We start from the raw sequence: 60,984 nt of genomic DNA on the forward strand, positions 1-60,984 counted from the left end.
CACACTTCAGCCTGGTGCACTCGCTGTGTAGTGTGTGTGTGTATGAGCGAGGGTTTTTCAGCTTGTGCATCTACAGGATGTGTGGTCTGTTAAACCGCACCTCAGTTTCAGTGCAGACCAGCTCTCGTAGCAACCATGTGCCCCACACCCAAAGCTGCACACTCTCAGCGAGATGCTAATGTTAATTGTTGTCACCTTTGTAAGACAATGGAAACATGATCATGCTTTTTGTCGTCTTGTTGTGTCAGAGAATTCATCTGGTTTGGATTTCTGTGAGGGATTTGCTGCAAAACACTTCCATTCTCCAAGCTTATACTTTGAATGTGAAGGAAATAAAAGTATGATAAATAACGAGGAGGAGTAAAATGATAAACACTTCCTCTGTGGTTTGCATAAAGGCCTGATGTGCTTTTGTGTTCTTTGAATTCACTTCTATCTCACTTCATCTGAGGAGCAATGTTTGCATAATGTATAATGGTGTTGCCTGTTATATTATATTTACAATAATGAACCTTCAGTAGATCAACCTTGATACCAGGCGTGCTGCGTAAAAGCGTAAACAACACGAGGAATTAGCTCGGAGGCTAACAGCAAAGCGCTGCAGTAGAAAATCACATCAGACAGCAGGTGAGTTGGATTAATGCTTTTTAGAGTTGTGGTTCAGTCCCCTTCACTCACTTCCCATCATGCACTAGGGCGTGAATAATTAATATGGCCCCATTGAATGTTTGCTAGTTTTATTCACACTGTTGTTGACTTTGTTGTCATGTTAAGGATCATATTGTCTTCTGATGTCAGGATGATCTTGTTTCTCTACTTAAAAAGAACATATTGGTTGTTGCCAATCGTGTGTTTAGTGTTGAGGGTTGTGTGTCGCATTTTAAGGTATTTTGTGTTTTTATATCTGCTCTATCTGTATCTATATCTGTTTATCCTTGTTTGTTTTTTTAATTACTTTATTGTATTTAAATTTTTTATCTTTGTTTTATTTAATCTTATTGTATCATTTTATCTTGTTTATATATATATATATATATATATATATATATATATATATATATATATATATATATATATATATATATATATATATATATAGTTATTTCTTATCATTTTTTATATTTATATTTTATATTCTTATTTTTTCCTGTATTTTTGATTGGATTTTATTTTAATTTGTCAATTTCTTAAATATTTTTTCTCATTTTGTCCTATTTTGTATTTTATTTTTTTGATTTTATTTTATTATTATTTCTATTTATTTTTGGTATTTTTATTTTATCATCTCATCTATCTAATTTGTTTTATCCTATTTTTATTTTATTTTATTGTATGGTATTTTTATTATCTAAACTCTTTTTGTGGTTAAGACATTTTTTTAGAATTAATCTAAATATTTCATTTTTGCAATGTTGTCCAGTTTTAAGTCATTGCAGCTTGACCTTATGTTCAGTCACGACATTTAAAAAAATCCAACTACAAAAGCTATATGCAAACTGTTCATTCATTTTTTGAACTCAGTTTTTACAGTGTCGGTGTGTCACAACTGTATGCAGCCATTTGTTCAGCAATACCACTAATGGCCTACAAGTTACAGGGGTTGATGTGAAGGCTAAAGCGGCGGAGGGTCTAGCTGGGTGTTCCACGTGCAAGCACCAGGCGGCCATGTGTCTTTAAACCCAATAGCTGTTTTATTAGAGCAGTAATTACACGTCAGCTAGATGGGGGGTCGGTCAGGACCTCAAGGCACTTGCAGCCACTTATTACAGCTCAGATCAACGTCTCGATATAATGGCCTCAAACCGCTAGCGTGGCCTCTCTCGGGGGGTTTGGGCTTTGAATACGCAGGTCCCACTTATCTGGGGTTTGACAGTGCCTTCCTGCCCCGAGCCGACTGTCCCCTGATCTGTGATTACACCGTAATTAAGCGTCTGCGTGATGGGACATCAAACAGAACACAAAGTGTATTTTTTGGTATTCTCTGCAGAAGATCAGATGATGATGTTTCCTCAAATAAAATCGGTGAAAAGTCACCAAAGCATTAAAGTAACTGAAGCTGTGACTAAATGACTCACAATATCACACAATAAGATGATTCGGCAACAGAAAGTGCCCAAAATTGCTCATTGCACTAATGAAACGTGCACAGATGTGGGCCTTTTTTACTCCCTCGGAAACGTGGTGACTTTCAGAAGCGGTAATTGCTTCCGTTTAACTGTTAGAAGAAGGAAGGTAGAAAACGCAAGCTTGATATTATTCATATCACTCTTAAAAATAAAGGTTTATGGTTCCATGAAGAACATTTAACAACCTATTATGCAAAAAGTTATTTATTGTGGATAACGGTTCTTTTAAGAATTGAAAGGTTCTTTGGGGTGGAAACCCCCTTTGTGTTTTTAAACCTTGTGCTTATAATCTGCACTTTTAGCTCCCAGCAGGCGGTTCTGCTTATGCTAACGTTGATGTAACGCTTTCAAAATGTTTGGCTCGGACTGTTTATGTGGGATCATATGCTTTTCTCTTACATCAGGGCCAGAGCTTATGTCTTTCATTCGCTTGGTAATTATGTCAGCATCCAAGTGCCTGCACAACATAGTAATAAGTTGCCCATGTGAGCATGGAATGTTTTTAGATTCACAGTGTAGTTGCTTAGCAACACCAGATGTTTATAGGCTGATGTTGGTTTTGTTGCGTCAAGAAAATGCATGTTTTTAGCCTTGTGTAAGTGCAGTGAGATTACAGTGGAGCATGTTCCTGCTGAACTAACTTCATGCACAAGTTGAACTTAAGCCGAGATGAATTCCTCCATGGTCACTGTGGTCGCCTTATCTCAGAGAAAACATCTGGCAGAAACTCAAAGCTCGTAAAACTGGATCATCGTGATGAGGACCAGTGAAGTGGACAATCTTCATTTTCCAAATGTTAATTATCTGACCCATCAACTTTGTTAATTTTATATCTGCCTTTAATGTGAAGATATTAACCTCACCATCCAAAGAGTTTTAAAATACAAACATATTAATCTTCAAGAAAAGTGCACTTTGTATTTTTGTCTTTATTAAATAGTGAATTTAATTGTCCTATAATGTGCACAACCATTACAATCTTGGCAAGTTTTTCAATTAATACTAGACGTTGAGTGCTTCCTGTTTTTACTCAGCCTTTTTTGTTTATATTTGCCCTGGCTCGAGATTTAGTGAAATCTTACGACTCTGCTGTCAAGCTTCAGATTTCAACCAATGATAAGGCTTTGTTTTCCTTCAAAATGTAAGTGAAAGCAGGTGTGTATGTGTTTTCCTTTTGAATTGTAACCACTTCCCTTTCACTTTGCGTTTGCAGATATCTGAAGTCCGTTCTTCTTCTGAACGTCTCTTACACCCATTTTAACCAAACAGATTGTAACCAACAGCGGTGCTAATGTATGTACGGAAACACCCATTCCTGTCAATAGGGCCTCTAACAGAGCTGGTACACATATGTAAAATAACATTCATTCCCATGTACTGTATTTGTTACTTTTAAATAGGGCTGCACAATTAATCTAAATTAAATCTGAAATGTTTTGCTTCATGCTTTGTTTAAATGGTCACAGAGTAGTTCATACTATATAACTGTCCTACATGCTTAAAGTTATTGTGGTTTGCTTCTATTGCATCTGCTTTATTTCACTTATTAGTTTCTTCCTGCTGCCAAACACCTATTCAAATCTACTGACAGCATTTCACCATATTAGGAATGAGAAGATTAATATATTGCAAATGCTTGTCAATTGCAAACACATTCCTTAAAGCTCTTCTGTTTTCTTATAAAAAATAAAGGCCAGGTGGTTTAATTTGGACCACTTCAGCCTGAAGGAGCAAGGAGCAAGAGGAAAGGGAAAATATTGAGACGGAAATTTATTACTAGGTTCCAAAAAAGGGTCGAGGTACAATATGAATGCACAGGAAAGTGGGTTCACTTGGTTCACTATTGGGACACTGGTCAATTTAATCACAAGTGGACGACGCTAAACACAGGTGTAAACGGGGTCTTAAACCTTTTGATCTTGTCCACTTTCTGCCACTTCTAGAGGTAGTCGAAAACGCATTTAACCAGATTGCTTTTGTAGTGTAGACACTAATGGTCTAATGTGTTCGAACAGCCAAAAAAAGACTATTCTCCACCTACTGACCTAATGTGTAAACATTATGAGAAGAGCGCTAGCCCGACGGGATTTAAACTTACAAAAAACTTACCAAGCACATTGTTCTCTCAACATTCCTGATTTCTAACACGTATTCACCACGTTCGTCGTGGTCTTGCGTCTGTCAGAGCAGAAACTAAAGCTGATGCTCTCTGTGTGTTTTTCCTTCGTCTACAGTCGCGTTAATATGTTAATTGCGCGAGCTTATTTCATCCGTTAAATTGAAAGATCTGAAAAACCTCATACATTTACCAACCCATAAACCCTCCCCTCGAAGAAATCAAGACAGAAGGTCGAAAGTTTCCCTCGTCTACTGATCCAACCAAAACGCATCTTAAAAGTGCAGTAAGCGTTTTCTGAGAAATGCTGTTGAAAGTGGATCGGACTGAGCACCAAAACACACTTGTAGCCAATCAGCAGTAAGGGCCGTATACACTCATTAGGGGGGAGGTGCCTGTGTCGCATAGCGTGGTAGTGAATTTGTGGGCGGAGCTATCAATATATTGTGTGATCCTTTTGGAAAGGGGCGTGTATGTTTTGGTGATTTCAAATATCAACAATTTTTCAGAAATCGCTTACTGCACCTTTAATACCAGCTGTAAACAGGGCCTTAAAGGACAGAAGTTTCAGACTCTTTCCATTGGAAGTAGTGTGTGAGGGAAACATGATTTAGCTTAAAGACAAAGGCATGTTTTGTATAGCCTGAACATGAAAGCTGCTGTTTCATTGTGATTTTATGACTTTTGTTCTTTTAGCTGTGATATCGAAGCAGCAATATGAGATGTTAAATGTTTATCAATGTTCATCTGCTTGCAAGATTGGATGAAATGAAACACAATCTCTTTTGTTTTCTTTAGAGCGTTTGTTTTGGTGGCTTGTGTCTGTGTGGATGGACATTATTTTGGAAGGAAGTGGGCCTGACAGATGTTGGTGTCTCTCTGGAAGCATGGTGACGCTGTGAATCTCCTCTGTGGTAAGATCTCAATCCACAGTCATGCAGATAAACAAGCATTTCTCAAAGCGGTTCTGCCTAAAACCCAATTCACTAAGAGCTCAACCTCCATTTTCCCTTTTGCTTCACCACGTCACGATTGATAAACATCGCAAACTGCCGTGAAGGTTTTGTACGCACTATATACACACACATACAGTCTAAGACTTGTGTTGAGTGGTTAGACCTTTTCAATGAGTCGATGTGAGTGCTGCAGAAATGAAACAAGACTTTATTGCAAAGTGCTGATTAGTGGTTTCATTCAGTCAGCAGCACCTGCTGTTTTCTGTGATGTTCCTGTGAAGTAGAAGTTCATGCCGTTTAGACCCTCAATTATGCTGTATTCTCGGACTACAGGGAACTGAGCAGAAAAAAATGGTAATATGACAAAATGTACATTTTTGTAGGCGGTGATCTCACTCCGTTTAACGCCATAGTATGGTAATGTATACTATAAGTAAGCCATTTGTATAGGTTCATTTCCCAGAAGACTGTAAACCCTGCTTTCAATGTTTCTCTGTTTGTTTGAGCGTCCCAACCAATGTTGTCTTAAATACCTGTAGAAAACTATTCCCATTCATCTCAATGGGAGTTGCTCTGCTATAATGGGACTTCTATAATCCAGAAGTATATGATTTGATGGCTGCTAAGCAGATGGAAAAATGCAAGTCTATTTCATTTCTATTTCAGCCCCAAAAGAAAAAATGTTGGCAGCAAAATGTTACAGTTTACGGCATCTATACTAAATGGCTCATGCTAACCACCCAGACAGTGTTTGGCTGGACAGTATGGGCTAGTTAGCTGGTATTGATCTCGGTAAAGCAACAATTAGGGTGCTTTCACACTTGGTTTGATTGCCTGATCCAAACCCCAGTATAACCGCGTTTCCACCAAAATTATCCAGAACAATTTGTCTCAGGAACTTTGTTTCCCCCAGACCTGTTACTGTCTGCGTTTCCATCGCAGTCTAAAGTAACGTGAAGATTAGGCAAATTAGTCCGTTGACGTAGGACTGCGCGCGACTTTCCAGTTCCCGCTGGATTTCAGCCTCCGCATATAAGCTTAATAAAGCTAGAACCTCTTTGTCAGTCCATCGTTCGTATTTTTTAAACTCCTTTTTTGTTTCGAATAGCAAACAACTCTTACTGCACGCACCGCAACAGACTTGGATGAAAAATGGTGGTTGAAATAAAATGCTGCGTGAACTCAACCAATTAGCATGTTCAGCTCCCAAGTCCCACTTCCGAAAGTTCCTGAACTTTGAAAAAGTACTACCTCACAAGCAGGGACTTTCTGAGGGGGAAATTGTTACCCGGAACTTCATTTAGACCCTGGTCCCTGCGGTCGAAATGCGGCTTTAGATTGTTCCCCTCTCCCCTGCCCCCCACTGGATTGTGTTCACAATATATTATTTGGGTCCAAAACGGAGTGAATTTGCATCATCAAAGCAGCAGCTGTTTCCCCTGTTGGTTGGTAACAACAATGTAAAAAATGTTGCTGCAATTAATAATAACTTAAAATTTGTTGAGATAACATAACTATCCAACTAAACAAAAGTTAACTAAACGTAATATTTTAAGTCAAGCACGAACACATACTTTAAGTTGAAACAACACATTATTTATCCTAATGTTGAATTTTAAGTTGTGATCAATAATCACAGCAATCATTATTTACAGTAAACAAAGCAGGAGAAGGCAGCAAAATGCATAGCTTTGTTCACCTCACTTTTATATTTTGATCTGCCACGAATGTACAGCAAATTTTCTAAAGAATGTGGGAGTCCATTTCTTCTCTCTGCTTGCAGTGCGTCAGTCACGTTTGCCAGAAAAGGGAGTGAGAACACACAAACACGCAGTTTTATCAAATCATACGTCACTTCCACAATTCACATGAATTGTGAAAAGAGTTCACATGAACGTACGCCAGACCACCCTTTTTATTCAGACTCGGGTACGGTTCGGAAAACAGCGTTCACATCATCCAATCAAACCAAACTCTGATGTCAATCGAACCCAGGTGTGCACCAAAAATGCAAGTGTGAAAGCACCCTAAGTAACAGAAATAGTATGATTTCAGCCGGACTAACTCTAAAAAAGTGAATTACTGCTTAATTCCAAATGAAATCGAACTTTTAAAGCACATGTAAACGAATCTACGGAAATATTATCATAGTTCAGTTTGCATTTTTGTAATCCAGCTGTACACACGTGCTTATTTAGCAACTATATTATTACCTTTGCACAAGTACAAGCATGGATTATTATGGGTAACAGCTGGAGGTTTTGCAATAGGAGTCTACCACTAGCTGGTACTAACTCTGACTGATTTGGCAGTCCCTGGTAGAATCGTTTGTCTTGAGACATTCCATATGCGAAGATAGCATGCTTTTCGACCTCAGCCAAACCGTGATGATAGCGATAAGTTCTGATTGGGTTGGCGCAGTGTAGAGTCGTGTGCTGTATATCTGTACCTCCATGTCACGTTTTATTAAATGTTAATGCGTTGGAACTACACGATTGATAGCAGAAGAATGCGTCCGAGCGGGAGTGTTCGCAAGCCCCTGCCAGGAGTTTGATAAAGCGGCATGTCGCGCACTGAAAGTTGAATCTTTCTTGAATGTTTTCTTATAACAGAGCGCATCACGAGTTCCCAAGAATGCTGAGAGGATCCGAACATTAGCCCGCACACAGCATTCTCCTAAGGGGAAGATGTAGAAGTGAGGGGAGGAGGGGAATTGCTCCATCCAGCGCTGTCAAAGAGCTGCCAACTCCTGTTGGCCACACATCTGCTGTGCATTAAGGCCTGGACTCTTCGGTGATGAAACCCAGCCTTGGCTCGCAGGGGGAAAGCCTGTGATTGGAGCACCGGCGCTCTGTCGACTCCGGGGCTCGGAGCCCAACTCAGTCCTACAGCTGGGTGGGTTTCCCCCTCTGTTGCCATGGTTTCCCTGCAAACACGAAAATCAGGCGCCTTGCAAAAGCATCTGGGCCCCCTCTCTTCATGCCTCAGTGTTACATCATGTGGATTCCAGCACTTTATCTTCCTCTGGTTGGTGTCCATCTCCCATTGCGTCCTCGGGCAGACCCGCTCTGTTTTGATTGTTCGGTTTCTGTTGTGCTACTATGACTAAGCGGTAACACTGTATTTTTACAGTGTCCTTGTTACACATGTTACATGTACTTACCATAGTAATAACAGTAAATTATGCATTATTACATGCAACTAACCCTCAACCAAATCCAAATCCTACCCTAACCCTATAGTAAGTATATGTAGTTAATTAATATTACTCAGTACTTAAATGTATAATTACACTGTAACAATGACACCTTAAAATAAAGTGTAACCCTTACTAATTGGGATTTGGAAATTGCAAGGACATTTATGCTACGTTCACATTAATCAGGATAAGTTTGAAAACATCTTTTTCTTTATGTTTTGAAACAAAACCATCATTTTCAAATATATCCAGATAGCCTTAGCATGTGTAACACTCAAAAACATCTTGATTGCTGTGGTTTGACTTGATACACGATGTGTAACAAGTGTGTGAAAGGTGCTTCTACCCCAAGCAGAAGGTTCATGCAGCTGCGCGTACCACTTTGGTATCCCACACCTGCCACTGCTTACAAAGAATCAGGTCAGTGTTAGCTGCATGTACCGTTGCGGTTTTAGAAGAAGTGCTAACTCAAGTGCTAACGTTATGGCAACCCCTTGTAAAACAAAAGAACAAGTGTGCATCTGTGCATAAATGCGGTCTGGAAGCAGCCAAACACTGGTACACTTTACCCTGCATTAGGGTGTGGAACTTAACCAGCTCAGAATCGGAGGACGAGGCTAACCTGTGATTCGTGGACATCTAGAGTGTAACAGTTTGATAATAAAACTTTTTAGATGTTGTTTTAGGATTGCTCAAGTGGGAAATATCCCTTTGTCCTTTCATTCAACTTTGATGACATACTCTTCGCATGACAAACTTCCCCTTCTAAGAAACTCTGAGGGTTCCTGCTTGATGGAAAGTTGCAGAATGTGAATATGATGCTGGTTTCAGACAGAATTTCAAGCCTTGTGCATTGACGCTGTCCAATTCTACATTCCCCCAAACCAACTACCTCAAAAACCCAGAAGGAAATAGTTTTCATTACATTCTTTACAATTAAACCAGTTACTCCATGTGACCCTGACCTTTTTACTGTGTTGCCTTGAGGTACGCCTCATTATATTTTTAGGAATGTCATTTTAGCTTGTTATTTTAGTGCATTTTTCACTTTTTATTTAAATTTTTTATGGAGTGATTCAGAAATATCATAGCTGCACGTACGTTTTACATGTAAGAAATGCTTTTAATAAGAAATGTTGGTAACACTTTAGTTTAGGGTCCAATTCTCAGTATTAAGTAGTTGGTTAGTAGCATGCATATGATATTGGCTGTTTATTAGTTATTATTAATGCCTTATTTTGCATGACCATATTCTACATCCCTTAATTCTGTCCAATACCCAAACTTTACAACTACCTTACCAACTAATAATAAGCAGTAATTAGGAATTTATTGAGGCAAAAGTCATAGTTAATGGTTAGTTAATAGTGAGAATTAGACCCTAATCTAAAGTGTGACCGAAATGTTACTTTCAGAGCATTAAAGCTTGAAGTTCCACCATGTTTTTTGCTCTTCTTAAGAACTGTTGCTCATTGATGGTTGGCTGCGCAGTGCTTGTTATAGCATGATTTAAAGCAATGTCTGCAGTTCCGATTTTCTAGAGAGTGAAAAATTTAAGAATTAGGCATAGGACTTTACATGACAATTACATGTATGTAACTACAGCAATGGCATTTAACACAGATTTGGAATATACACTCTATATATATATATATATATATATATATATATATATATATATATATATATATATATATATATATATATTCTAGTTAACTGAAGTTGAAAATGAACCAATAAATTGATTCAATGGAAAGAATGTAGTCTACGATGACTTCTGGAATATGGTGATGCAACCACAGATGAGACACCTTTAAAAAGACAGGTGTGAAATCCCTCATAAATCTTTCACACTGATCTCTTTAACCTGCCCCCCCCCCTGTAAAAGGCAACAAAACAGGTGGAACATACTTCACAGTGTTAAGCAGGTGGACAGCTATGACACGAGAGGAAAGAATTGGGCACTGGTGTAAACAGATTTTAAGAGAGGAATTGCCTCATCAGATCTATAAACTGGTGAGCTCCCAGACCACAAACTGATCAAATCACAGGAACTACTTTGATGGCAGTCCATGAACTAGTGGATCCAGTTCCCTTGAGTCTCTTGCCTGCATATCCCACATCAGTATTATCTTTATTTATTTTTCCAAACACCCCTTTTGATGTGTCTTTGCTATGGAAAAGCTGACACATAACCACAATCTGAGGATTTATTCAGGATACTTTGCATGCTTCCAAAAGCCTGTCAGCAATAATGTGACTGAATAAATTATTTAATGTAACTTAACAGTGTTTTTTAATGTAACTTTTTACAGTTTTTTTTCATCCCTGTACACTGTAAAAAAAAAAAAAGTTTCTGCCTTAAATTTTAATCAACAATTGGGGATATTTTGGGGATATTTAATTTTATTCTATCAATCAATAAATTCCACTAGAAACAAACCTTGTTGTATTATTTTATTTTATTTTAATTTAATACTGTGAAGCTGCTTTGATACAATCTGTATTGTGAAAAGCGCTATACAAATATACTTGATTTGATTCGATTTGATTTAAAAATCAGTTGAATCTTGTATAGCTTGAAAGTTGAATAGTTGAAAATTACTTAACTTAAAGCAATGTAAAAATATATGTTGTCATAACGTATTATTCATCTAATTTTTTACAGTGTAGTCCTGGCAGTGATTGAATTGAGTTTGTGTTACTAAAAGGGATTTGAAGTATTTCAAAACAGTATATTTGTGCTACAGATATGAATACTAACTTGACTTATGTGGCTTGATGCAGTATTAGGGTGTGCTATTCTTTTTTTTAAAAAGTAAATAGACTTACATTCTTTGTCTGACAGATGATAAAATGTGCAGAAATCTTATAAACCTCCTTGAATGAGGGTCTGGAGCCATATCTAGAGATCCCAATGTCATGGTGATTTCAGCTGGACTCTTTTGAAGGTAAGCAAACACACATTTTCTTTGGAAAATTTAGTGTTGCACTGTTATTTTGTTGTAGCAATGATTGGCGACTAGCCCACTCTTATACTTTGTTTATAGCGCAGAAAGGGCACATCAAATAAACATTTAATCGTTTAGTATTTGCCCTAAAATTCAAGCACACAAAAGATCAGATCTTGATCATGTATGTTTTACTTCCATGTGTCACAAAGCTAGCTACCCTTCTTGACAGGCTAAGCTAGGTTCAGGCTTAGCCAGGCTAGTAAAAATTCCTGGGTGCAGGTGTGCAGCAATAAAGTAAAAGGGCAAAGCCTATTTTCCACCACTGCTTTTCCACTACGGCAAACCAACCGTCACTTTCACCAGTAACCATGACTCACACAACTCTCTCAGACAACACTGTAACTTTTCAGCATTGAGCCGCAGAAACAGGTGTCACAGTAGCCGATGACAAATGCCGTATGTCATTCCTATCAGTAACCACAACACTTACAAAATTCTGTGACTCCTCAGTGTGACAAAATAATAGTTAGCTCATGGTAAGATATCCATATGTCCAACAAACACTTGATTGTCATTGTGAAGAAAAACATTTTCCACACAGAAAAACTGTTGCTAACACGCCCAGCGGATTTCATAGACTTCAGGGTTTATAGAGAAGCTTAAAATGTACTAAACAAATCAAATTGCTTTTTAAACTAAATTAACTTCAACTGTTGGTGTTTGCATTTAGCCTGGGTAGGAATTGGCAAATACTGCCATGGAGCGCCAGTAGCCATGTTTTGATTACGGAAACGTTGATAGTTGTTGTTGTAGGCACGGCGTTTGCAGCAACAGGCGCCAAGTAATTGTAATGTGCATTTTCAATAAAAGCTGCTTTTGTGCTCCTGATTTCTCACAATCTATATTTGTGTAAGTGTTTTAAGACAACTCCGATAAGACAACCGCTGGATTTCCCAGCACTGATAAAGCATTCCAGACGTAATCGTGACTCTTAGTAGCTTGCTAATGAAGGGATTTCAAAGCTCATTGCTGGTGTTGTATTTACAATCACTCTCCTGTTGAAAAGCCTTGTGTATACACATTTCACTGTGATGCCTTGAGCTTTTTTTAAGCGCTCTTTGATTGATACCAAAAGCCTCACTCTCTACTTCCGAATGAAAACATTTGTTGTGCCATTTGATGAAAATATGTGCTGATTTGGTCAACAAAGTACACGGAAGTAGGCTAATGCTATGTAGGAAATCACTGTTAGCAAACACTATATATATCTTATCTACTCCTAATATTAGTACCTTAAAGATGCATAGTACCTAATATGTACTACTAAGGTACTAATATGCACCTTTTAGGGGAAGATAAAGTACAATGATGCTGTTTTGGTGATGCCCCAGTGACATTATGGTCTTAAATTGTTTTGGACGGTATACTAGTAGTTATTCATATTTTACTTAAGAGCACAAGGAAGACTTTCGGAAAAAAAAGTTAATATTTGTACCTGTTTGGGGCAGTACCGTAAAAAGTACCCTTGTGTACCTCTACCTCTAAAATGGTTCTCTATAGGGTGTACTTTACATGCACCATTAAGGTATTAACATGCGGTAACACTTAACGCAGATTATATTTGTTTAAATATAAACATTGTTTGACAGTTCCGAGCTGTTGATTTCATTTTCATATTTCAGTAACACTTTATTTTACTTTGCAACTACATGACAACTAACTCTCATTAGAGTATTAGTAAACTGTCTGCTTAATATCTGCTTTGTGTTGGTCCTCCAACAGACATTATACTGACTATAAGTAACTTTGCAAGTACATGTCAATTTATTCTAATCCTAACCCTACTAATACTCTACTAGCACTCGAGTAGGTGCAACATTACTTAAAGTCAACAGAATGTGTTAAAGGGACCATCAAAATAAAGTAAAACCTAGGGGTAGATAAGATACAATCATGCAGTTTTGAGGGTATTGCCTTTGTGACATTGTAGTATTTCCTATAAGTAAAAATGTTTGGATGGTATACTAGTAGTTTTCCTCTACATCTTTTGCTTAGGAGTTTGAGAGAAGACCAGATTTAGCAAGTAAGCCATGAGCAATGAAAGGTCTTGTGCAACACTAACTTTATGACTGATTTGTCATATGTAAGCCTTTTCAAACTCCCTTTGCATTACTCAGTTCCCAGTTTACCAGGAAACTTCTACTACCAACTACCTCATCCAAACTCTGCTGCATTGATTCTAAGCAAGTCTGCTTATATAGCCTCTCCCAAAATAGCTGCACCCTCATTGGTGGAACAAAGGTTCTCACTGAATCACTTTGGACCAATTAGAGAGTAGCACTTCCTGTTCTGCGAAAGATGTTTCCTGTTGATAGCCAGGCGCCGAGGGACAAGACATTGCAAAGCTGGCCATGTTTTGCTGACCTTTGTGAGGTCTGTAGAAACACAGTTGGTGATAGCAGTGTGCCGTGTGCAGGAACACATGGCTCCGTCAGCTGCGTGAGAGCCAATGTTTTGGTCCGAGTGTAAACACACGCGCTGATGAGGTGCCTTGACTGTAAGCACATGTGTCTATGCTGGCTTCCCGGTGGCTCGCTATGACACTAATGATACATCAAGGTCTTCTATCTGAGCTAGTAATGCATTAGCAAAGGATTACAAGGACTAAACAGTGTGTGGTTGTATACAATGGAGAGTTTGATTGAATTATTTGTTGGATCTTGATTCCCAAACTTGCTCAAATTTTCCAAAGAGTCTCCCATTAAGGGTTGATAATGCAAGGTTAAAATCTGATGCTTTCATTCATGATGTTTATGTAAAGCTGGTGCGTTAACATCCTCAATTTATTACCAAGAAATTAAGAAGTGTTTAGAAGCTTAGGGTTGTTGATTACAAGGGTCTTCAAAAAGGATCGATTTCGAAATGGGTTTTCTAGTTCCCTTTGGGTAGCGATCTACACTCAGCTGTTTTTTTTTTTTTTAAAGTTTAAATCCGAAAGCTTTTTCAAAGTCATCCAGAGCCAAGCACAAGACGTCCAGGATTCAGGAAACAGTGTAGTATCCTGAGACAGATTTCTTGGGGAAAATTCTCTGTTGTGAAAACATTGCATTTCCTTGTTCTTAAAACAGACAAAATGAATGGCTAAAGCCAACAATGCAACTTTCACAGCACTTTAAAAGGGAACTGCCACTTACAAAGTGCACTTCACACATGCTGAAATGCATGGTCAATTGTGTGGCGTTGTTCTCTGGATGTATTACGCAAGTTAGAGCATTTATAGGCTTGCGACAAGCCTGTTGAACTGGTTATTAATATTGGCAAACATTACAATGGTAACTGTCCCTAACATTTATTTTTATTTTTAAGCTGATTATATTTGTCTAAATATAAACAATGATTGACAGTTCTGAGCTGTTGAGTACAAAGTAACTTTGTAACTACTGTCTGCTTAATATCTGCTAACTCTTTATTCTGATGGTCCTCCAACAGACATTCTACTGACTATAAGTGCAAGTGCATGCAAACTTATTCTAACCCTACCAGTCTACTAATACTCTCCTAACACTCTGAGAGTAGGTGCAATGTTACTTAAAGTCAAGTCATATTCCTTTTGACTTGAAAATTACTTTTAAATTGCATTTTTGTTTTTAGGAGAAAGCATGTCAATTTCAGCATCTGTTAACTGTTAAATGCTGATTATTTTTTGGTGTTTTAGCATTGTATACCACAATGTACACTATATCATAATACTTGACATTGGCATTGATTACCTCTGTTTATACTAGACATTTAGTTACTGATCCTGATTGACTGAGAAACACTGGAAGCTGTTGATTAATCTGAAAGTTTGCATTATAGTTTCATATCACTTTCCATAGCGAACTTTATGAGGATGGAGCGCGCACATGATTCATTTTCCATAATTCATCGGTCTGTCGTCAGTTATACCACACTTGTTTATCCAGGCTACGATGGCAAAAAAAAGAGACTTTTTTATTAATGTTAGTGATGATTCATTTATTTGTTGGGCTGTTGAACGCATTGAAGGATTGAGAAATGTTTTTGTTTTGTTTCCAAAACTGCACACACACATACATAGGCTTACATACTTTCACACACACCATCACTTATATCCTAAGCATGCATGCAATGTGCTTGCGGCTTCAACAATGACTACATGAATGCATAATAATTATGCAGCAGTTTGTGTGTTGTGTCAACTCTGTTGAGTTTTATTCTTCATACATGATTATTATTATTTTTTGTAATTATTTATATACATTTTAGATTGTACTTTCATGGATGTACAAGGTGAGTATACATTTCATATTATAGATGTAGCTTTTTCTTTTAAATTTTAAATCGTTGTAATAAGCGTTTTGTAGGCAGACTAGCTCGTTCCATGTTACTTTCTGGTTAGTTTACCTGCAAATGAGGCGAATATGAATGAAATGCTCTCCTTTTTATTTCCAAGCCGCGGTTTGACGTGGGATTGCGTGAAGCAATGACGTCCCTTCTTTGTGTGCCAAGAACTGTTCTGATATGAAGCCAAATTAGCGTTAGTCATTGAAGATGGCTGAGTATTCCCGAAAACGCTATGTTAAGTACAATAGGCCTTCCTTTTTTCATCATGTTCACAGGAATCACACACAGAGGCCTTCTTTTTTCTCAAACAATGGCTGATTGGCTTGACGTTCTCACATTGTGTCAATGTTTGAGTGTGCATTGAACTCTGGCAGTGAGGTAATATCCTCAGCACAGCAGCACGTTTGATGTTTGTTGCATTGAAACCGAGACTGAACATTGACATCATGGCTAACTTTGGCTTGCGGGACAATACTTCTTGGTTTTCTAGAGAGCTTACGTGGTGGAATATCATATAATTGGCCGCAACTGTGGCATACCAGTGCAAATTAACCTTTGATGGCACTAGTAAGTGGCTGTACACAAACCCACACCGCTACTAAAAGTGACAGATGGTAAGTGAAGTCTCTAAATAGGCCTTTGAGAGGGAAGGATTGCTATATGTAAACATACCTGTACTGTTGACCCACACTACATAAAGGCACCCTTGGACGAGTACATGTACCATAAAAGAGTCCTTTGTGTCAAAAACAAAAGCTTCCGAGTATTTCTTGCACCTTTACCTACAGCTTTACAGTTATTTGGTAAGATTAATGACTGTAGAAGTAAAGAGTTGTGTTTACCTTAGTTGTGTCCTGCTAAATGGCTAAAAAAACACTAGCGATCAAAAGTTTGTTTTAGTGTTTTCTAAAAGAAGTCTCTTATGCTCACCAAAGCTACGTTTATTTGATCAAACGGAATATTGTCAAATATTATTACCATTTAAAATAACTGTATTTTGAATTCTGATTTGGTGCTCAAGAAACATTTCTTACTATTGTCAATGTTGGAAACAGTTGCACTGCTTAATATTTTTGTGGAAACCATGATACCTTTTTTCAGGATTGCTCGATGAATAGAAATGAAAAAATAGCATTTATTTGAAATGGAAAACTTTTGTAACATAAATTAATTTGCTGTCCCTAATGCACCCTTGCTGAATAAAATTAATTTCTTAAAAAAAAAAAAAAAAAAAAAAATTGACATTTCACAGAGTCCATTTAGCCTGTTACATAATCTGTCTTGCATCTTTAGACCTCAAATAACCTAAACTAAATAAGACATACTGTAGTGTAGTGTGGCTTAGGACCGGTTTAGTGAATGCACCTCAAGGTAGACACAGAGTACAGGATCAGAATGTAGTAATTATTTTGTTGACGGTTATTCTTAGAATGTTGGAGCATTGTTATTCCAACAGACTGTCCTGTCCCAAACGCTTACCATTGGTTTCTCCACTTCCTCTATTATGCTGAGAAAAAAAAATGCATCTTTCCACTTAAAGACATACTGTACTGTACATTAAGACAGGTTTGGAGAATGTATCTCTAGGAATTCCATATAATCACAGCGTACAGGATCAGAATGTATCTGTGCCTTATGTTACTCTAAGCTAAGACCATCTTGTAGGACTTTTATTCTCAAAATTTTGATGTTTTGGAGCATTGTCAGTCCAACGGATTGTCCTGTCCCACACTCATGCCATCAATTTTTCTCCACTCCCATCAATATTTTTTCATTGTGCAGACCCCCCTACCCCAAAACCTAGTTTTCTGGTCTTAGCTTTTGCCCAAAACCCCTTCTTAAACCAACAAACAGAGCAGAATGCAAGATCAATTAAAGACCAGAAAACCATTGGTTTTAAGCTACTTTTTGACCTTTATTCCTAAAAAAACATTGACATTTTACAACATTGTCAGTCCATTTATCCTGTGAACATCTTGCATCTTTAGATCTAAAAAAACTAAGACACACTGTACTGAACAGTAGGACAAGTTTAGTGAATGCAGTTCCAGGCATCCCAGGTAATCACAGAGTATAGGATAAGAAGGTATCAATTATTTTTATGAGTGTTTGTTCTCAGAATTTTGATGTTTTGGAGCATTGCCAGTCCAGCATATTAATTTGTCCCAAACCCTTGTCACTTTCTCCAATGTTTGTCCATTATACACACAACAAATTCTTAAACCAGCCTAAGATGGCTTTCGGGCTTTTTAAAACCAGCCAACCAGACCGGACTGCAAAATCAACTAAGAGCAGAAATCCATCTTTGGTGGACCTTTATTTTAAAAAAGTTGACATTTTGCAGCATCGTTAGTCTGTTTAGCCTGTGCACATTGTCTATCCTGCGTCTTTAGACCTCAACTAACTTAACCTAACTAAAACATACTCTATTTGGACAGGTTTGATGAATGAAGTTCCAGGCATTCCGGTTCATGTCTGCATACAGGATCAGAATGTATTTTGCAACCTTAAATAACCTAAAGACACACTGTACTGTACATTAGACTGTCGTTCCCCAACGAACATTTCAGTGAACAGTTTTTACAAGAACAATTTTTTTCTTAATGTAAAGAATATTTTAATAATAAAGAAGCTTTTGCCCAATGGAAAGTTTCCATGGATATTAAAGGTTCTTCATTGAACCGATCAATGCCAATGAAGAACCTTTATTTTCAAGAACCTAAGTAGCTTTTATGCTTATTTTTGGACCTTTATTCTTTAAACTATTGACATTTTCCAGTCTCGTCAGTCTGATTAGCCTGTGCACATCATATATCGTGTGTCTTTAGACCTCAAATAACCTAACCTAAATAAGACCTACTGAACTGTACAATAGGACAGGTTTAGTGAATGCAGTGCCAAGAACACTAGTTCATGGATCAGAATGTATCCGTGCTTTGAACTGTTTGTTCTAATAACGTGTAATTGTCTGATCTGTGTTATGTGCCTGCGGCGCTTGCTGCTCCTCCATGTGAAGATACTCTTGAGTTAATTTCATCATTCTTTCAAGGAACTCAAACACAGTTCACAACAGAGGTATCTGGGTCAGCTTGAACCTGAACGCGTTTTTGTTCTATTCTTGTATTAGTCCGATAACTACAGTATGACTTGAACATGATTAAAGACAACGTCGCTCAATAAAACGATCAAAACTCAATCGCCAAAGCCATATCGAGTTCTTAATATCTAACTTGCTGCATGGCAACCACGTGTTTGTTTGGGTTTTGATCTGAAGCACAATCAATAAGGGAAAGAAAGGAGAGATGGACTGCGAGCTTTGAGCCTGGAAATGTATTTCACCATCCCTGCCGCATTCCTTCAGATCGTTTGATGAGAACCACTCACTGGGAGAAAAAAAGGCTCTTACTTGCAAGTGTTTGCTGAATGAGTCATTTGCGGTGTAAGTACATATTTGTAAAAGGTCTCATAATGACAACAGTGCGAGTGACAGGCTGAACAGGAAGCCCAGCAGGAACCTTTGCACAAACAGAGCAGCCGTTTTTTTTACATGCTGACCTGATGGCAGGAGGGAAATAAACAAAAAGTTTTTGGAAAATTTTCATTTTTTAAGTTTATGGTATAAAATGCATATATAACAGCATATAAATAACATGGCAAAGTTAATGTTTTCTCAATTTTCTGTAAATTAATTTTAATTTGTGCATGAACACAATAACATTTCTTTAACTAATTGAAAGATAAAATTATCTTTTGTACCATTGCCCATAGTAGTACAGACCTGCCTATGAATTTTTGCCTATGTATAAATGTATTTTTTTTAAATCCATCCCAATCCAATCCATCCATCCAAATCCAGTCCCTTCCATCTGTCAAAAAATCTATATATATTTTTTTATTAGATCCATTTTGTGTCAAAAAATAAAATGAGTAAATTAGAGCATAATATTACATGTAATATTTATATTTAATATTAAACAATTTTATTGACTTGACTGCACTGACACTATTGGTTGAGAACTGAGCTGGAAGATGACATCACTTTTTTTTTCCTGCAGAACTGCTTTATAGACGAAATTAACTAATTAAATAATTGAAGATCTTTTACAACGGAACTAAATCAACACTGAAATGACTTCAGCGGAACAATGACAGCGTTTTCTTTTCGAGCTGCTGTACAGCTGTTTGCATCGTTGAATCATTTCCTGTTATCACTGTAAAGCATTTCCACTCTGTCTCAGATTTTTAGATCCCAGTATAAGCTAGCATGCAAAGACAGATAGTTGTTCTCACTAACGCCTCGAAGTGAAAAACAACATTCCTTGCTGTCAAATGTCCCTGGGATTCATTGTCACAAGTTTAGGAATAACTTATGTGCCTTGGAAATGGCATTTGGGGTCTTTGTGTTTAACCGAGACCGTTCAAACAGGTCTGAGCAACTGGCGGATGTGTGAAGGTCACCGTGAGGGTAGGAGCCTGATGGGCCGCACGTGTTTACCTACTCATCAACAACAAAAGGCAACCATTGCGAGCTTAACCGTGCATGCTAGTTTAATGGAGTATGCAAAGGATACACTTTTGTCTGGCTACAGCCGTCATCAACTGTAAACGCTGTTTTTGCCTTAAATTACAGTGTTATGCCTGTGCCAAGTCAACAATTTTGCTACGCAAAGTCTTTGAGGTATAGTTACAGGCCATAAAACGCAAGATGCAGCTAGTTTTATTGTGTTGGAGCCGAAACGCTTATTCCTTTTGCGCATTAACATGGACCCAGGGTGTGTTCGGACTGAATTTTTTTTCCCTCTAGTGAAACACACGTCTTTGTTTTATCTGATCCCCCCCATCTCACGACTGTTTTCGTAGGTGGTTATATTTATAAGCACCCGGGGAAAGCCTTCTAAAAGCACTAATGGAATGAATGTGTTTTCATTGTCATAATACATCAGTAACTGGGCCATCCGTGTGCGCGGTGCCCACGTGTCAAGTGTGAGTAACCTGTTTTGACTCAAGTTGGGCACAGATAAAGTGATAGTAGATCAACTGAATGGATGACGGAGGAGGTCTTATCACCTAGACGAATGTCTGGAGCACATAGTAGTCGAATATTTATGGAAGAAGCCTCCGCGGCTTGTCTTTGAGTGTCTCCGGAGTGCAACCCCACAGTTAATCTTTGTTTAAGCCCCTGAACGAGTTTCAACCATCTACTTATAAAAAAACAACTTTGTCCCTGGAAGTTTATTAGTGCTTTTGGGAGCTGTGGAAAAACTGTGATGTACCTGTAAATTTGATAGCCCACAGGATGAAAAGAAAATTATTGGAAATTAGCCTAAAGTCGCAGTTAATTTTACCATAAAAGACTACTGTTAAGCATTTTATGGGGTTACGCTGTAAAATATGGCTCTCGGTTCTTCCAAGAGTTTGAATTCAAAGAACGTCGTACACTTGTGTTTGCTGTGTAAATAATTTAATGCTCTGTGAAACATTTTTAGATCCCCGAATGAGTGATTGAGCTGGAAGTGGATTACGGTGTTGATATACAATACGGAGATGCAGTTGCAATTGCGTCTAACAAGGTTTGCATGGTGTGTAAGTCCAAAAGGAAAATGCTTCACATTTAAACGTATTCGAGTTCCAATGCTTTTAGATACTTTAGACCACCAGGACTTTACTAGATTTCCCCCCTCAGGCACACATGACAAGTCTTCAAATTCTGGTAAACCCCTTTGCTTTAATCATCCTACTACGCTTAACCGCACTTAAGGGTTTAACGTTCTGTAGAAACGCTCAGCCTTGGATGTTGCAGTTGGTGTTTTGATCTCAAGTATCTCTTCATAAAAAGAAACGCAGAAACTCGCGAAGAAGATTGATCTTCTTTCATCTGCTTGTTCTGACAATCTCATTGAGTTTCGTTAATAACGCCTTTTTCACACTCTGCCCATCGTGCGGCCCAGGTAGAGTAAACGTGTCAGGCCGTGTGTGTAAACAAGATTATTCAAATGTCAAAAAGAGATCCAACACCCTGTTAGATAGTGAGCTTGGTTTGTTTACCCTCCTTTGTTTGCCTTGGTCATTTAAGAAAGATATTGCATCGAGCAAATACGGCTCAACTAATTAGAGATTCACGACCACTCGATGAAAAGTGTGTCAAGAAAGTTCACTGCATTGGCTGACTTTGAGTATTTAGAGAAGTATTTGTGCAAACTACATGCTATGTTGTTTAATTGAAAGGATTTTTCAGCATAAAATGAAAACTCATGTCGTTCCAAACCTGTATGACTTACTTTCTTGTGTGGAACAGAAAAGAAAATATTTTGAAGAATGTTCCAGCTGCTCTTTTCCATGCAATTACAATGAATGGAGGCTGAGGCTTTAAAGCTCCAAGCATGCAAAAATATAATAAAATTGTCCACGTTTATAGTACTTTTATGCATACAATAAAGTACTAAAGCCAGACAATTGCTTTGTGTGAAATTTAAGATGTCGTCAATTAAAATGTTGGTGTGTTCATGAGAGAAGTAATGTCCAATTCTTGAATGAATCGTTTATGATTTGTTTATGCATCTTTTTTTAAGCTTAAAAATATCTTTTTAGTTTTTATTTATTTAATTCCATGGAAAAGAGCAACTACTACAATTCCAGGTATCTTGTTTTGTTGTTTTTTTTCACAGAAGAAAGTAAGTCATACAGGTTTGGTACGACATGTGAGTAAGTAAATGATGACAGAACTTTTAGGTGAGCTATCCCTTAAAAACGTACTTAAACGACAATCAACCCGAGTCAAAAGAAGCGCAAAGTGAGCTGTAGGTATTTGTTGACTTTTCTTTTTCTCATCAGAGGTAATGCTTGTCATTTAGTTGTTTTCAGGCCTTCCTTTTCGCATTGTTGAACCTCTAATTTGTGAAGGTAAAGTTCAAAAGATCACCAAGCGCATAATCACGACTGTTATGTCTATCTCGAAGATGTTTTGTTCTCCAAACTGAGCGCTGAGCAAACATTTCCATTCAATTGATCTGTTGCGGTGCATCTGTCAGTTCGACTTGTTACTTTCAGCCGCAACTTTGGTGGGCTCCTGAAGCGCATGCACGCATGCAAACACACACACACCGTCCTCTGTTACTCTTTCAAGTCAGGTGTAGACGCATAATTATGTGCTTCATTCAGGCCTTTAATACAGGCCCAATTTTCGGAGCTGAAATGGACGTTCAGAAACTGTTAGTGTTTTTACCGTTTGCATCTGCAAGGGGGGTTGAAAAAGCGACTTGACCTGGGGTAAAACAGACAGTCATCTGACAGGAACAAAGACCAGGTAGACAATATGCCATGATTGGATTACTTTTGTCAAGTATTTTGAATAGTGTGCAATCTTTCATCAGATTTACAGTCCAATAAAAATAGATGTGCTGAATAAATATTCTTAAATAACCACAAAAAGGTGAAAAAATGCAGGTGCAAATCTGTCAGTCATCGTAGTCTTGGATAACATCAAGCCTCTCATGAAGTGCTGTTGAGTAACTTTGGATTTTTATTAATTCAAGTTGGATTTCATAAGGATAATGCATTCAGACAAGATCGACGTCAGTCATGCATAAGGCACGTATTTTAACTCCAACCACTTGTCGATTTGTCTTAAAATCTAGTTTCTAAATCTCCTGTTAATACTATGCTTTCAATAAACCTTAGTATTCATCCATGAATCTGGTATTTTGATGGTTTGGGTGAACAAATATCAGGCTTCAATATTTTCTGACCAACATACTGTAAAAAAAAAAAAAAAAAGCATATACTTAGCTAAGAAACATTATTTGTTTTGCCTTGATTTTAGTTGTTTCTCAGCCATTCTTTCTTTTGTTAGGGAGTTCTCATGTAGCAGTAAAAGAAAACTCCAGGATTATGAATGTGACAGAAACACCGCTGGAAGGGGTTGAGTTTCATGGGAATGAGGACAACTAAGGCGCCTGACCCAGTACACAAAATCGTAGTTATTTTGTTTTAATAGTTTGGTTTAACCGTTTTGGTTTAACCAAATTAGTTTGTGTTTATAAAAAATGACATGCCTTAAAATGCATGCTTCCACCTTCAGGAACTGTCAACATTCTTCTAATAATCCTGCACTTAAAACAGAAGTTTTAAGTAAAATAAACTAATATTTGACAGCCTGTTATGTTGCTAATAACCACATAACTTGTTCTTTCAGTGTGTTGAACGCCGGCCCAGATGCAGAGATCCTGTAATAATCATATTGACTGAAAATTTACCCTGAGGGGAAGTTTAGTTGCATGGGAACACAGTGATCCCATGCACAACGTGACCCTGGTTTGGTCTCGAATGAATATCGGAGAAAGGGGTTGTTAAGAACTTATAAGGTGCACTACGGTTAAATCATTTAGCAATTACAGTTGGGGAAATGAGCACTGAAAACACATTCAGAGGCATCAAAGACATCTCAGCAATAGCGCAAAGTTCAAACACCTGTCTTTGAGCATTTGTGCAAGGGTGTACATGTAGTAAAATTGCATAATTATGACTATTATCATTTGTAATCGCACATAAAAGAGCATTGCTTTTGTGATATTAGTAGAGCAGGGGCTGAAGGTGCTAAAACTACAAGTCAGAGTTTCCTTTTCATGTGGTCAGCAGTGGTTGTTATACCTTTTGAGTGCCTTGATAACTGTGGGAAACATGTTACAAGAGATGAAAATGATGTTAGCTAGCGTGTGAAAACCTCCTTTTCTTGCCGGTCCAACAATCTGCGCCAACTATATTTGCATATACATGAGCGACTTCCTTTAGCATAGCATTAAGGTCTGCTGATCGATCATGCGGCCCCGTTTGCTCCGCAATGTGGTTATGATTAGCAAGATCAGTGACAGAACCTGGGGGTCGGTATCTACCTTGGAGCCTCTCCTGATGCCCACCTGCACTCACAAGGCAATGTTTTGCTGATGGGGAAGAAAAATTCCCCAAGCTTCTCCATTTCTGCCCCTGTAGATCTTGGCCCGTCAGCGGCTAGGGTGAGCAGGATTTGAATGCTAATGCTAAGGCCTGGGGAGAACAGAGAAGGAGATGGGTTATTGTTGCATGTTCAGGTTAAGACAATAAACTGAAGAAAGACGAGAGAGCAGGCAGCGCATTCCTGCTGCTGTAAGCTCCGGCAGTTTCCCACAGGCTCCCACTGAAAACCTGCGGAGGGGAAAATATTTAGCTTGGAGGTTCACACGGCAGCAAAGGCAGGCCAAGCTAAACCGCACGTATGATGACTATGGTTGGGAAGGTGGAGGCGGAGACGCCGACAGACGGTTGCTACGGTACGCGAGAGAGTCTGGAGCCTGACCTGACATTCCGGCCGCACTGTCAGCATGTCGACTGGAGTAACTTAATAAGGTACGGTGAAACTCTAGTAAGCTGGTTTTCCACACAAAAATGGCCAAAAAGTTGACCAGAATTGAGTTGTTACAGGAAAATGAAGGTCAGGAGGGTGAATCACAGGAGTTTGGGTATTTGGTTTTGGTTGATTTCCCTGTACACGTTGACAGCTGTTTCACAAGGTTTTAGCTACTGTGCACTCAGAAAAAAAGAGCAAAAATTGCTCTGACCTTGCAGTGACCTTTAAACACATCTTTGCGCCTTATTTACCCCTAAAGAATTCATAGTAGTACCTTAAGTAGAGATGCATGATATATCAGCCACTATATCGGCATCGGCCGATATATGTTCATTTTTGATGTTATCGTTATCGGCCCAATAAAAAAATTGGCATTTATATTAAAGTCGATAAATAATGGAATTATTTCCTTTGGCTGAGACCCTTCAGATATGCACTGTTTGCCATGATGGTTTTGAATTGCTTGTAATATGATTGGAATAACTTTTGTTATTATGTGGAATAACATGTTCAGTGCAACCATGTGCAGCGCAAGTCTGTCATATAGGCTACACAAAATTATAATGAGAACATTATAATTGTGTGCTCGGGACATGGATTTTAATGGTGAGACTTGTTTGTGGATTTAGATTTATCGGCCAATATTTCAGTCATTGGCTTTCAAATATAAAGAATTATTGGTATCGGGCAAAATTTTCATATCGGTGCATCCCTAACCTTAAGGATTCGTATTAGTATCCTAAGGTGGTAATGTGCACTTTTAGGGCCCAAAAGTTTGTCACTGGGGTAGTAAAGAAATAACTTTTTACTTTATTTACCCTTAAAATTATATTAATATGCACCTTTTAGGGGTACAACATCTGTTCATTTAAAAAGATACCTTATTTACCCCTAAGAGATTTATAGTAGAACCTTAAGGGTACGTATTACTACTCTAAGGTACTGAAATGCACTTTTTAGTTGTAGATAAGGTACAAAGGTGTCCTTTTAAGGGTACTGCCTCAGTGACAAGCTGTTGTACTCCTAAAGGCACAATTGTTTCTGAGAGTGTGAGGGACGAAAATAGGTTGAGTCAATTGGACATTCTTTTATAGAGTCAACCGGTTCAATGCTCCAGTTCTGGTCCATTGCATTTCAAGAACCTCAGCTACTGGCTTGTCTTTAGTATATGGAGCCGCATCAGTTTTCCTGAGATTTGGAGGAGAAATGATTTGTAAGGGAACTGAAAAACATTGTGAAAGCTTGTTGACGGTCAGGTGCGGGGTCGCCGGAGTCTACGATCCATGACTCCCCCTTAACCTTGGCAGATGAATTAAGTTTATGTGAACCCGGGGTTCTTCAAAGAATCCTAATGGAGATTAGCAAGCAAGAGTTTGACCTGGTTAATTACCCCTGCAACTACTGCAGGTATAAATGCAACCCTCCTTTTCTTTTTGTCCACCCCCGACGCATTGATAACATCTCCCTCCGTCATGGACCTTCAGACTAGCTTTAACATTGTACTGCTTCCCTAAAGAAGGCATTCAGACAGGCTGGAGACAGCGCTCACTAAAAATGCCTCTGTAGAGCTGAAGCCTTCTTTTATTAAGCTAATTAGACCTTGTGGAATAAGGAGGCTGGTGGAAAGTGCACCCAGCTGCTAATAAAATCAGCGCCCTGACATCTTTAAACACCCAAATGCTATGCGTTTATCCTTTTTCTTTAATTTCTACACTACAAGAAGTGATGCAGAAAGGATTTAGCATTTGAAAATAAGCCAATTGCAGATTTTCGTGACCAGTCTAAAAGTGCAACACTATGCGAGACTGTTCCAAAAATCCCCTTCATTTTGAAAAGCAATACTGGACAACTTTTCTTTTGAATATTGTTTTTGAATATCAGCCACTCTGCTTTCTAGATCAAGCACTAGCAACATCCACTGGTGAATAATTTAAAATAAGGCCAAGAATGTGCACTGAGAAAGTAAATGGAGAACAATTTGATTTTACTTTATGCTGATAATCCAGATTATCACTATAAAAATGAACAATTTTGATTTCCCATCCAGCCTAGTTTTTCACTGACTGTTCTCTACTTCTCCCTGTTCCATTCTTTGGATTCATTCTTCCAAGCAGAAGAATTGCTGAGAGTGCAAGGTCTGTATTCTTTATCATCCTTCTTATTTTCCCCTCTCAGCGTTAAGGAAAAACATTTGGGAATGTTTGAGACTGTCCGTTTAAGAGTGTAACTGAGGACTCTTCTTAAATCTGTCAGCATCTAATTTCAGCCATGAGACCCCAATTAAACCCTGTGCCAAAACATTTACTGCATATGGCACAAGCACCTGCTGATTATTAATATGTCCAGTTGTATATCAGAGGATGTGTGTCTGAGGAATTCATTCCCTGTGGACTTCAGGAGCAGACAGGTGCTTCACAGCTGCAACAATGGAATTCCAACTGCTCTGACAAAAGAACTTATTTAGATCACAGACGAATGGAATCGCTGCTTTTAGTTCTGACCTACTCAGCTTAAAATTTACACCCCATGATTCCCATGTAGCTCTAAAGGAATCCCATTGTTTTCTGCCGTAAGAGATTTGAATAGACCTTTCTTCAGGACCAAGCTCTTGGCCGTTTTCCCAAACCCATTGTTGTGTGTTTTACATTTGATGTTTCTTCATGTCATCTTGGATTTCAATTTGGAGTTGAAGTCATGTTAAAGAAAAAAATCAGCATTTGACTTAGAAATAAATGAAATATTCCATTAATTTCAATAAAGCTCTAGTGATGGGACCTGAAATAGCAGCCAGAGCTCAAGTGTGGCTGAACGTGACGGGTGTGAGGCCTGAATCCATTACGACAACTTTCCTGCTGTTGACGCTTGTTTGCTGGCAGTCAACACTGAAGTGTTTTGGCAGTCTGATGGTCTCAGGTTGCACTTATTTTCTGTGTGAGGTCTACAGATGGTTTTGAAACGTTGCCCGAATCCTCCCCCGTTGAAAAGAAGCGATATTATTTCGGTGAAGCACAATTCATCCCATTCCTTACGTCTGGAGATGTTGCATCAGTGTCTCTTGGGGATTGACTAGCTTTGCAAACCTCATTGCAAAAGATTTAATGAGAAGGATTTAGTCAACCTCAAGCGATGGAGTTGAATTTTCCTATATTGTTTATGGAAAACAATAGTCTTGACATGTTTGAGTCATCCAAGTGATGTACACATGATTGTATTATTGTTTCATGTTACGCAAGTAATGCAATGCGATGAATTTGAGCAATTAGTTTAAAGTAATTGGTTTAAAAGTTTAATTTGTGAGTCATGTGAGATATTTGTCATATTTAAACCATATTATGTTTTACTCAGTGTGGCTATTCTTATAGTCCAAGTGCCTTCGTTATATAGCTATTGATCCATGTACAGATCTTTTCGACTAATATCTTTCTCATACCTGCGGATGCTTTACGTGAATGCTAATAAACATTTAATAAAGTATTTTAAGAGCAAAAATTATCTGGTTTTGATATAACGGATGAATATTGTGTAAGTGTATAAGGCCTAAAATATTACATCATAAAAATTTAATTAAATTAAATATTAAAATTAAATATAATTCTAAAAATGTACATTTAAAAATGATTGAAAAAAATGTAATTTAAATCATAACATTTGTATTCAATTTGACATTAAAATTAATGTTATAATTTAATATATATAATTTAATGTTTTATCAAACTAAAATGGAAAGCATAAATGTATTGATAAATGTAATATGCATGAATGCATTTTTATATTTTTATTTTAACTGTACAATATATACATACAGTATATAGTATACGTTTATATTACATCAGTTGTATATTTTCATATTGAATCTATTTTTAATTTTTAATTATTTTTTGGATTATTTATTTATTATTATTTAATTTAATACTAAATTATATTTTATTCATTTTATCTTTGAGTTGAAAATGTATTTGTGCGCTAGATTTAAAGATAAACAGTTGAGGGAAGTATGACAAAATTGAAAGGGATAGTTCACCCAAAACGGTCATCATTTACTCACCCTCAAGTTGTTCCAAACCTGTATTAAGTTTCTTTCTTCTGTTGAACACAAAAGAAGTTATTTTGAAGAATGTTGGTAACCACCCAGTTGATGGCTAGTGAACTGTCAATTGTTTGATTACCAACATTCTTCAAAATATCTTCTTTTGTGTTCAACAGGAGAAAGAAACTTAATACAGGTTTGGAACAACTTGAGGGTGAGTAAATGATGACCGTTTTGGGTGAACTATCCCTTTAAGATCTATTCTGTCGTATATTATGCCATACTTCACTCTTTTGTTTATATCTCACATTGTATAGATGTTATGTAGCCCCGCCCCTTTTCAGCACTGCGCTCTTTTGTATTTACAGCATGAAGGTAAGATCTTACAGATTTATGAATGAACCTTTCGTTTTTAAATCTTCTAGTTATACTGACATTTGTTATGACATCCACTTCAAACATTATAATGTCCATGATAACCTCAGTTAACTCTACAATAAGTAAATCCAATTCACTAGCTAATTCTTCAACAGCGATGCCATAGAAATATACAGAGCTACAAAATTTGAAAGACAAAAATCTAAAGATAGATGCGTGCTATAGCATTCAAACAAGGTTTTTAGCATAGAGTAATTAACCTCAGCAAATTCCTTATTTGGCTGATAAATTTCAATGTCAACTTCAAGTTCTTTACTATTTCCGTTCAGCTTCCCACAGCTGTAGGATGGCGTGTCTAGTCCTGACTCATCTTTTGATGAGACTCTGATTTCCTGGCTATGATGGCCTACAGGAAATTCGTTCTCTGCTCAGTCCATAGTAAGTGGCGGCCATTTCCTCCCATCTACAGCTTGGCCTCGGGGTCTTGGAGAGCCAATGGGCCGTCACCACAGGATATGTGTAATCAGCTGATAGGGGACCATCAGAAGATCTGGGCATGGAGGATAGATGGCACATCTGTCCCTGGCACCCTAAAACCCAAACAAATGTCACCGGAAATGAACACTGATGACAGTCGTTGAGTTGGATCATGCGAAGGGAAAATGAAAGTTTTACAGCAGCTCATGTAGCAGTTCAAGGCGAGTTATTTTTATCAACATTTCCAAGTTAAAAGGAAAAAACTCAATCGACAGCACTCGTGGCATTAATGTTGATTACCACAAAAATTAATAAAAAAAAAATAAAAAAAAAAATGGTTTACAGTGAGACACTTACACTTAAACCTTAAAATACTCACTGATTCAATATGTAGCCACAAAATGTTAACAATATGAGTGTTAAAATGATTTTATTGTTAAAAATGTATTACTTCCTAACCCTTTCTGTGTGAATTTATATCCAGTTTTAAAATTTAGTCAACATGACGACACTGTAAACCCCAAAACACATTATGATGTAAACAGCTTTAAAGCTCGACAAATGCTGTCAACTGAGATTAACTTGTATTGAAATATTCCTTTAAATGACAATTATTTGCTCATTCATATGTAATTTCAACATTTTACAAGAAACCGTCATTAGTACCTACAGTTTCTTTGTAATTATTTGTGAAATTTACTAGCAATTTTGAGTTGAAGTAAATCCTACCTACACATTTTTTTCTCTCTTCAGTGAACGTGCTATTAATTACCATCATGAAACATATAGCACACATTTCCCCTTCAGCTCCTTTCTTATAATCTCGGGTGCTTTGGTCGGATGGGAAAACAAGCTTGTTTCATGGTTGCCACGGAGAGAGGGGCCCAAACAGAGGAGATGTGATTCGATACACGTTTTATTTTCTCCCTCCTCAACAGGGGCGCGCTTTCGAGCGGACGTCTTGCGAAGGACAGGCGTGTCCGTGACTCTCTTCCAGGGTATTTTCCAGCCGCCATGTTAACTTGGCCTGACGACAGCAGAGTCGACAGCAAATGAATTTAGAGCTTGTTACGGGCCAGCAATAATCACTGGCATGTTCGGATTTCTGTCTCTCGAACCGCAGAGAAAACACTCAAGAAAGAAAACAGGGAGAGGATTCCCGCCTGACGGACGTCAGCGATGGCGTAACCTTGGCGCGCGTCTTTGTGCATGCGGAGTGTCGTCAAGATGACTGAGGCTCATTTGGAGACGCTCCAGGCCTGGCCCAGAGCTCCAAACTGGTGTACAAGCTGGTGGAGAACGCGGGAATGTGTTTGGATGGCGACCATACCAGAGGGTTGCCAAAGTCCACCTGCAGGTTGTCCTCGTTGTCTTTAGGGCGCAGCGGGACAATAGGCCGCCCCCCCCCGTCAGCGAGAAACCGCTGATCCAGTCCAATGGGGGTAACCACAGTCAGCCGAATGCCGTAATGAAGCCCATATGTGCACGCCACAAGCATCTTGATCAAATTGGCAGCCGTCCCTATATTCTTTCTCTCCGGCTTTCTCTTCTTCCCCCTTTCTGTTAGGCTGCTGAGAGCAATTATCTTTCCCCCACCTTTCCAATGCAGCAAGAGTCCTCTCAGAAAAGACATCACTTCCTGTCTCATCTCACAGAGGTCTTAGGGGCCGTTTAAACAGCACCGTTTTCAACTAAAACGACAAACTTTTTATGCGTTTTGGCCCTTCATTTACACGACAACAGCGTTTTGGGGCCTGAAAACGCGAACTTTTGAAATCAAGTTTCAAAGTGCAAGTTTTTGTAAATATACCGTTAACGTCTCCATTACCAAAAAGCAAATTTGTGAAAACAGTGACATCACGCGCATGTCTATTAAGTGTTCAGTCTATAGTTTATTTATAAAGTGACATCGCCAACTACTGGCCTGACATGAATAATACAGATCAGTGTGAACGAGGATCATTTCGACAACGTTGTCGTCTGTGCGCAAAATAGAAAAGGAAAAATGTTTCTGTTTTTAGTACATCGCTGTTGTGTAAACATACCAAGAGTCAATGACAAATAATAGTGTTCATGACAAAGAAAACTCTAAGAAACTTCTCAGAAATATGATTTTGAAAAACGTTTAAATCATTTTCCAGGAAAATGTCATTTTAAAAATGTCATGTAGTGTAACCAAGTAAAAGGGAACAACATATTAATCATTATTTTCGAAAGCAAATTTACATTTATTACATTATTTTAATACATTTTTTTTATAACAAATATCATGAATTATTAATTCATAAAAATCTAAACTTTTTGGGGAGTCAAACCACATGACATTTTACAACCGGAACTTCTCATAAAAAGGTCAAATTATATATTTTTTTACTTTTTGACCTTGACACACAGTCATGAGGGTCTGCTGGGGTCCTCTCTATGATGTCACTTCCTGTTTTACTTTGTTTTTTTTTCTACATGTTTCTGCATCACATGGCTTTGATTGAGAGAGAGAGAGAGAGAGAGAGAGAGAGAGAGAGAGATTTGGACATATAATTATTTTTTAAATAAATGATATGTAAGTATTATTTAAACAAATAGATTTGGACAAATACAATTGTCATGTTATTGTCCCATCATCCCAAAACATACAATAGGAACTGGAACTGCAACTTTCTATCCTTTTCTATCCTAACTAAGCAGATTTCCATAGCCTTCAATAGCTTCAAATCCCAATCCAAACTCAACTCATTCACCTCAAACCAGAAGTTGTGAAGTTTCAACTCTGTAAACAGAACCCGTGTGCCTGTATAAGTGTGTCCAAAAGTCAACAATGAAAATCATTGTGAATGTTTCTCCAACTCCACGTACGACCAACCTTGCGGAGTAAGTCGGCACAGCTAGTTCGTTCTGTAATTGACGTTAACTAACCTCGTCTCTTACCAGGCTCTCTTCCAGGAATACAATCATAAGTCCTGCCGGAGGAATCGCTCCTTTTCTTTCACTGGAATGTATCGTTCCTTGAATATGGGTCCTGGGGGAGTAATGGAAAAATATGGGCATATTTCAATAAACAATTGCAGCAGATGCCGAGCACTGGCCAACTTTACTCCAGCCCCTTGTTTCATGGATGACGTGAGACATTAATAAAAAACAGAAAGACTTGACGAGCCACCATTCAGAATTGTTTTCAGGTGGTCTGTTTGGGCACTTAACCTTTAAATGTTATTGTACTGTTCTGTCCGTTGCTCGGCAATTGCTATCGCTATACAAGACAGCGAAATCCCCAAACTAGTTCCGCGGCAATAAAACTTCCTATGACTTAAGTGACGTGATGCGCTTGATATTGTTTTAGAGGCTATCGTAAAAAAAAAAATCCCATCATTTTAGTGCAAGAGAGTATCTTTTCAACCGGACTCCTAAAAGAAATTCAAGACCTTTATTCCCATGTCTGACAAGAGCTTTGCATCTTCGGAAAAAGTGTGGCTTGCCAAATATATGGATATGTTTCTTAATACCCCTTTTAATATAATCCCTGTTGGCTGCCTGTTTGCTTTAGTTGGATTACAGTAAATGAGCTTCAGGCTGCTATCAGGTAATAACAAGCTTTAACATCTAATAAGCACCTCATGGAGAGCCTTGGCTCGCTGTTCATGCGGGCCAATTATTAATGATTTCATATCATAACAACTATAACATTTCAGAGAAGTCATTATGCCATGATCTAAGAGGTCATGCTAAAAATGCTCATTTTAAAATGGTTGGTTAATAAGACACCATCATTTTGTGTAGAAATCATCTCGTTAATTAATAAAGTTTCAAATATATTTCTCAAATATGTTTCAGGGTTTTTTTTTTCTTACAAATATTATGTCATATATAAAATGTGATTTGAGAAATATATACACTACCATTCAAAGGTTTGGCTTCTGTAAGATTTTTTTGTTTATGAGTGTCTTGAGGCTCACCAAGTCTGCATTTATTTGTCAGCAATATTGTAAAATGTTAAGAGATGCAAATCTATCCATTATCTATCTATCCATCCGTTTATCTAACCATCCATCCATCCACCCACACGTTTGTCCATCTATCCATCCGTCCACCCACCTACTCATTTGTCCATCTATCTACCCATTCACCCACATATTTTCCATCCATTTATCGAACCATCCATCCATCCATTTATCCACCCACCCATTTGTTCATCCATCCATCATCCACCTACCCATTTGTCCATCCATCCATCCATCCATCCATCCATCCATTCATCCATCCATCCATCCACTTATTTTCCATCCATTTATCAAACCATCCATCCATCCATTTATCCACCCACCCATTTGTTCATCCATCCATCATCCACCTACCCATTTGTCAATCCATCCATCTATCCACCTACTTATTCATCCACTCATTTGTCCATCCAAGCCTAAAAGCCATAAAAAGCTACATTAAGCTGTACTAACTATATTCAAATAAATGTACTAGTTAAATTTAGTTGGATTAATCAAACTTATTCATATATATAGTTGGTGTATGTAATGTGATGTGATTTGCATCTCTGATGTGTGTTTTTATAAGCCACAAGATGCTAATAAGGTGTGGCAGTGGTTCAGGATGTGGGCTTACAGCTCAAAGATGGTAAATTCAAACCCAGGTAGAAATGACTCATAAACGAGAACTACAGAGATTTAACACGTTTTTTAGCCATTTAACTACATGTGCTCCACTGAGACTCGCCTCTCTCGTTCGCGTGTCTCTAAGTTTTCTTCTCCACAAAGTATATACGTGAAGCTGCCTTGGAATTTGGCCAAAATCAGGTACCTTTTTAGCATAATTATATTGGCTCCATAAGCAAGCATATAACTAGGTTTTACATTTTGTTTGACTAGCTGTCTATTATTCCACCATCTTTACCTGCTATCAGTTTTTTGGGGGGAACAAAACACACGTCCTGTAACAATAACACCTTCAAATAAAGTGTAAACTTTTTCAAATAAAGACCCAGTAACGTTCTTGTTGGATCCCAGGCTCCATGTTTCCAAGTTTTTCTCATTTCCATGGCAACATCACAAAGAATCTCAAATGAGGTACAACAGGATGGACATATGCACTCCATTTTAAAGTTTACCACAAAGTAAACATACAGTAATCTTCATTGTACAGCCCTATAGCAGGTGTGGCGGCCTTTGTTGCTAATGTTTCTCAATGCAGGTAAGCCTGACGCTGTAGCGAATGCAGTGAGAACGTTTAGCGTGACAGCTGCCTCAAAATGTTCAATATGCTAGCGGCTGTATGATCTTTAGCATGTTATCATGATGAAAACATATCCTCTTCGTGCATTTTAGCAGATTTAACAGATGTGAGACAGGACCTGCTCGGAGGAGTGCACTGCATTTACAGCTCTGAGAGAAGAACGGTGCCAAAATCTGCATTCGGCATGAGGTTCTTGTGAGTCTTTGCGTGCAAGTGCTTGCATAGCTGTAGTTTATTCTGTTTTAGTCCTTTTTTTAAAAGTACGGCACGAATGTATCTCAAATGTACTTTGTTCTGACACACTGATTTGATTTTCATTGCCTGCAAGTTTTTGAGCATGCGAGGCATGCTGAAAATAAAATTCCATGGAGTTGTTTAAGAAAGCAGATGGAAACAGTGTAACATCTAAGTTTAATCTACATTTTTAAAACTAGAGTAAAATCGAGGCAAAAACACTGTAATGCACAACTTGGAGTGACTTGTTGCTTTAATAAAATAGCGACAACAGCAAGGAAATACATTTGAAAGTTCATCCACCTTCCTTGAAGAGCTTGAAGAATTAAGAAAATCATTTAATCAGCATTGAATTTCGATATATTAACCGCAAGTATCATCAGTCCAACGGACACGTGAACACAATCGCTGAGAAGAAATCCTAATAGGGCACTGCATACTTTTCAGCAAATCGGTTATGACTACTAATGTTATCACTTGATTAATATTCATGAACCTGGCTGATAAGGTTTATAATCACTTCATAATCACTTCTCAGATCGTTTCAATGCATCAATAATAATTATAAAACGGATAGTTCCAGTCCTTGATTCTGATTGGTTGAGCTGCGTGCGAAGCCGTTGTAAATTACTCAACAAACATACACCTGTGACCGCATTACATTAGTATTACTGCGCAACTGCCATTTGTGATTCTTTGTTGCTGCCGGTTGCTGCATGTGTCGCTTGGCAACCTATTTGGAACTTCATTGCTTGGCGGAAGAATAAATGTGTTATAACGTTTTATTACATGGCTTGGTTGAATTGGGGTATTAAGCTTACATATTTTTTGTTGCTGGTGTTTATTTTATGAATAAAATAAATATTAAAATGAATATTTTTATGGAGTAACCGTTTTATAAAAGCAATAAGCCCGTTGCAGCCATGTTTTACAGTGAATTTAGAATAAGGGGGTTTTAGGCACTCCGCGGAACAACGCCCCTTAGCTGTTCTAAATTCACTGTAAATCACGGCTTCGCGAGGCTTATTGCTTTAATAAATTGACTCAATTTAAGTTTAATCCAACCAAATTTAATATTAAAATGTCCAAATATCCATATTTTAATTTATTTAGTACAGTTTGGATGGATAAACAAATGTACGGATAAATGGATGATGGATGGCTGGAAGGATAAATGGATGATGGATGGCTGGAAGGATAAATAGATGGATGGATGGAACGATAAATGGATAGAAGGATAAACAGATGGATGGATGTAAGGTAGGATAAACGGATGAATGGTTGGGAGGATAAATGGATGGATGGATGAATGGATGGATGGATGGATAAACGAATGGATGGAAGGATAAACGGATGGAAGGAAGGATAAAAGGATGGATGGTTGGGAGGATAAATGGATGGAAGGATAAACAGATGGATGGAAGGATAAACAGATTGATGGATGGATAAACAAATGGATGGATGGGTGGATAGATGGAAGGATAAACAGATGGATGGATGGATAGATGGAAGGATACATGGATGGATGGATGATAAACAGATGGATGGCTGAATGGATGATGGAAGGATAAACCGATGGATGGATAGATGGATAAACTGATGGATGGATAAACGAATGAATGGATGGATGGATGGATAAACAGATGGATGGAAGGATAAACGGATGGATGGATGGATGGATGAATGGATTGATGGAAGGATAAATGGATGATTGGATGGGTAAACGGATGGATGGATGAACGGATTGACAGAAGGATAAATGGATGCATGGAAGGATGAACGGATGGATGGAAGGATGAACAGATGGATGGATGGATGAACAGATTGATGGATGGATAAAGGGATTGATGGCTGGATGATGGAAGGATAAACGGATGGATTATGGAAGGATAAACAGGGATGGATGGATAAACGGATGGATGAACGGATTGACAGAAGGATAAATGGATGGATGGAAGGATGAACAGATTGGATAAAGGGATTGATGGCTGGATAGATAGTCATACAAGGTGTGAAATTGTATAATCAGTTTGATGTCATCTGTCAGAGTGTGAAGATGTGATGTTGAAAGCTGTGATTGTTATTTACATGCTCGAGTTGAGCTCATTTTGGAGGAATCGTTGCATAAAAAGCTCCGCAGGCGATGTATTTTACATATCACATTATTACCACTCAGTCACACCGCTGACAAGAGATGATTCAAAGTTGTGCGAATTAACACAAACCTTTCTATCACGCGCCAAACCACTGAAGAGATGAAAGCTGAATGTTTATTTCAATCGATCCTTCAAAGCTCTTGCTGAAAGACAGTTCTCTCACACATTTCTCACGGTAACCAAGCGGAGCGCTATTGTTGCTAAAGAGCCAGCTTTTATTCCACTGAGTCACAGAGAGATGGACACACAGCTACTCACATAACAAACCTGTTGCTCTATTGACCCCTACACACACACACACACACACAATCTCTGCTACTGCCAGCAACAGGGGGCCGCTGAGGTGTATTCAGGTGCGTCTGGGTCTTACTGAAGATAATGCATGGTAAAAGACACGTGGGACGAATGATTAGGACTCCCACAATCCCCTGCAGAGCGCCCGTCTCAGGTGTGTGTTTGGGGATAAACAAACACACTCTTTGTTTCCCAGCAAATGTTTATTTGGCTAAATCAAAGTCTTGGACCTGCATGACAATGCTAGCATCGGTAGAGCGCTCATATTCTCAATTCGGCTGCAACAAAAGCAAAACAAAACAAATAATAACATGAATTTAAATTAAGACTTTCAAATAGATTTCGAAATGCTAATGATTTTTTTTTTTAACATTTTACTCTTATTTTTTTCCACTGCATGCAATCAATTTAAATAACCAAATTGAAGTTAATTTGTGTTATTTGCATAGTTAATTTTTATTTTCGTCCCTTTTTTAATGTATAACTAGGTTTTTTCTTCTTCTTTAAATTAGGTTTGTACAATAATGCTGGAAACTAGAACAAATCTGCTATTATTTTATTTATTTCTAATTAGTTTGTTGTTGAAAAGTCTGAATTACATTATTTTCTTCATTTTTATTAACGTTTATATTGCAGTGTAATCGACTTTAGAAGCCTCTTTCTTTAAAGCAATGGCTGAATTTGTTATTTTATTTATTAATTTAAAGTTATTTAATGTTGGTAATCTAGAAACCTCTTTGTTATTTTATTCATTACACAATTTTGTTGTAAAACGATACAAAACGTTATTTTTTAATTTTTATCAAGATTAAAAATATATTTTTTTTGTCTCTAAAACAATCACTAAATCTATTGTTTTATCTATTCATTTAGTTTTTTTCTGAACAGTCTCAATTGTTAATTTTTTTAATCAACATTAATTTTTTAGTGTAATTGAGAAGTCTCTTATTCCATTTAAGATATTTTATGCTGAAGTCTTAATTTTGTACTTTTTTATTAATATTTTTATTTTGTGTAATGTAATCTAGAAGCCTTTTTCTCTAAAGTTATCGCAAAATCTGTTATTTTATTTATTCATAAATTGTTTTTAAAGTCTCAATTACATTATTTTTATTATTCCTTGTTTATTTTTAACATTGTTTTTATTTTTAACCGAAGTTTTCTTCTCTAAAGCAACCACTGAATCTGTTTTTTTATTTATTTTTTGCCAAACAGTCTCAATAATTAATGTTTAGGACCCTCTTATTTAATTTATTAAGTTTTTGTGCTGAAAATGCTCACATTTTTTATAAAAAAATATCTTTATTAATATTTTTGTGATCTAGACACCTCTTATTAAATTTATTATGTTTTTATGCTGAAAACCTCAATTACATTATTATGAAAAAGCCTTTGTCTAGAAGCAATCAGCTGTTATTTTGTATTTTTATACAAAAATTTTATGTGTTTAGTTTTTTTTAGTGTAACCGAGAAGCTTCTTACTCCAAAGCAATTGCTGAATCTGTGCGATGACTGAAAATAACCCAAAACACCTTTGATTAAGTCGTTTGGACCACCATCGTCTCTGATTCATCTCCAGAGTCATCCGCCGGCCTATAAATCTCCCCGAACCCCTTCATATGTTCCCGATGTATTAAGCAGTTACTGTTAACCTTTGCAAAATGAATGGTTTCAATGTTTCAGTGTGATTTACTCCTTTGTGATGCAATGTTTTGCAATTGTGAAAGGTTAAAAACTTCGCAAATCATGTACAAGGTAACTGCTCATCGGGGACTGCCTCGTCCTAAAAAAATACTGGTGTGATAAAGACGGTTGGCAAGGCAAGGTGAGTTATATCAGCATTTATCCTGTGCAAATGTTGCACAAAGCTCACGTTTAGAAGGAACGGCCTGCTGTTTCTTGGCTCGGAGGAGTTTAAAGTGCTTCTCGATCTCCAAATAAGATCGAAAGGCTTCACCTAACATCTGTAAAAACCGACACACGAAGAATTACCCGCAGTTAAACAGCCAGCCTTTTCATCTCCGCTGCTGACCTGCTTTAACCCGTTTTTTTTCAAAGCCCAAAGTACGCAGGCCAAGCTTTTCATTTCTTGCCTCGCGACGGCCCTCAACTCGCGCCTGTGACGTCAGCTAGCCTTTTCATTTTAGCCTAGCGCAGCACGGCCTAAATGCACCGACAGCAGCGCTCGTATGTGATTTTCCTTCAAATTGCAGACTCCGTCAACTCTTCAATGGCGAGTTACTAACCTAAAATGACATGCTTGTCTCAAATAGTGTAATTAGATGATTGGGGGGTTTGCGTGTGGTGTTTAATGTGTGGCCTGCGAGTGTGACAGGATAGAGGGGGACGCTGGGGGGTTTGTGGTCGGCTGATGTTGACATGTGGCGCTCCAGCGTAGAGATCGACCATCTGCCGAGGCCTGCCGGAGTGAGAGCACTCGTGTCGAACCTCTGATTCACTCCCACATGTCTTGCTCAACAGCGACCTTAAGCCCGCTGGGATGAGTCGCTCTGGAAGGAATGCAGGTACGGCACCTTCGTCTAGACGCCAGGTTCTGCTGATCCCACGTCTGCTGCTTTCCCAGATCTCCTGCAAGGCTTCCATTCCCGGGTCAGCTCGATCCTCCAAGGGCTCGCAGACAGGTGTAGCTATTACAGCCTCTAGCTAAGATTGGGACCCACTAGCAGACCTCGGTAGACGTTCAAGAGGGGGCGCAAAATATCTTTCAAATAACGTTAAACTGAATTTCTTCATTTTTGATTATTTTAGATTTGCATGTGCAGCATATAAGAAGATATTTTGAAGAATGTCGATATCCAGACAGTTGATGGGCCCCATTGACTTCCATAGCATGGGAAAAAATGCTATGGAAGTCAATGGGGTCCAACAACTGTTTGGTTACCGACAATCTTCAAAATATCTTCTTTTGTGTTCAGCAGAAGAAAGAAATTCATACAGGTTTGGAACAACTTGAGGGTGAGAAAATGATGACAGAATTTTAATTTTTGGGTGAACTATTACGAAGAGTTCATGAAGTACATTATGAAGTACTTCATTTTTGTAACAATGATGTTGCATTAATCACGATCAATTATTTTAATGTTTTAACAACCCTACGTTTATGTTAATACCCTCATTCACTATTCCCTACATTAGTCTACTAATAGTTCACTTGAGGGAGTGAATTGGAACACTGAGTTTTGCATTGCTTGCTGTTTAGTAATTATTTGAAACTGGCAGCTCCAGTAGTAAGATGAAAATATTCATCTTGAACTCTGTCATGGAAACCTTAATTAAACAATTTAATAATCAATTAAAAAGGAATTTAAACCTATATGATATTACGCTGTAGCCACATTGGACCAGCGGTTTGGAAAATGGATGGATGTATGGTTCAACTGAGGCGCCGCCTTCTGGTCAGACACGGGTGTTCATTCGGCGTGTGACTCTCACAGTGCATTATGGGTATTCTCTAGCCGGTGAGCGTACATCGGTTGTACACTCGTTATTGTGGTGCATTGTGGGATTGGATGAGTGCACTCGATAACGTCCAATGGTTTCGGACACCACTACAAATGGCTGTCCCCTCAAATAGTGCCCTATTTAAGGGTATAGGGGGCAATTTCGGACACAGCCACATTACGACATCAGCAAAAATGGACTAATTCATCACTGTCCAATGGATCAGTATTGGATTTACAGTGAAACCATGAAGCACTGTAGTTTGGTACTTTCATGACAGTCTGAAGTAAATTACCTTTGCATATAGTTTCATTTTCAAATCGGAAACGTTCTGAGTTGTTGCACTTCACTGAAAGCTGATATCTGCTACACACTTTTGATTCGAGGCATTTGTGTAAAAATACTACGCATCACGTGGGGTGAAGTATTGACAAGCTAACATGCCTGGAGTAATTCCAGACGTAACAAGGCGTTGAGGGTTAGTAGCATGACAAAAGTCAACAGGATGACAAAACAAACGAAATGGTGTGAATATTTGTAAGTGTATGTTTTGGTCGGTGGCCCATGTGATTAATGTACACTGTCACTGGAAGAACCAGAAGAAGATCAAACAAACGTAACAGTTTCTCGTGGGAATCTTCAACACGGCGGCCGTACGTTCTGGTCTGTCCTCTCAGTTGAAAATTGTACTAATACAGTTATTGGTTTGTGCAGAGGGAATAATATTATTTTTTTGGCTCAATAAAAATCAGTTTGTTATTTCAGTGATGTAAGGTGAGGTCTTTTCGGTAAGATTATGTCCCGTTCGTCGTAGAGCGTTCCTTTGAAGCGCGCAAATTTCTGAGGGAAAATCAAACACGCGCGGAATGCTCCTCGCCGGGCCGTGTTATTTTTTCGATGTTCTTAGCGAGAGCTCATGTGTAGATCAAACTGGAGCTAATTCGCAGCTTCAGATCGTAGCAGAATTTGGAAAAACAAACAGAACGTATTCAGGCCCCCTCGTACCTACTGTTGTATTCCTGGTAGCAGGTCAAATGCCCACTGAGAGCCGCTGGATGTTGAGGGCTTCGTGTTGTTGCTGTAACTGTAGAAGTAACAGGCCTCTGACATACAGGTGCAAGATGTGTCCATCTTCAACATTCATTTATTTTCGGCAGCCTGTACCCAGTCGTCCTGGTATCTGGAGAGAATCAAACGCAGATCTCAGCTATTACAGGGAAGACGGAAAACATGCTAACTGGATTACTCAATGTCAACATGATTTTATCTTTTTTGATGTCTGAGATTGATTATGGTGCATAAAAAGAAGACGGCATTCCAAGCTGATGCACAGACATCTGGTAAACAAAACATGCAAAACTAATCCGAGACAAAGCTCCACGGGGAACATCAATTTGCAATATCTGAGCGTTTGCCTTGCTTTTTTTGCAAAGCCAGCTGTGTGTATGAACTTCATTATTAACCGTGTTGCCAACCACAAAAACATGATTTCTTCATGACTATGGGCCTTCTCTCTTGCTCCGGATACTTACTGGACTTCTCTGTTATGTTGAGAAAATGTTATGAATAGTCAATTTATACAATAATATTATTGAGCATTGATTATATATATGTATATGTATGTGTATATATATATATATATATATATATATATATATATATATATATATATATATATATATATATATATATATATATATATATATATATATAGTTTTATTTAATATTGAATTATCATATTTATTCCCTATTACTTATATATGCGTATTATATATATATATATATATATATATATATATATATATATATATATATATATATATATATAATATATATATACTGTATATCTCAGAATGAATATTTATGTATTAATATTTGTATTGTAATGTTCATCTATAAATAGATTATATTAAATAGAGTATATATGCATGTATATATATATATATATATATATATTATATATATATATATATACACACATATATACTCTATTTAATATATATATATATCATTCACACACACACAAACATTACACATTACTTATATAGGCATATTAAATTAAAGTATATTTATATATGCATATATAAGGAATGTTATATATAATATATACTTAACATTAGAATATATAATAAACATTTAAAAATTATTTTAAAAGGTATATGCACACACACATATATATGCATTTATTAATATTAAATTACATTTATACAATTTATATTCATTAATGTTTGCAAAGTTATTTCTGTTACATAGATTTATATATTATAAATATATTTTTTATTATTATTATTATTTACAGTTTAACTACACCGCAAAAAGCTGAAAATCTTAATGCACCTCTAGAAAGATTTGTTCGAAATACTGTTGAGATTTTTGCATTTTCTGTGCATTTTTCAGATTCGTCATTCCAAGACAACCATCTCTGCAGAGAACCGTGAGAGTTTTGTCGTATTTTGTGCACCTTACAGCTTTGACAGCTGCTCGCCCAGAGGGAGGGAAAGACCTGCTTTCATCCATGGATGTTCACCTGACCCTTTTTGTAATGTAATAAAGCCCCGTAATGTTTACAGTATTGGTTTTGCTTCAGAGAATCCTAGAAATTTGTCTTCCAAGCAGGAGGTTGTACTTTTGACCTCATATAAGGTAATATGCTATGATCAGTTTCACATGTGCTCTTTTTTCTCTCTCTCTCTCTCTCTTTCTGTTTGGGAACAGAATAATTGAAGAACTTTGGAGATTTTTTATTCAGAAACTATTAAAAACAGTCTGTTGAGACTGTTTTTTCTAACAGGTGTTTTTTGTACCAGTAACTCTGGTGCTATTTATAATGGTATAACTACCTGGTTTATTTTGTCATTTCTGAGTTAAACAGGACCAGAGGTTTTCCTAAAAGCTGTGCAAGCAAAACATATGGACCACAAGAGCAAACTTAACAGTGAACATTGGTTTGGCTCTTAAACTCGTGGTGTCTGTTAAATAGCTGAGGAGACCCATTTCTCCCATTCTCATGATATTTTAGAACAGACGTTCCCTTAATGTTATCAGGATGTTTGACTCTCTTTAACACAGCAACTTGTTTGCCTTAGTTCTAATCTGTTTTGGTTGAGATTCGGCCTACATCACAGTTTATCACATCCAATCTCGAGCTCTCATTCAAATTGGGGGTTTAATACAAATCGGGCCTAAGGGAAGATGTTCTTGTTCTCAACTGTCCCAGTTTAGTGGGAAAACAGTGGGAAAATGTAAGCCGTTAATCCCTGCCAAGGGCTCATTTGTAGCTGGGATTCACCTGTTCCCGATCTAGTTGATAACAATCTGGATTCCAGCTCACAGAAGCTCTAAAAGGGACATTTAACCCGAAAAAAGAAAATTGTCTTCATTTACTGACCCTCATGCCAATACAGAATACTGTTTTCACCTCAGGGTTAAACAAAAAAGAGGAGATAAAGTTTAAAATTTAGAAAAGTCATAATGTGAGAAATAAAGTGTATGGAATTAAAATAATGCCAAATGTTTTTCAATCAAAAAAGCCTGTTGAATAAAATGGACCGAAATAAAATGGACCAAAAATTGCCTGTTGAATATTATAGGTTGTATTTTTAAATAGTTTGAATATTTTGGAAGTGAAATATGAAAGGTGAATATGGATTATTGAATTTGTATTAATAAAAATGTGTTTGAAATGTTTTGAATTGAAATATTCACAGCTTAAATATTCAACCATGTTGAATTTCAGCCCATAAAAATGCAAACCCTAAAAATACAATGCATTAAAATGCAAGTATTGTTAATGTAATGCATATTTTAATTGTGTCATATTTTAAGTAATTCAACAGGCTTTTTTGTTTCAAAAACATTTGGCATTATTTTACTTCCATAAAAAGTGCCATTTTGTGATATAAAGTCGCAATTACAAGTAAAAAGTTTTACTTTTTTACTTGTATACATACACTGTGTGTATATATATATTGATTAATATCAAACTTATATATATATTTATCTTTATGTGTGTATATATACATACATAAATATATATAATTATTAAATTACAAATACATGTATACATAGAGAGAGTGTGTTTAAATATGTAAATATGAATTTACATGAGTAAATATGCATTGAGAGATGCAAAGTCGCAATTACAAGATACAAAGTCAAAGTGTAAGACTATGAATGAATACTTTAGTCCATTTTGGACAAAGGCATTTGGAACAGCTTCAAAATATCTCCTTTTGTTTTCCACAGAAAATAGAAAGTCATTAGGGGTTTGGAGCGCCATGATGGTGAGTAAATGATGACACAATTAAAATTTTTGGGTGAACTAATCCTTTAACAGACGAAGTTTACTTTCATCTTGCTTTCAACAACATGACAGGTTTTCCAAGATGGACAGTGTTTCTACTCGACTGCAAAGTGTGTGGACAAAAGCTGCACCTTCAATGAACTGCACACTTTGTCTTTTGATTGTTCCCAGCTTCTAAAAACTTGTTTGGCGAGAGAGTTAAGATTAGAAAAGGAATTGGCACACGGCTGCTGCGATTACCTGTCTCAGGTAAGAACTGTCTGTACACAAATTCCACAATGCCCCGCGGCATCCGTGGCATGGCCTCGCGTGATCTCTGCTTAAAACTGTACGGAACAGGATGTCCTTGCTTTCTTTAGGCCGAATACATGAATGAGCATGTCAGACGTTATTCGAACAAGTTCATCTAGTTTTGTCCTGATCTTTTGTAGTCTGCATATTTGGATTTTGCATGCCAAATGTCCAATGCTACTTTGCTCTTTTATGCTAGCATATAAAATTTAGAGGTCAAACAATTTCTGTAGTGGTTTAACAATTTTTTTGTGAATCGAAGATGCCGGAATGTTGTTCCGGATTATTCTGGCATAATTTAACCCCTGACCATATGTCAGTACACAACATTTTTGAGAGGTTATGTTTACACACCATTTGTTGAATGGTAATCACATTTATTGTAGTGCATCAGATGGGAAACAGTATCTTCCCTTAGAATCCCATAAAGATTAATCATTAGTAGTTAGGTGGAAGCTACTATCACTGTGTTGTCTTAAATATTATCTCTAAATCCCCTAGTTGGCGTATAGCTTAAAGATAAGGCATGTTCCCTCCTTAGTCCAAGGATATTGATTAAACACTTAGTTTCTTTATTTGAACACTGAGTCACTCACGGCCAAGATAAATGGTTAAAGCAACAATGTCTATATGCACTGCAACATTTGACTTGAACATGAGATAGCAGTGTTTTGAAAGATTAATCGATTAGCAATCTCTAATGGCATTTTATAGAATCCTATCATAAGTGGCGCTTGCTAATGCGCTAATAGTGTTGTTGACACTTAAGAGTGCTAAAACCTTCTGCGATCAGACTTACGATTTTCATGTGGATGATAAAACAGGTGAAAAAAATGAGCAATCGCTCAGAACACTCTAGCAAATATCAAGAGTGGCCTTAGCATAATATTTTGTGCTAAATACACTCAAAACATCTTAGAAACCACCTAGCAATCACTCAGAACATGTTAGCAACATGCTAGCAGATATAAAGAACAGTCTTAGCATAATAATGTGCTAAACACACTCAGAACTTCTTAGAAACCACCAAGCAATCACTCAGAACATGTTAGCAACATCTTAGCAGATATCAAGAACAGTCTTAGCATAATAATGTGCTAAACACATTCAGAACTTAACCACCTAGCAATCACTCAGAACATGTTAGCAACATTCTAGCAGATATCAAGAACAGTCTGAGTGTAATAATGTGCTAAAAATCATTCCGATTTTCTTAACCACTTGCCGATTGCTCAGAACACCTATGCACAACTCTAGCAAACAACAGAACACACTTAGCATGCAAAAAAACACACCGAATATTCTAAAGCAATCACACAGAACACTAGCAAATATAAAAAATGCCCTTAGCATAATAATGTGCTAAAAACTATTTGAATTTCTTCACCACCTAACAGTCGCTCAGAACATGCTAGCAACACTATATATCACAAACATAGTCTTAGCATAATGATCTGCTAAAAACACTCAGAACCCCTAGCAATTGCTCAGAACACGCTAGAAACACTCTAGCAATCAACTACACCTTTAGAACAGCAACATGCTAAAAACAAACACTCAGGTTGCTCAATAATTCTCTTATTTATGCACTTATTTATCCTTTGCCTTTTTGTAGAATAAGTAGTGCGATTAGTGTGTTCTGACTGGAAATTCCTACAAGAAAGTGCACTTCATTAACCGAAAATGTGTGGAATGTTGAACACTTCATGCACTTTCTTTACGAGAGGGAGGGGCTATCATAATATTTTGTTGGATGACAAAATAGCCTTATAACATTCATACACTAGATGGTTGAGTACATAGTATAAGTGCATAGTGTATAGTGCGTTATTTGAGACACAACTTGAGAACACACTAGCATTGTGGCGGGAGTTTTGCACAGGCAAGCACCACTTATTTTCTTTTAAAAATGTAAACGTTTTTTTTTTTATATATTTGGTGGGTTTTTTATTTTAAAATTTGAATTATGGTTATATTCTACATTGTGTGCGTGTGATATTTATAGGGATGCCGAGACGGTGCATTTCAATTAGCATGTCATTTCAATCTTTTGACAGAAGTTAAAACATATGTATGCCTTCCATATGATGTGCTATACCATTGGTTTATATACGCTATTTTGGGCTATCTTCATGTGGCATATGTTATATTTAACTTTTCTTTCATTGAAAAAAAAAGCCACTCCCCCCTCATTCACTCATCTCGGGCCCTTTCTTGTGTCGAGCGTACCCTCTTATTTAAAGGGAATAATCTGTAAATTGCATGCTGGTTTAGACTTAATCATAACAACTCAAAGTAAATAGGTCACAATGAGTGCTTCTTTCTTTCTTTACCACCACCCCCCCTCACCTCCTCCTTTGAGTCAAATGGAAAGCACATGTGTCTCCAGGGTTTATTTTTACTCCCCTTTAAAGCAGTTAGAAGGCCTAGAAACCACTTCATGGCTTTAAAGGAGAGTGGTCGCTACACAGAGGGGACGAAATTATGGGACGGAGCGCACATGTCACCCTGGCGGTTTTCCTGCATTCCACCGAGGGAAGTATTAAAAAAGGCAGATGGGGACGTGGAGCTGCAAAAGCATGAGGATTTGCATTGGCATTAGTGACATCCTCCAGGTGTGCACCTGGACTGTGACCTTTTACCTGAGCCAAGCTATGGGAATTGCAGTCACAAAGAACACAACTAGAAAACTTTCTGGCTGCTAAGGGATCGAAAGACAATAAAGATTGGCTTCACTAAACAATCCTAGCATGCAATGACATTCATCTACTTGTTCTAAATGGTGCTTGCTGTCATACCTTTTCATGTCTCAAAATAAACCTATTTATCTGTTAACAGGACAGCATTTGCTGCAGGGCTTTGTACATCTTATGATTACACAACATCAAATGATAATTGATACGCCGCATAATGATGCTGATCTCCAGCACGTGAGACACATTTACAAAACTTAAAGGCTCAATTGAATGTACTTTGTTCTTGTCTACAGGACACCATGTTTACCAGCTATTAAAAGCAAGCTGTACGAGCTGTACAAGCTGTAATTGCTTTTAACTTATCATTTGATAAGAATTCAAGTATTTATCAGACCCTAAGAGACATACTTATTACATATGTGTAATTGCAGATGCTATTACTTTGATCTGGTGGTAATAAAACTCAGTATTCAAGGGGGCAATAAAGTTTCCTTCAAATGCCTGTGCCTTTAAATTACGCCGCTATGTGTTTTTTACTCAGCTAGCTTAAAACTTGTTGACTTTAACTAACTTGCTGAGCAAATGTGGTTGCTAAGATGTCGAGTCTTTTGAGCATGTTAATATGCAAAAGGTCTCTTTTGGTGTTTACTAAACTGTTGTAGGTATTCGCTAGGTAGTTGATAAGGTGTTTTGAATGGTTATTAGCATGCTATTGGTGTCCTTTGTGTTTGCAAGTGTGTTCTGAGTAATTGCTAAGTGGTTGATAAGGAGTGTTTTTTAGCATGTTGCTATGTTATTGCATAGACATGGATGTTCTATGTGTTTGCTAGTGTATTCTGGGTGATTGCTAGGTGATTACTAGCATAGATATATACACATAGATTCCTTATAAGCAGCTGTTTCTATAAGCCGCTATTCGTAAGCCATCCACCATACTGGAACGGTCAAAGCCAGTCCGTGAACACACTGTAGTTGTAGCAACCGTAGTTGTACGCACGTATGAATAACTATATCTGCAACAGACTTCAGCAGATGATTTTCATAGGATTTAGTATATCATTACCACAATACAACAAGACAATGGCGTCAGCTAAAATGACATTAAAAACCATTCTCACCGGTGATCCCATTTCTTCTGAAATGTAAATCTCGACGATTTTTCCAACCAGAGGCTGCACAATGTTTTGGCGTCTTAGAAAACGTATTGATTTTTACTGTGAGTGACGACAGCATCTGAAATGTTGACTGTTCCAAGATGGCGAACGTGTCGATGTGTCTGGAGCGGTCGAATGTGGAATCTACATATACATATCTATGGATGCTAGAGTATTCTGAATGGCTATGCTAAGGGTGTTCTTGGTGTTTGCTAGGTGTTCACTAGGTGGTTGCTAGTGGTTTTAGCATGTGGCTGTGCTAAATGTGCTATATTTGCTTCAAGCTCTTGCCTTAATTAGTTGACTTAAAGGGTTAGTTCACCCAAAAAATTAAATTCTGTCACCATTTACTCACCTTTATGTTGTTCCAAACCTGTATGAGTTTCTTTCTCCCGTTGAACACAAAAGAAGATATTTTGAAGAATGTTGGTAACCAGACAGCTGACCGAAGCCATTGACTCCCATAGTACTTTTTTTCCTACCGCCAACGCCACCCTTGAAAAGTGTTTTCTTGTCACAGGTGAACATCTATTGCAGTCATCCGAGGTGAAAAAGTCAATGACTGATGGCATAACTTGACTGTGTCTGAGATTGCGTCAGTGCTGTGAGACATATAATGCGGTTTATGATCACTGAGCCATCATCTCACAGCCATGATGCCAGTAAGTGAGCATGCATCAGTATGAAACCCAAGGGCACAGCAAGCTTGGGACATGCACAGATATTTCCCAGCAATGAGCTCCAGGCTACTGTCTTACTTCAGTCTGAATTCTGAGCAAGGTCTCTAGCCTTTTTCTTCACAATACATTGTAGAGTCAATCACACATCTATGTCATGGATGAGGTATTCAAATAGGATCTGTTTAAAATCTTTTCACCAACCCTACACTCCATAAACTCTCTGCTTATTACTTTGTGACTGGCATCCAACTGTCCCACATCAGTCAATACCACTGTGCTGCTCTAGCCGAGGATTGACTGCCTGCTCACGTCACACACAAACAGGTGTGCTCACACACGCACAAGGATTTCCCTAAAAAAAAAAGCTGGTTGCTAGGCGACAGCGTCAGAGAATAACAAACAGCAGGACTCCCAAGCACGCAACACACCTATAGAGAGCCGAGGTGAACTCGATGTCCTGTGCAACTCAATACGTCAGTAAATATATCACGTCAAAAGCAAACACGGGGCCACGAGAAATACCAGCACATTCGTAATTGGTATTTTATGACTTTTTTGGTTTCTAAAACAGACTGGTGTTTTCTACAGGGCAGGGTTACGTCAGCTAGCCAAAATTATATATGCTAACAAAAACAATGAAAGCTGATATAGCTGCAAAAGTTGTTGATTTTGTACAATTACCTCAAAGGTAAAGAAACAAAAAGGATACTGTAGTAAAATGGACTTAAAAACATTTTATGGCGATTATAACCATCACAAATTTTTTACACCCAATCTAGCATCTAGCTCAAGGCCCTAATGTGATGCTAACATGCTAGTCATATAACATTACAAATGTTATGCTTGGCTTACTAAGCTAAGTGTGCTGCCTGCAATGCAATATAAATTAAGAAACGAGCAAACTACTTTAGCATCTCCAGCTCATTTATTTGGTCTGTGCTAATCTCACTTGTTTGGGCTACATTAGGAAAGCCATAATTTAGAGTTTTCAGTCATTTCATTCACATAAACATTTTCTTGGGGTCTAATGTGCCTTTTTTTCAAAAGGCTAATCTTGCCGCTAGCTGCTTGTCACACCAACCTGAATTGGAGGGAGATTTCAAGTAGTGTGTGGGGAACAGTGACCTCTACAGGATTGTTTTGGTTATGACATGTTATTCCAAAAGCTTCTTTTGCAGTTTGTCTTCCCAGGCACAAACCCTAACCTTTTGGTGCTAAAGTAAGGCTAACACTTTGTTTACTACCAAAAACGACAAGACACAATGCTATTGTCTTATGTGTCGGCAACTTGGAGTTGGGAAACTAAACGTGTCTCACTGTAATCCTCTCATTACTCCGAAGTGTCAGACAAGGCGTTTACTGAAATCTCCTCATCCTGTCTCTCTTGTGAAGAAACACGGCTAGATATCTGTGCATGTGCGCTACAGCCGCATTGACCACAAGCACCTCACATACCGAAGTGAGCCGCTGAGATTAGATAACCACACAATACTTGGGGGAAACGTCTGCTTGACAAAGTTCTACTCAAACAATCATAATACCAGTATCAGACAGGCAAACACTGGGTCCTGCTTCTGAGATTTCTTCAGTGCTGCTCCTTGGGGAATATTTTCACAAGTTCAAAGCATCAAGTGCAACTTTGGCTGCTTTTAAAGGGATAGTTCAGACAAAAATGAAAATTCTGCCATTATAGATTTTGGTTTATCTCAGTATTTCTCAATATTGGATATTTAATTGTACTGTTTTCACATTTAGATTGGATCTAATGCTGACTTAAGGTATACGTCAAAATGAATATCCATTTTTCATACTGTACGTTATAATGTTGTGATGCCTAAATGACTTCACCTAAATCTTGCAGCATTTTCAAATTAAGTTCTTAGTGATTAATTTCTATTCAGTTAGATTTGGGAGTTCATAAATAAAATAAATAATATAAATTGTAATACATTTTAATGTCTTGATTGGTTATTGGCAATAACATGCTTTTTTGGGGTGTCTCACTACTTGGAATTTATCAGTATCTGTCAAAATTAGAATCATTTTCCCTATGTTTACATTTAGATTAACATTGCCATTATCTAACACTCACGCTAAAATGATTTTAATTGTTAGTTAGTTTTATATAATTTGATTTTATAAAATGTAAATAAAATGTAAATAAAATTTCAAATCTCTGAGTTGATTGGTTATTAGTCATAACATGCTTTTATGATGTGTGTTTTTTGTTGTGGTGAAGATTTATATTTAAAAAAAATATATAGCCTATATTTATCCGTCAATGTTTGATATTTAATTGCATAATCATTTCCCCTATTTTTACATTTAGATTTTAGAATGAATAAATACATTTTTATGTCACAATTTATTGAATTATTGACCATGACATGCTTTTTGGGTGTTTTCTCTCATTTTTGGTACTTCACAACAACTGTCGTTTTATGGAAAATAGCTCTGAGCTTATGAAGGTATGTAAATTGCTAGTAAATTGTGAGTAAAATGTTTTTCAAAGAAATCTTTTTTCAGTGTACTGCTCCGCATGCTAGCTAGAACCAAACTCTTGGACATTCTCAAAAATTCTATTTTATTATAGTAGAAGAAAGTTTCATTTCTTCGCAATAGCATATGCAGAAGATTAATTCACATAGAAATGTGCTAATTTCAAACCCTTTGTGTCTGGACAGTAGACCCCCATTCATTGTGTCCTGTCCATACTTTGTGTCCGAGAAGAGCCTGGCAGACAGTAGCTTTAAACCACTTCCTCAACCACATTCCAGCGCTCCTAAATACGCCACTTCAGAGCGCAGGAGGTGACATCAACTGAATGAGGCCTGCTGACCTCAGCTCCTGAAATAGCCTTCCATGGTTAGCTGGAAGGAAAGGCGCTCGTAGGTCATTTTCCCCCAATTCATCCTTGCACATTTCAGTTTGGATTCTCTCAGACTTAAACAAACCAACTTACGGATGTGCTAACCTTTAGCCGATTTGCCCATACAGAAAATATTTTTATTTGGGGGAAAAAATGTGCTTTAATCATAATCAACAGATTAACTCGCTTAAGATCACTTTATGGTCTTGGCGACATCTTGCACAGAACTGCCACGGCTGGCTAGCGAACGCTTTTGGACGCAATGTTAATTGCAGTGGAAGGATAGATTAGGGAGAATCAGAACATTATTTTGGATCCAAAACATATGTAAATAAGAAATTAACGTGTACAGCACCTCATCAGAGCCCAAAGCAACAATCAATCTCTCAGCAATCAAGCCAAGATGAAACAAGGCCCAGATGGAGCATAGCACAGGGTATTCATCATGTAGTTAAAATCCAAACTTGTCATTAGCAGAGACAATAGCTGGAAGCGGCAAAACAACTTGAATAGCTTTAAATGCCACATTTTGTGGTAGTAACTATTTAAGATGTGAAATTTATGAATTTTGAATAGCTTTAGCCAAAGGAAGTTAGAAAAGCTTCTGTCAAGTTCAGGCTTGTCTAATTTGATGGAAGGGATTTTAGGGACTTTTTGATTATTGTTTGTTTACTTTTTTTAGGCTAACCAAATGAACAGCAGCTAGCTAGCGAAGACCATTAAACCACCTTTGTCTACCTGAAGATGTCCTTTTCAGCATGTTTTTTTGTTGTTGTTTTTTAAGCAGGACCCCAATCCAAAACCTCTGTGCGAAGTCTTGCTTACTTTGTTAACTGGATAACCTTTAGGAAACTTTTAGGTTAACAAAGGCTATTGCATCTAGGCCTACCTAAACATTTTTACACAACTAAAAAAAAACACGTACATATAAATACAATTCACTGCAGTTTCCAGCTAAAATGCACATTTTTGTCAGTAAAAGACAATTAACAACTTTTATTCCTTTTCACATAAATTATTAAATTAAGGATTAATAGACTTTTCATGCTGTTTCTTGCACAATAGCCTACTATGTTTTGATGACCTCAAAACACTTTTACCACAATGCATGATTTGTAAACGAGTACATTTTAATGTAGCATCACAACTATCTCCATATGGCTGTTAGTAAACTTCGGTAACTCACCTCTCGGGTACTACGAGTCCCGCGAAGCACGATCACAATAAAATACTTCACCTCAAAGACTTGTAGAAACAAACTAAAATGGCAGGGTTACTTCAGGAAATACGTTTTATCTCATGTTTGCTTTTTGTTAACACTGTCGGTTAGGTTTGGGTAGGGTTTAGTGTAGGTGGCTGTAAGTTATTTTTAAACGCGAAAGAGCGTTAAGTTAGTCTTTTAGCGCCACTGGTCGGACTGTCGCGATACCTACAAGAATCTAGCATCGCGAGATTCACGTTCAACTGTTTCAGATAAAACTGAAAGCGCTTTTAGCTCCACTCAAGTTGACATTTTTAATTGAAAATGTCGCGAAATGTGAAAGAAGCAACTTAACAGTTTGCAGAAAAGCACTAGTTTTGGGATACTTTACCTTATTACCAACGTTTTTCGAAGCTAGCGTGTCCAGCTACATTATTAGTATCTGTATTCTCAATAATGCTCACTAGGATATTTAGTCTAGTTAGATACACTCTTAAAAATAAAGGTTTTGATACAGGGTTTTCACATGATGCCATAGAAGAACCATTTAGTTTCCCCAAAGAACCTTTCAGTGAACAGTTCTTAAAAGAACCATTTTTTCTTGCATGGTGTGAATACAATTTTAATAGGCTAATCCAAAGAAACTTTTTCCACTATAAAGAACCTTTTGTGCAATGGAAAGGCTCCATGCATGTTGAAGGTTCTTCATGGAACCATCAATGCCAATAAAGAAACTTTATTTTTAAGAGTATATGCCAACAGTATCCACGTTTAACGCTAAGTTTTCTTAGCATAAACTTATCTGGCTAACCACATAAACCATGTCTGGAGATTTTTCTCAAAGACGGCTTTTGTTTTGTATCATCTTGTAATCATATTTGAGGACATGTTAGCAAGATCTGCTCGTAAGAGCTCGGAAGGAACAGCTGTATTGAGTTTCAGGCTTTACGTTCGAGCCAAGTTGTTAGCTCTATCTGCACTGGGATCTGGAGACCAGCGGTGGAGGTGAACCTGATGTCCGGCCCAGGCTCAAACAATGGTCCGCGTGCGCATGTTTGCCATTGGATTTGTCACAGTGAGAACAAACCAGCTGTTGGAGGAGAGCATATGGGGAAGGTTATGCTTCAAGAATGTGACGATTTCTGTATAACAATAACAACGAAAGGTTGCCATTAGGTTTTATTAGCGCTGTAGTGTGGAGGATTATGTGTTGACAGTTAGCCATTCCCTTATAGGCTCATGGATAACTGGCTCTCGTTTGCTTTCAAAACGTGTTTGAGAACAATTAAGGACATGTGTATTCTAATGCAATGGAGATTTTAAAAACGACTCATAAATTCATCATGTTCATAGAATTACATCAGTGATTGCATACATTTCTTGATTTTAAACTAGGCATTTCTCCTCATTTATGTCTAGACAATGGGTCTAAATTGCTGTTTCCTCTTTCCCAAAGGATCCTCTGAAATGACTGTCTGCTGAGCCATCAAACAATCCGGCTTCCTGGAGGGGTTGCGAGACAAGAACATTAAAAAGGCTGAAACAGGATGGTTTAGCGTTCAGGGGGTTTGTAGCTGTAATTGGAAGGTAGAGTTTAGCAGCCTCAACTATGATGGAGGAAGGTTTGTAATTTGGCCCAGTACCACAACCCTCCCCTCAACCCATTACTAAGCTTTTATGGGGAAAATGAGAGATGGGCCAGAAAATGCACATGCAGATGATGATATTTTGGTCCAGATCTAGGCTAATGCATATTGTGTTTTTGTTATTCGTACAATCATTTTGTAGTTTATTAGGTGTTAGGGCTAGTTCAAATAAAAATTAAGATTTTGTCATTATTGACTCACCCATAGTTCTACACTTGTATGACTGACTTTCTTCTGTATAAAAAATAAATACAAATCAGTTCACTGTAAAAAATGATCAGGTTAATGATCAGTAAGTTATGACAACATGTTTTTCACTGATTCTTGAGAGTCGGGACAAAACATGTCCCACATAGAAAAGTCTAATTTATAGCAAAAATTAAGAAATTCATCATGATTGACATACAAAGTTGGATCTAAAGGAATTGTATATACCTATCTGATTTTTAGAATAAACCTTTTTATCTTTTTGGGGAAAATTTGTTTAAATGTATGGTCTGTGGTTAGAAGGTCCATGTTATTGCACTTGTCTTCAGCAAGAGGTCACAATATTAACCATCCCAAAAAACTTTAAAAAAGCTCTACAATTGTGAAAACATATATATCAAATAAAAAATAAGGGGTATAAATATAAAAAACAATGCATTAAGTGAACATCAAACAATATTTTCCATAAAAATCTGCCTATTAAAGTTGTGTCCTCAGTTTCTTTTCATAAAGCTCTTTAAATCAGGAAATAGCATGGTCAGCTATATCACTGAGGACCCCTTTTCATCTCCCTGCCTGTGGTGAATGCAGCACTACCACACATGCTCTGGTGCGTTTTACATTTTTTTATATTTTAGACAAACAATGTCAATATTCCTATGGTCACAGCTGCACCATGTCAATACCATCTTTCTGTTAACATACTTTTTTTTAAACCATAGTGGATTGAATTTAAGCATTTTAGTGAGGTTATTGGGACAGCTAGCAACTGAGGAAAAACTACCTAGCTGCAGTGTACAATACATGTTTTGGAGGGAAAATACATGCCCTTACGTCAACTCCGTCAGACGTCAACTCCGTCAGGTTCTATGTCTGACGGAGTTGACCTGTAAGCTGACGGAGTTGACAAATCCACCAATCACCTCTTAATGTGCGAATATAATATTATTTGTGAATATAGTGAAGGGTTAAACTGTTATTTCAGGGTTTTATTTACACATAAATGCACATACATAGCATGCATTACATTATTTAACCATACACATCTGACTTGTAGAGAATGGGCAGGCAGTGGTCTGCTTATTATTGTGTAACGTGTAACTTGCCAGCACTTTAATATATATATTTATATGTAGAGACAGAGATAGAGAAATGAGAAGCCAGTGTAGGGCTGGGCGATATGGGCAAAAAAAATGATCACGATAATTCTTTTTTTATATCAGTCGATATCGATAATTATCACGATAAATGTCAAATCTTTATTTCTTTCAAGTTTAAAGGCAGATTTTTGAAAGCTGTAGAAAACAGAGCGTTAATTGTGGTTTTAAACTACTCTTTATTGTCAGAACATATCATGACAAACAGGTGAACACTTCACAAATCTGAGGTAAAACATTCAAACATTTTTTGTCAACACCGTCAGTTTTTCGTCAACACCGTCAGATCTTCGTCAACAGTGTTGGATGTATGAATGTTTTTGTTATTTTTTTGGGAAAAAAAAATATTCTTCCTTCAGTTTATGTTGTTTTTGTAATAAAGGACCATCTGATCTACATCCTCTTATGTTTTATTTATTTAAGGAATATGTTTTTACAATATTGAAATTAAAAAGTTTGAAAATGCAAATATTTAGAAATCTGAGTTTTCAGAATAGTGTGATATCACAACTTAAGTTTATATATTGTAATTTTTTTACATATCAGAGTAACTAAACACTATTACAATATACTTCAGAACTTTAGATTCTTGTTGGATTTGAAGAATTAAAATTGTATACTTTTTAGTGTGTCTGACGGAGTTGACAAAAATCCAGTTCTGAAGGGAAACATGTTTATTTGTTAAAAATGTGTTTTTATTTAGAACCTGTTCCTTTACATGGTTAAATAGCTAAGACCTTTCTCTGCAGAAACATATAACTCTAATTGATATAGTGTGTATTTAAAAAAAAAGTTTTTTAAAACGTGTTTTGTCCCGACTCTCAAGAATCAGTGTTTTACACTGCTTTAACTCATCAAAATAAGTTAAGCATTTTTCAACTTTTTTATGTTACTACATTTTTCAAAGTCTTACTTAAGTTTAAATGACTATACTGGGCTACTCCTTTAATGCATGAACTCTATACAAGGGATGGCTCAGAAAAAAATGATTATTCTTTTGAAGATTTCAATTTTAGCACCAGAATGCGACAAAAGCAATACGGTGCGGCTGATTACAGTGTTAAATCAAGTTCTGTCCTCCTCAAATCTCCACTATTGGTCTGCAAAAGATTTGAGAACATGTGGTACTGTAGTTGTCCTCATTTCCATTGAATTAGTGCCGATAGTAAATTAAAAACAATTAGAGCCACAAGCGGTGGTTTGATTGTTGCATGTTGAACTATTATGTGCAGGAGGTTTGCCATAAATCAAAGAAAGATGACTTTAATGGCTATTTATTCCTGCCAATGTAAAACTTTATAGAAAGTGCTTTTCGCATACGTTTATTATGATATCACATGAGGCAACCTTGAGGCATGAATCTGTAACATAAACAGTCAAGTGTTTGGAGTCCCACAGGGCAGCGCAACGTTCGTCATCAATGACCCTTAGGTTGTAAAGTTCATTACTATTGGCAGACTGCTCCGTCTGCGCTAGGGGGCAAAATCACGCCCTTATTCCCCCTGAGCTTTCTGCGTTTTTTCCCTATTGTTTTCTTCGCTTAATAGTTATTGCAAGAGATAACATCATCGGCTGCTTTTCGAGTGTTTTCGTTTGCTGCGTGCGTGCATTTGGTCTGTTCGATACTGTCCTGACCCCTCGCTCGATGTCACAGGGTTAACGTCGACTCCGGTAATGAATTATGTCGTTAACTCACCGGGTCTTTCCTCTCCGGTCACTTAAATCAACTTTTATCAAGGTTGGACACTGACAGAAATTCCATTGGGATTATTTTGTCTGGAAAAAAGAAAAGAAAAGAGAAATAACAAGTCGAGACTTTGAGGTGTCAGCTGTCTGACTTGTGCTGCCCACACGTAGCGTAATTGAAATAGTTAAGAAGTTCAAATGTCGGTGTATTAAAATTGTACATTTATTATAAATAAAATTAATTTTATTTATAATAACATACACGTAGGCCTATTATTTTATTTATTGATTTTTAATTATGTATCTGTAAGTAAATAATGCATTTATAAATAAATGTATTTATAATTGTTATCTATAACAAAATAGCCTAACACATTTATTATTATTATTAATCATTTATTACTTTATTTTATAATAAATAAATGTATTTTTAATACATTTGTAATACATATACATATTTTTATAATATATTTATTTACTTTTTTAGTTATTAATAAGTGTTTTGTTGTTGTTTTTGTCAATAGGTAAATAAATAAATTTATAAATAAATGTTTTTCAATTGTTATCTATAACAAAGTAACACATTTATTATTTTGTAATAATTGTTCATTACTTTATTATTTACTGATAAATCAACACATTTATTAATTTATTAGCCTATATAATACATTTAAAATGAAGGTATTTAAATTCTATGACAAAACAACACATTTATTATTTTGAACATTTGTTACTTTATTTTTATAAGAAATAAATGCATCGATTTATCGGTTAAATGTATTTATAAAGTTTATTATGACAAAGTAAAGTATTTATAATTTAGAATACTTATTACTTTATTATTATAAGAAATAAATGCATTTATATTTATCAGTAAGTAAATAATAAATGTATACACATTTTATCTATGACAAAATAACACATTATTTTGAATAATTATATATTTAGTTTCATAATACATAAACTTATTATTTATCAATAAATAATAAATGTATAAATAAATCTATTTTATTAAAGAAAATGTATTTATTTTATAATAAATGCATTGGTTTTTCAGTAAATAATACATTTTAATTTATTTATAACAAAATAACACATTTATTATTTGTAATACATAAACAAATTTTTATGATATAGATTTATTTTCTTTAATTAGTTTTTTTTTTTTTTTTTTTTTTGCAGAGTTGTCCTGCCATAACACCATAAATCTTAGGTCACCATAGTCAAATAAATAAATAAATAAGTAAACTTGTACACCACTATACATAATACATTATTTTTTTCCCCAGATTTGTTTAAACTTCTGATATACAACTTTCACCATGCATCAAAATGGCTCTGCATATGGAGCAGAATATTGTTTAAACTATCCTAAAATCAGACGGCGGCACCCCCGAGTCTGATGTGGATCGTGCTCTGAAGCCCTTCTGTTTTTCATTGAGGCTTGTGTCTCAGTTCCAGCACTTTCATTATGTCTGTGGGTTGGAGCTCTGCGTTTAGACATGTGGCCCGTGCAGGCAGTGCGCTCATGATTAGAGACCATCTTGGGTGATGAGTTTTGTGGGCTCATCGGGGGTTAAGATTAATCCTTGAATTGCAATGGTGGGACAGGACAAGTGCCCAAAGAGAATAGTAGTACACTAAAAAAGTCAGAAATACTTAATGTATAACACAGTGAAGCACAAACTAAACCATTTTTGCTTTAGCAAGCTGTACTTCCCTCTACTTTTTAA

At 37.0% G+C, this 60,984-nt stretch overlaps 1 long non-coding RNA gene across 8 annotated transcripts; it reads left to right on the forward strand.

Annotated features, from left to right (window-relative positions):
• Nucleotides 1–339: 339 nt before the first annotated feature.
• Nucleotides 340–56,407, forward strand: LOC311084975. 8 transcript variants are annotated; one of them, XR_014606684.1, is made up of 7 exons: nt 340–627; nt 5,041–5,156; nt 11,246–11,348; nt 43,759–45,644; nt 45,737–45,913; nt 48,370–50,467; nt 56,012–56,407. It is a non-coding gene; the product is annotated as an uncharacterized lncRNA (long non-coding RNA). The 8 variants fall into 8 exon arrangements; XR_014606685.1 differs by lacking the exon at nt 56,012–56,407 and adding an exon at nt 3,198–3,281 and having other exon boundaries at nt 48,370–52,856; XR_014606686.1 differs by lacking the exon at nt 56,012–56,407 and adding an exon at nt 3,198–3,267 and having other exon boundaries at nt 48,370–52,856.
• Nucleotides 56,408–60,984: the final 4,577 nt, after the last annotated feature.

This window comes from Abramis brama (genome assembly GCF_963993115.1).
Source record: "Abramis brama genome assembly, chromosome: 6".
Lineage (NCBI taxonomy): Eukaryota > Metazoa > Chordata > Actinopteri > Cypriniformes > Leuciscidae > Abramis > Abramis brama.